Source organism: Gopherus evgoodei, unplaced genomic scaffold, assembly GCF_007399415.2.
Source record: "Gopherus evgoodei ecotype Sinaloan lineage unplaced genomic scaffold, rGopEvg1_v1.p scaffold_37_arrow_ctg1, whole genome shotgun sequence".
Taxonomy (NCBI): Eukaryota; Metazoa; Chordata; order Testudines; family Testudinidae; genus Gopherus; species Gopherus evgoodei.
In genome coordinates, this window is record NW_022060049.1 from 4,272,037 (window position 1) to 4,343,250 (window position 71,214).

Here is a 71,214-nt window from a genome sequence, read left to right on the forward strand (position 1 = left end):
ACCATTGCCTGCCACACACACCTCCTGCCACCCCAGCCCTGGGCTCTCCCACTCCCACCTACACCCTCCTTCCGCCACAGCCCTGGGTCACTGGTAACTTGCTCCCAGGGCGGGTCATTCAGCAGGAATTTTGGATGTGCACAGAACACAAACAGGATTGGGTCCCATATGGTTACAGAACTGCAGTAAAGTGGAATAATTTTCAGCGTGTGTGATTGGAGGATCTCTGGCTGCATATTATAAGACTGTCCTACATAAATGAGGAAAAGTTGAGGTGCCTTTATTATTTTTTTGTTCCACTCTTTGTTTCTATGGAGAATTTGCCAATGCACGATCACTGTCTTCCTTTTCAACAAACAAACAAACAAACAAAAGGCAATGGGTGTTGAAAATAGCAATTCCAGTCCTAATAACCACCGAGAAGCATTTCATGCTTAATTTTATCCTAGTTTTTCTACAGCATGTTACAGTGGATCAGTATATCTGATTTGGGAGAAATGAAGTAACAGCTGCCCAAACTGAGCCTGAGCACTCCTGAATTTTGAGATGTTCAAATCTGGAAGGGAGGTGCTTGGGTGGGGGTGGAAGGGGGTGCTGTGGGCTCCGAGGGGGAGCACGGCAGCATGTATGCAGCAGTGTCTCTGGCATGGCGCTGAGCCAGACAAGCTGGTCTGAATGGCACGGTAAGGGGGCTGGGGGGTTGGAGAAGGGGTAGGGGGTTCCGGGGCGGGGCAGTCAAGGGACAGGGAGCTGGGGAGCTTGGATGGGGTGGAGGTTTGGTGGGGCAGTCAGGGGCAGGGAGAAGGGGGGGTTAGATGGGTCAGGGGTTCGGGGGGACACTCAGGGGACAGGCAGCAGTTGGATAGGCATGGGAGTCCCAGGGGTTTGTCAGGGGACAGGTAGGGGGTGGGGTCCTAGGGGGGAAGTTAGGGAGGGGTTTCAGGATAAGGCAGTTGGGGACAAGGAGAAGGGAGGTTTAGGAAGGGTCTGGGGTCCCAAGGGGCAGTAAGAGGCAGGGGTCCCTGGAGGGGGCAATCAGGTGACAAGGACCAGCAGTGCTTAGATAGGGTCTGGGGTCCCAAGGAGCAGTCAGAGGCAGGGGTCCCAGGAGGGGGCAATCAAGGGACAAGGACCAGCGACGCTTAGATAGGGGGTGGGGTCTTGAGGGGGCAGTTAGAGGCAGGGGTCCCGGGAGGGGGCAATCAGGGGACAGGGAGCGAGGGGGGAGAGTTGGATGGGTTGGGGTTTCTGTGGGGGGCAGTCGGAGGGACTGGATGGTGGGGCTACCCTCCCTCCCCATGGAGTGTCCTGTTTTTTGAATGTTAAAGTACGGTCTCCCCACCATTCACAGCACTCACAGCACGAGGTCGCATGAGCTCCCTCTTCTTCCTTTCCAGTTGGTAGTGGCCAAGGGAATGCTGGGAAATGTAGTTCTTTCCCTGCTCCAGGGCTGGCTCTATAGGCAGGGAGCTAACCAAGGAACTACAGCTCCCAGAGCCCCCTGTTGGTTCTCAGCTTCCCTGCCGCCCCTGGAAATGGACTGCCCCAAGCAGGTGCTTGCTTTGTTTGTGCCTGGATCCGCCCCTGCTTGTTCTTGACAAATCCATGTTGGTTCTTACTTATCACCTATTATCCTCTAGCTTTTAATAAATTGGTAGATTCATCATTTTTTCCAGTGTCTTTCTGGGTATTGAAGTTAGCCTGTCCAGTCTTTACTTCCCTGAGAACCCTTTTTTTTGAAGTTTGCCCTTGTTATGAACCTCATCCACCCTCTATGAGTTCTGGAAGATTATTGCTAATGGTTCAGAGATTGCTTCAGCTAGTTTCTTAAGTACTCCAGGGTGAATTTCATCTGGCCCTGCAGAGTTGCATAGATCTAACTTAGTAAATATTCTTTATCTATTATTTCCCTATTCTGGCCAGTGTTCCTTCCCTCTCATTAAAATTAACCAGTGTGAAGTATCTGTTCACAACTAACCTTTTAAATCCTGCATTCAGTAAAACTGAAGAGGTGCCCATACTGAGTGGCTGGTTGCTAACATAATGGTCAGAGATGTCAGTGTCCTGGGGTTGTTAATAAGTCTTGCTGTAAGCAGCATCTAAGGTGGTGCAGCTGTACCGAAGTCACATTCTGAGCAGTAGCTCTTCTTAACAGAAACAAACAGAACAGATCTTCATCCAGCTCACAGTGTGGCTCCCTATGCGTGAGATGGTGCTATGCAAGTCTCAGCTGTGATTGTAGCTCTTGGCTGCAGCTGTCGTCTTGGAGACGTAGACAGAACATCAGTCCCATTCCAGGTGGTGCTGTAGTAACAGGGTTAACACAGGAAGAAGGTGGAAGAGGCGGCTGATGACTATCCGTGCTTGATGGTGTCAGAGAGCGGGATGTGGGTGCTCAGGTCTAGTGGTCAGAGCAGGACCTGCAACCAAGAACCAGAGCTGTGGGTCAGAGCCAGGGCCAAATGCCAGCGCCAAGGGTCAGAGCCAGGGGCAGGAGCCAGGAGTCAGAACCCAGGGTCAGAATCGGGGTCGGAGCCAAAGCTGGAGAAGAGGAATCGGAGCTGAGGGTCAAAATCAGGTTACCTGGAGAGAGACAAGGCAGGAGCAGGGCTGGACCAAAGCCAGAGCTATCATACCTGTGGGCTAAAGCTTTGAGCAGCTAATGAATTGCCACTGCAGGGCTTAAGAGCCTCTCTGCTGACCCTTCCACCAATTAGTCAGCTTGGTACAGGCTACCTGAGCTCGTTAGGTTGCCTGCAGACTGGCTCTGCTGCAGGCCCTGATTCCTAGCAGATGGTCCTTGTTGATGGTCCCATATGGCAAGTTCTTCAAGGGAGTGACTCATCAGGATTTGGGGCTTTCCAGTCTTCCCATCCTGTTGTCCATAAGCTCAAGGTGAAGAGAGGCAAAGAAATACACGCAAGCTCCTCCTCCTATGATCACTCTCATGTGTGGGTCTTACCAGGTCCCCTTTTCTTGTGGCCCCTCCTATAGGAATAGCTCTGGTCCAATCAGTGTCACAGATGTGCTTCTTCCAAATAGATCAACCTTCCATTGAGGAAAAACACTGAACACACAAGTGGGTTTTGCCCATATAAAGTCAATTTCTACTCAGTGACTTCCCCTTTCTCAGGTATTTCATCGTGGTTACCCCTGTCCTGTCTGGATTGTGGTGAGCAGTGTGGTGTGGTTCACCTGCCTTATTTCCTCCTCTGTCTGCTTTAGAACAACACATTCCCTGTGGCTAAAGAATTTTTTCCCTCTCCTGTTTGCCATTGCCCAGTGGAATCTATCATAGAATCATAGAATCCCACTGGGTAACAACATAGGGAAGGATGGGAGAGAGATCCTGGAGGCCAAATTTAGGCTCCAGGGAAACATTTTTTGAAAAAGCAGCAAAGAATCCTGTGGCACCTTATAGACTAACAGATGTTTTGGAGCATGAGCTTTCGTGGGTGAATACCCACTTCGTCAGATGCATGTAGTGGAAATTTCCAGGGGCAGGTATGTGATGCAGTAGGGACTGTCTGTGTGGGGAGTGGGAGAGCAGGGGAGGACTTTAGGGGATGGACGATGCCAGGGCCTGTAACCTGAGCTAGGTAAGGGAGGGGAAAGGTCAACACCTTTGCCCGGGAAGGGGAACAAAGGAAGGGAGTGGCAGGAGGGAAGCAGTTTTGAGTTTGGGCTTGGGGCTGTGTGGGCGGAATTCAGGGTATCCTAGCTAGGATCCAAGCACCCTGAAAGCCCAGAAGGACTCGGTGGAGGGGTCCTGACTGTGCCTGCAAGCTCTGCTGTAACCTGTGTTCCTGTTGTCCAATAAACCTTCTGTTTTACTGGCTGGCTGAGAGTCACTGTGGGTCCCAGGAAGAGGGGTGCAGGGCCGGACTCCCCCACACTCCGTGACAACTGGTGGCAGAGGTGGGATATACTGCACCCCGTGGACGGCGCTTCCTGCAGTAAGTGACTGGGGAGCAGTAAAACGAAGGGGTGGTTAACCCCTGGGAGTGTGTGCCCAGTGAGAAGGACTTTGCAGTAACAGGGTCCCCCGGGGGATTGCAGCGAGTGGTCCCAGGGGCGGAGGAGTCGGCAGCTCGACCCTGGCAGAGAGGTGGTGACCTCACGAAGGGCTGGTGCACTAGGGGTCCCCCTGGAAACCGTGGGGAGCGGCGAGCACCCCGGCCTGTGAGTGGCCAGCAGGAAGATGTATGCCAAGCGGCGCAAGTGTGACCTGCTGGAGCTATGCAAGCAGAGGGGGTTGCGCCCGGGGAGATGCACCAAGGACCAGCTGATTGCCCAGCTGGAGCAGGGAGACCGCACGAATGAACAGAGCCCTGTCTCTGAGGGAAGCAGCCGAGCAGATGCAGACTCCCCCCCCTAGGCATAGGGGAAGGGCGGGGAGGAGCCCAGTGTATACCGAGGGCACCGTGACACCCCCGGCCAGCAGGGGAGCCTCACGGCGAAGCTCACCCCCCAGAAGGGGATCCTCCCAGCGACGCTCAGCATCCGTGGAGCGGAGGCGGCTGGAATATGAAAGGGAGCTGAGACGGGAGGAGCTCGAGTTAAAGAGGCGAGAGGTGGAGGAGAAGGCGAAACAGCGTAACCATGAGCGGGAAGAGAAGGAGAAACAGCGTAAACATGAGCGGGAGGAGAAGGAGAAACAGCGTAAAAATGAGCTGGACCTGGCCCAGCTGAGGAGCAGTGAGGCCCCGGCTGCGGTGAGTGAGGGGGGACCCAAGCCTACAAAGAGCTTTGATAAGCACTTGCTGCCCCGGCGTAAGGAGGGGGAGGACATAGATACCTTCCTGACGGCCTTTGAGAATGCTTGCGAGCTGCACAGGGTTGACCCTGCAGACAGGATCGCAGTTCTCACCCCCTTACTGGACTCCACAGCCGTGGAGGTGTACAGCCGACTGAAAGGGGCGGAGGCAGGGGACTACGAACTGTTCAAACAGGCCCTGCTCCGCGAGTTTGGGCTGACTCCTGAGATGTACCGGAAAAAGTTCCGGAGCCAGCGTAAAACCCGTGAGGTCACATACCTACAACTGGTCAACCGGGAGCAGGGGTATGCCCGCAAGTGGACGGCTGGGGCCCAAACTAAAGAGGACCTGCTTGACCTATTCATACTGGAGCACCTGTACGAGCAGTGCCCGTCTGACCTGAGGCTGTGGTTGATGGACCAGAAGCCGGAGAACCCGCAGCATGCAGGCCAGCTGGCCGACCAATTTGTGGACAGTCGGGCAGGGGATGGCAGGGAGGAGTCTCGAAGGAGCAGGCCTGCCTCAACGCAGAGAGAGAGTCATCATGGGACCTCCCAAAGGGGGCCTATAGAGAACCCCCCCAAAAGGGGAACATCCAGTGGCAGGTCCCTCCGACCCACTCAAGGGGACCCATGAGATATGGGCTGCTATCACTGTGGCCAACGAGGTCACATACGGGCCCAGTGCCCCAAGCTCAGGGACAGACCAAGCAGACCCAACCCGCAGAGGGTGGACTGGGTAAAAACCCAATCGGAGGAGGGGCTACATTCCCAGGAAAGGGGGGTTGGCAACATACCACCGGCGGATGCTCCAGGTTCCGGGTTTTTGGTTTACCGGGTGGGCGCGGGGCTGCCCCTCCGGAAAGAATGCATTGTTTCCCTGGAAGTGGATGGGAGGAAGGTCACTGGGTACTGGGACACGGACGCAGAGGTGACGCTGGCCCGGCCCGAGGTGGTGGCCTCAGATCGGATGGTGCCCGACACCTACCTGACCCTGATGGGCGTGGGTGGGACCCCATTCAAGGTACCCGTGGCAAGGGTACACCTGAAATGGGGGGCCAAGGAGGGCCCCAAGGATGTGGGGGTACACCAATATTTGCCCACTGACGTGTTAATGGGAGGGGACCTTGAGGACTGGCCTAGTAACACCCAGAGTGCCCTGGTCGTGACTCGTAGTCAGAGTCGGCAAAGGGCACTGCTCCCCAACAACGGGGAAGGTACTCGACCCGAGGTGCAGGACCCTAACCCAGGGAGCGGGGAACGCCCAGGGGCACGGTTCAGAGAGGCTGCGGCCTCAGACCCAGCCAGCAAGAGAGAGCCGGTCCCCATCCCTGTCCCAGCTGCTGAGTTCCAGGCCGAGTTGCAGAAAGATCCCTCCTTGCGGAAGCACAGGGACCGGGCTGACCTTAGTGCGGTACAGACCATGAGGAGAGGTTGCAAGGAGAGGTTCCTGTGGGAGAAGGGGTTCCTGTACCGAGAATGGGCTCCCCCAGGGGAAGTAGAGTCATGGGGGATCAGGAGGCAGCTGGTGGTTCCCCAGAAGTTTCGTCACAAGCTGCTGTACCTGGCTCATGACATCCCTCTCGCAGGGCACCAGGGAATCTGGCGCACCACGCAGAGGCTGCTACAGAACTTTTACTGGCCTGGGGTCTTTACCCATGTCCGACAGCACTGCCAATCCTGTGACCCCTGCCAGAGGGTGGGGAAGGCCCGGGACAAGGGGAAAGCAGCTTTGAGGCCTTTACCCATCATAGAAGAACCTTTCCAGAAGGTGGCCATGGACATAGTGGGACCCCTCAGCAAGACGACCCGGTCAGGGAAGAAATACATCCTGGTGGTGGTGGATTTTGCCACTCGCTACCCCGAGGCGGTGGCCTTGTCCTCTATTGAAGCAGACACAGTGGCAGATGCGCTGCTGACAATTTTCAACCGGGTGGGGTTCCCCAAGGAGGTCTTAACGGACCAGGGGTCCAACTTCATGTCGGCTCTGCTCCGGTCCTTATGGCAGAAATGTGGGGTCCAGCACAACTGGGCCTCAGCGTATCACCCCCAGTCCAACGGGCTGGTAGAAAGGTTCAACGGGATGCTGAAGATGATGCTAAAAACATTTATGAACCAGCACCCGCAAGATTGGGACAAGTACTTACCTCACCTGCTGTTTGCGTACAGGGAGGTACCCCAGGAATCTACCGGGTTTTCACCTTTCGAACTGTTGTATGGAAGGCGGGTGAGGGGGCCCCTAGACCTGATGAGGGACGAATGGGAGGGGAAGGCCGCTCCCGAGGGAGAGTCAGTGGTGGAGTATGTCCTGACCTTCCGGGAAAGACTGGCCGAGCTCATGGGCCTGGCCAGGGAGAATCTGGCCCGAGCCCAGAGGAGGCAGAAGGTCTGGTATGACCGCACCGCACGAGCCCATGCCTTCGCCACCGGGGATCAGGTGATGGTTCTCATCCCCGTGAGGAGAAACAACTCCAGGCCGCCTGGGAAGGGCCCTTCAAGGTGATCAAGCAACTGAATGAGGTAAACTATGTGGTGGAGCTGTCAAACGGGGCACATCACCGTCGGGTGTACCATGTGAACATGATGAAACCATACTATGACAGGGGGAATGTGGTGTTGGCCGTGTGTGGACATTGGAAGGGGCAGGGAGATGACCCCTTAGTAGATCTATTCCCTGGGACAAAAGCTGGTTCCCCCCTGGAGGCGATTCCCCTCTCTGATCAACTGACCCCGGCCCAGCACGCTGAGATCAGAGGGGTGCTGCATCTGTACCGACAGCTGTTTTCCAACCAGCCTGGACGCACTAATTTGACTGTCCACTGGGTGGAGACCGGGTCACATGCCCCTATAAGATGCTCCCCTTTTCGGGTCACTGGGAAAACTGCCCAGGATCTTGAAAGAGAGGTCAGGGACATGCTGGCTTTGGGGGTGATCCAGCCGTCTTCCAGCCCTTGGGCCTCACCAGTGGTGCTAGTCCCCAAGAAGGATGGGTCAATCCGGTTCTGTGTGGACTATCGAAAGCTCAATGCCATCACCGTATCTGATGCCTACCCTATGCCCAGGCCTGACGAGCTCCTAGACAAGCTGGGAGGTGCTCGGTACCTTACCACTATGGATCTTACCAAAGGCTACTGGCAAGTGCCGCTGGACGCAGATGCCAGGCTGAAATCGGCCTTTATCACCCCTCTGGGGCTCTATGAGTTTCTGACCCTGCCCTTCGGCCTCAAGGGAGCGCCGGCCATCTTCCAGCGCCTGGTGGATCAGCTACTGAGGGGGATGGAGAGTTTTGCTGTGGCGTATATTGACGACATCTGCGTCTTCAGCCAGACCTGGGAGGACCACATGTCCCAGGTTAAACAAGTCCTAGACCGACTCCGAAAGGCTGGGTTAACAGTAAAGGCTGAGAAGTGCAAGGTGGGGATGGCTGAAGTATCTTACCTGGGCCATCGGGTGGGGAGCGGCTGCCTGAAGCCGGAACCAGCCAAGGTGGAGGTGATCAGAGACTGGCCTGCTCCCCAAACCAAAAATCAGGTCCAGGCCTTTATTGGGATGGCGGGGTACTATCGAAGGTTCGTGCCCCACTTTAGTGCCATAGCCGGCCCCATCACTGAACTGTGCAAGAAGGGGAAGCCAGACAAGGTGATCTGGACTGAGCAGTGCCAGGAGGCTTTCCGGGCTCTGAAGGAGGCTCTGGTTAGTGGCCCAGTTCTGGCAAATCCAGATTTTGACAAACCCTTTATGATGCCTCAGACACGGGACTGGGGGCAGTGTTAATGCAGGAGGATGAAAAGGGGGAGAGACACCCCATTGTGTACCTGAGTAAGAAGTTGCTACCCCAAGAACAAAGCTACGCGGCCATCGAGAAGGAATGCCTGGCCATGGTGTGGGCCCTTAAGAAGCTAGAGCCATATCTCTTTGGGCGACACTTCACCGTGTACACCGACCACTCTCCCCTGACCTGGCTGCACCAGATGAAAGGAGCCAACGCCAAGCTCCTGAGGTGGAGCCTGCTCCTGCAGGACTATGACATGGACGTGGTCCATGTGAAGGGAAGTGCCAACCTGACAGCGGACGCGTTGTCCCGGAGAGGGGGCCCTGAACTTCCCCAGGTCACTGGGCAGAGTGACCCTGCTCAGTTCAGTCTCGAAGGGGGGAGAGATGTGATGCAGTAGGGACTGTCTGTGTGGGGAGTGGGAGAGCAGGGGAGGACTTTAGGGGATGGACGATGCCAGGGCCTGTAACCTGAGCTAGGTAAGGGAGGGGAAAGGTCAACACCTTTGCCCGGGAAGGGGAACAAAGGAAGGGAGTGGCAGGAGGGAAGCAGTTTTGAGTTTGGGCTTGGGGCTGTGTGGGCGGAATTCAGGGTATCCTAGCTAGGATCCAAGCACCCTGAAAGCCCAGAAGGACTCGGTGGAGGGGTCCTGACTGTGCCTGCAAGCTCTGCTGTAACCCGTGTTCCTGTTGTCCAATAAACCTTCTGTTTTACTGGCTGGCTGAGAGTCACTGTGGGTCCCAGGAAGAGGGGTGCAGGGCCGGACTCCCCCACACTCCGTGACAAGGTATATATATGCAAGCAGGCTAGAGATAATAAGGTTAGTTCAATCAGGGAGGATGAGGCTCTGCTCTAGCAGTTGAGGTGTGAAAACCAAGGGAGGAGAAACTGGTTCTGTAGTTGGCAAGCCATTCACAGTCTTTGTTTAATCCTGAGCTGATGGTGTCAAATTTGCAGATGAACTGAAGCTCAGCAGTTTCTCTTTGAAGTCTGGTCCTGAAGGTTTTTTTGCTGCAGGATGGCCACCTTAAGGTCTGCTATAGTATGGCCAGGGAAGTTGAAGTGTTCTCCTACAGGATTTTGTATATTGCCATTCCTAATATCTGATTTGTGTCCATTTATCCTTTTCCATAGAGACTGTCCAGTTTGGCCGATGTACATAGCAGAGGGGCATTGCTGGCATATGATGGCATATATTACATTGGTGGACGTGCAGGTGAATGAACCGGTGACAGTGTGGCTGATCTGGTTAGGTCCTGTGATGGTGTCGCCGGTGTAGATATGTGGAGTGAAGTTCTGGAACAGCCTTCCAAGGGGAGTAGTGGGGGCAAAAGACATATCTGGCTTTAAGACTAAGCTTGATAATTTTATTGAAGGTATGGTATGATGGGATAGCCTAATTTTGGCAATTGATCTTTGATTATCAGCAGGTAAGTATGCCCAGTGGTCTGTGATGGGATGGGATCTGAGTTACTGCAGAGAATTCTTTCCTGGGGGCTGGCTGGTGAGTCTTACCCACATGCTCAGGGTTTAGCTGATCGCCATATTTGGGGTCGGGAAGGAATTTTCCTCTGGGGCAGTTTGGCAGAGGCCCTGGAGGTTTTTCACCTTCCTCTGCAGCGTGGAGCATGGGTCACTTGCTGGAGGATTCTCTGCAGCTTGAGGTCTTCAAACCACAATTTGAAGACTTCAATAACTCAGACATAGGTTAGGGGTTTGTTATAGAAGTGGATGGGTAGGGTTCTGTGGCCTGCTTTGTGCAGGAGGTCAGACTAGATGATCATAATGGTCCCTTCTGACTTTAAAGTCTATGAATCTATGAGTCTATACATTTAACATCCTCGGGTGGGGGGAATGCCACAGCAGCCCACCACAGGAGCATTTAATTTCAGAAAGGGGAACTATACAAAAATGAGGAAGTTAGTTAAAGAGAAATTAAAAGGTACAGTGCTGAAACTGGAATCTCTACAAGCTGCATGGAAACTTTTTAAAGACACTTTAATAGAGGCTCAATTTAAACGCATACCTCAAATTAAAAAATATACTAAGAGAACCAAAAAAGTACCACCATGGCTAACAACAAAGTAAATGAAGCAGTGAGAAGCAAAAAGGGCTCTCTTAAAAGGTGGAAGTTTTGGCGAGTAGGTGCAGGGGAGGGAAAGGGCAAAGGCAGGTTAAAGGAGTATTTGTTGGACTTTCACACCGCAAGGGGAGAAACTGAGGCAAAGGACACTGTCCAATATATTCTGGGGTAGGAGTTTTCTCATGGTTAAGGCTACAATTATGTCATGGAGGTCACGCCAATTAGCTCTGTCCCCCAATAATCCCCACCCCAGAACTGACCAGGGGGCAGGGAGCTCCCTAGCCTGATGGGGGAGGAAGGCCATGGAGTGCCTGCTCCCTCCACAAACATGTGCACTGGGCCCTACCTGGAGAGGTACCGATGCCCAGGCCCACGGGGCTTGGTCACGATGCTGATCTTCTTGATGCCATGGAGGGGGCAGCATGGTGCACAGTGGTGTGGATGGGGAAGGCTGTCTCCACCACCATGCATCTCTGGCTCCTCCAGCTTCAGGGCCCAGATGCTGGCGTAGGACTCCTTGGTCTCCAGGCTCTATGCCGCTAGGGACGGTGGGCCACATTCATGGCTGTGCTGGCAGCAATCTCTGGCTCCTGCTGCACCTGGATCACCATGACCAGGAGTGGGGTGGGTCAGAGATGGGAAGTGACTGTTCTACTCTACTCAGTGCAGGAGAATTGTGTCCAAGTTTGGGTGCTGTGCTTCAAGAAGGATGAGGCAAATTGTACAGAGTCCAGAGGAGAGCAACAGAAATGATCAGAGGTTTAGAAAACATGACCTGTGAGGAAAGGTTGAAAGAATTAGGTGTGTTTTGTCCAGAGAAGAGACAGCTGAGTGGGGACATGATAACAATCTGCAAATATGCAAAAGGTTGTTATAAAGAGGACTGTGATCAATTGGTGCCCTTGTCCACCAAGGGTAGGACAAGAAGGAATTGGCTTAGTTAGCAGCAGAGGAGATTTAGGTTAGATATTAGGAAAAGCTTTCTAACTCTAAGGATGGTTCAGCATAGGAACAAGTGGTCTAGGGAGGCTGTGGAATCCCTATTAATGGGGGGTTTTAAAAACAGGCTGGACAAACATCTGCCAGGGATGGTCTAAGTGCACTTAGTCCTGCCTCAGCACATGGGGGTGATTGTTTGACCTCCTGAGTTCCCTTCAACTCCACATTTCTGTGATTCTGTGAAGTGGAGCTAGGGCCTCTGCTCTGTGGTCATTTTTCCCCTTAAGGTATCAGGTACTCAGCAAGGCAGATGCTTTTGGGGCTGGGAGAAGTGGTAGGGCAGAAGGAAGGAGAGCAGGGTATGCTGAGAAAACAGTGCTTTCCTGTGTGCAGTGCTGTTGGTTGATACAATATAATGTAACAGGACATGAGTCAGCTTGGCTTCCTGTCTAAGTTATCGAAGATTAGGAGGCTGCAATGCTCAAAATCCTCAGAATTTGACCTCCTGCCCTGATAGCATCTGAGCCACCATGGTAACCCGAGGTGATGTGTACCTATTGGGTGAGTGGAACAAAGTCCATGGGCCGAACTCAGGTGGGGCTAGGAGAGTGCAGAGGTGCCTACGGGTCTGTCTGCACCAGGGCTGGAAGGTGAGTGTTCCAGCTCAAGAAGTCATAGTCACGCTAGTTCTCATCCAGCTAGAAATAGACATGTCACCGTGGTGGTGGGAGAGGCTGGCCGCCCTGAGTGTGTACCTGTGGACTTGGACGGGATTGTAGTCGGGGCAGGGAGCCTCTCCTGTTATTTGCCCATGCGCGGCCACACTTAAATTTTTTGCAGAGCAAGCCTGAGTCTGTCTCCTCGAGCTGGAAGTTACCCCTAGGCATACGCTACATTGGTGTAACGTGCAATTTCCTCTGCTCCCTCCAGTGCTCACATTGCACCAACTGAGACTCAATGCAGATTCTCTGAAACATCCTTAGATTTACTGAGCCAGATTCCTGGGGCTGGCTGAGATGGGCTCATCTGAGATGGGCTCACTATGAGACCAGAGCGTGGAGGGGTCCCAGATGGCTTTTTAACCCCTTTCACAGCTACTGAATCCTAGGGAATAACTATGGATCAGTCTGGTTAAATCTATTTCTGAAGTGTTCACCCATATATGCTGGGCTAATATATTACATGATCAATAGGTATGATTCAAATTACATATATTAATATGGATAGTATGTGCTTAACACATGTTAGGATATAGATATTCAAGCCTGTCTGCAAAAGCCTATACTTTAAGAATTCAAGTGTATTCTTATCACTTAGCTACTTACAGAGGTATAAAAGAAAGACAATGATTTTGATTCTATCTGTGTAAGGGCCTTCTCTCACTGGGAGAGTCTGAGGCCCTGTTTAGTCATATGGAAATAAGGCAATCGGGGGCTGTTAGGAAGGTGATCCAATCTATCACCTCCAGAGACAGGGAAGAGCCTAGAAGATATGAAAGAAAATTTAGTTTGATAGTTTTCTGCCTGGAAAGAACTTGCTTATTCATAGACACAGGCCATGGCTACACTGGAGAGTTGTAGCGCTGGTGAGGGGGTTACAGCGCTGCAACTCAGTCTGTGTCCACACTTGCAAAGCACAGCCAGCGCTGCAACTCCCTGGTTGCAGCACTGGCTGTACGCCTGGTCTGCCTCGGGTGTAGCGATTCCAGCGCTGGTGATGCAGTGCTGGTCATCAAGTGTGGACACCAACAGCACTTTTATTGGCCTCCAGGTTATTAGGAGGTATCCCAGCATACCTTTTCAGCCACTCTGCTCATCGTTTCACGCTCCACTGCCCTGGGCTCAGGTGACCCCCCCTTTAAATGCCCCGGCAATTTTAAAAATCCCCTTCCTGTTTGCTCAGCCAGGTGTGGAGTGCAATCAATCAATCAGCGACCATGCCTCCATGCCCCAAACGAGCCCTAGCATGGAACACTTCCGAGCTGCAGGACCTCATCAGTGTTTGGGGTGAGGAAGCTGTGCAATCACAGCTGCGCTCCAGCCGTAGCAATTATGATACCTATGGGCAGATATCAAAGTCCTTGCTGCTAAGGGGCCATGAACAGGACGCGTTGCAGTGCAGAGTAAAAGTAAAGGAGCTGCGCAGTGCCTATTGCAAAGCCCGTGAGGGAAATCGCCGCGCAGGAGCTGCCCCCACGACCTGCTGTTTTTACAAGGAGCTGGATGCCATACTTGGGTGTGACCCCACTGCCAATCTGAGGAGCACAATGGAGAGTTCAGAGCAGGGAGAAGTGGGGGAGGGTGTAGAGGAAGCCGAGAGTGAGGCTACTGGGGTGGAGGGAGACCCCGGAGTCCCAGGAGGCATGCAGCCAGGAGCTCTTCTCAAGCCAGGAGGAGGCTAGCCAGTCGCAGCAGCTGGAACTTGTTGGTGAAGAAGAAGCAGAGGAGCATGTTCCCGGTAAGCAGATTTTATTTTTAGGATGGAAATGTTTTGGGAGAGGAGGGTGGGGGTTATGCCTGCCTGCATGCATGCCTAAATGTGGAATAGCCCATTGATTTGGTCTATCACGTCTCTGTAATCGGCCTTGGTAATCTTTTGAAAAGTTGCAGCCAGAGCGTGGGCAATGCGCTTGCGCAAGTTTATAGGGAAAGCCACTGTGGTCCTTGTCCCGGTCAGGCTAACTCGTCCGAGCCACTGTGCCGCGAGGGGTGGGGGGACCATTGCTGCATACAGGGAAGCTGCATAGGGACCAAGGCGGAATCCACATTGCTGTAGAAGACCCTCCCTCTCTTGCCAGGGAACACGCAGCAGTGATATATCTGGCAGTAGAAAACCCTGTTGAGAATGTAGGGATAGTGTTCAGTGCAGGTCCCTGCTCTCTGCTTTCCCCAGTGCAGTTCCCAAAGTACCTGCTCTCTGCTCTCCCCAGTGCAGGTCCCCAGGTCCCTGCTCTCCCCAGTGCAGGTCCCCAGGTCCCTGCTCTCTGCTTTCCCCAGTGCAGGTCCCCAGATCCCTGCTCTCTGCTCTCCCCAGTGCAGGTCCCCAGGTCCCTGCTCTCCCCAGTGCAGGTCCCCAGGTCCCTGCTCTCTGCTTTCCCCAGTGCAGGTCCCCAGGTCCCTGCTCTCTGCTTTCCCCAGTGCAGGTCCCCAGGTCCCTGCTCTCTGCTCTCCCCAGTGCAGCTCCCCAGGTCCCTGCTCTCTGCTTTCCCCAGTGCAGGTCCCCAGGTCTAACCTCGTCGCAGGATAAAATTCCATGCCATATCTCCAAAGGTGATTTCAAAAGAGGTGTCTTCGTTGATAGTGTTCCGGCTGTGCGGGTATTGTATTTCCACTATCCCCACCTCCCAGGCACTCTGGAGATTGCAGGGCTTAATTAGCCATATTGTAAAGTTCAAGCTGTGTTTTGAGGAAAAACTGCAGAGCTGGCATTGCTGGGCAAAGTAATGTAGAACCCACTGTCGCTCATTTTTCTCTCTGTCTTTGCAGGAGGAATCTTTTTGTTTGTTTGTTTTGTTCATGTCTAAATGTCACAGAGTTGAAAAGCTTCCACCCAGCTGTTAAACTTATCATCCCCTAACCATTTCACCAGTAGCTGCTTTTTTCCTCCCTTTTCCTTTATCCGCTAGAACTTTTTCTATCCTGTAAATCCTGTCTTGTTTGGGGTTTACTTTTTGTAATTCTTCAGGGTAAAAAGATCTAGTAACTGTCTCAGCCTCGTAATCTTTTAATCAGTATACAGGTCTCTGGCTCCTGGTTAAGGCTTCATCCACTATAAATATCTCATCAGTAAACATCTGTTCATAACCTTTTTCAAAGGCTCCTTTGATTTTAGATAGTCTCACATGCTCACGTTTTCTAAAAGAGGAAACAACCAGTTTTATTTTAAAATCATCTCTATAAACTATTTTCCATATCTTCAGAGAATGTGAAGGATTAACATCAGCGGGTCTGGTACTTATAGTTCTGTGAAAGCTCTGGTTGTAACTCTTTATAAAGTCAGATAACACGTCAATGTAGCAAAAGGTGTTATGGGCTGCAAAATATCTCCACATCCCCCACATCTTTTTAAAGTTCTGTTAAATCGCTGCTTTGACTTCATTATTAGTAACAAAATGGTGAACGCTGTGCCATTTTAACAACCTGCTAAAAGGTTTGTTTAAAAATTCTTTCCACCGATGGGTTTGTAATTTTTGAGGCACGACCTTCTCTAAAAATAGCTTTAAAGGCCTTGGATACCTCACCACTCGTCTTGTCTTTTAGGCCTAAGGCCCAGGCATATTTGGATAGAATGTCTATCACCTTTAAGATGTACTTAAAGCCTCTGTTGTGTTTGGAGAACCGGTGCACATCTACCAAATTTGCCTGCCATTGTGCGTCCACATCTGAAACAACGGTTTTGTTTCTTTTAAAATGTATTCGAGCTGGTTTGTGTAAAGTGTAAGTCTCCTGGTGTGAAAGCCAAGCCGTTGCCTGTCTTCTATTTAAAGTTTTACTATGCTTTTTGGCCACTGGAAAAAGAGGATTCACCCCGCCAAAGCTCCCAGCTTCCCCGGGGGTATAATATATTTTCTTTAACAGAGCCGTCTGCAGAGACAGGACTGTTCCTGGTACCGTCTTTTACTAACACAAGTATGGAGGAGGATACAGTCATATGGACATATTTAAATAAGTTTAATTAATTGCTTGGTTTAGCACAACCTTTGAGAGCCGCCTGTAAAAATGGACACCATGACCCCTACAATGAGGGACTCTGAGCTGGTTCATTCTTCTATTTTGTCCTTTTCTGGATTTTCCTCTTGAGATCTACGTCTCAGACAGGAGCAAAAACAGCTGATGCACGACAGGGCTACCGATGTGTAAGTTCTCAAAGGCTTCTTGAAAGGCATCGTTGAGCTGTTGAGAGATTTTCAGACAAAAAAGTTAGCCCCACACTGCTTGTTCTTAGATTTATGCAATGCCAGGTCGATTCTTAACCCCATTATACCCCCATGATTGACCGTCACTTCTTAATCATTCATTTACCTGAGCGACATCTTTCGCGTTCATCTTGTCCACTGGTGATTCCCCAAGCCATGATCATCTTCCAACTTAGGGGGGGTGGACAATAAGAGGCCGTCCCACTCATCAGGGTTCTTCACGAGGCAGGGCCGGCTCTAATATTTTTGCCGCCCCGAGCGAAAACAGAGCGCTGCCCCCCCGAGTGTCGCCCTGCCCGAGTCCCCACCTCCTCCGAGCGTGGCGTCACCCCGCCTGAGTCCCCACCTCCTCCAAGCGTGGCGTCGCCCAAGTCCCCGCCCCCCAAGCGTCACACTGCCCAAGTCCCTGCCCCCCAAGCGTCACACGGATCAAATCCCAGCCACCCGAACGTTGCCTCGCCCAAGTCCCCGCCCCCCCAAGCATGGCGTTGCCCAAGTCCCTGCCCCCTAAACATCGCGCCGCCCAAGTCCCCCGCCCCTCCCGTGTCGCACCACCCAAGTCCCCCGCCCCCCTGAGCGCTGTGCTGCTAAAGCCCTCCCCAGCCGAGCGCCATGTCACCCAAGTCCTCGCCCCCCAGCATGGCATCACACCTCCCAAGCCTTGCCTCCCCACAGCACCACCCGGCCGAACCAAAAAAAACAAAAACAAACCCCGAGTGCCACCCCGTCCCGAGGTGCCGCCCCAAGCACGTGCTTGGTGGGCTGGTGTCTGGAGCCGCCCTGTCACGAGAGTTCAGGGTCGGGTTCCGAGGTATCTATCAATGGTCGAGTCAAAGGGCCCTCCTCGGAACTGTCACTGCTATAGAGCTTTATCCATACAAGCCCAAAGGTCCTCAGGGCTAAAACAAAGTCCGAAGTTCTCAGGAGGATGGTAAAGGAGTTCATGTCTCCTCTCAGCCTTTCCACAATTCATAAAACACGTCTTCTTGGTAAGAGATAGCCTGCTCTGCCCAGTGCTGGGACTGATGGGGTGATGGTGCTGCACTCCGACTGGTAGAGGGCATTGGAAGGAATTCTTAAAGGGGTCACACGACCCTCTTCTGGGCCGTTCACCCGTTCCAAGAACCTACCCTATTTTGGTCAACTCTTCTCTTGGGGCAGTCCTATGCAGCTGAAACCCATCGCAATTGGTAAAGGGTGGTGGGAGGAGTTCTAAGAGGGGTCACATGAAGCACTTCCGGGCGGGTCACCCCATCCCAGAATTCCCCCTGGTTGGTCAAATCTCCTCTTGGGGTGATCCCCAGTGGCTGAAACCCCTCCTGATCAGTAGACGGCGGTGGGAGGAGTTCTCAGAGGGATCACACAAATCACTTCTGGACATGTCACCCTGCCCCAGAACTCCCCCTGATTGGTCAAATCTTCTTTCGGAGCATTCCTATTGGGATGAAACCCATCCTGATTGGTAGAGGTGTCATAGCATTCTTTCTGAGATCTGAACCTTAGAGTCCAGAAAATGAGATACTAGCACCTGAATCCTCTAAGCTTAATTACCAGCTTAGATCTGATAACACTGCCACCACCCAAAAATATAGTGTTTTGGGGCACTCTGATCTCCCCAGCCTTCCCTGGGGACCCCAAGAACCCAGATCCCTTGGGTTCTTAAAACAAGGAGAAATAAACCATTCCCCCACATTTCCCCCTCCCAGAATTTCCCTCCCTGGGCTATCCTGAGAGATACTGATCCAACCTCTTAAATCACCCTACAGAGAAGCATCTCCCTTCCCTTCCACAAAGAGGCAAACAGATTCAAGGAAAACAAAGAGAGATTCTATCTCTCCCCCTCCCGTCTCCCCCCCACCCGTCCTGGTGAGTTATCCCAATCCCCTGGAATAACACAAGGGAAACAAGGGAAAAAATCAATCAGGTTCTCTAAAAAAAAGAAATCTTTTAATAAAAGAAAGGAAAAAGTAAAGAATTATCTCTGTAACTTCAAGATGTAAATATTACAGGGTCCTATAGCTTACAGACACCAGAAAGAGACTTTCCCCCCAGTACCAATACAAATCAAAATATTCCCAGCAACTACACATATAAAAGTTAACCAGCCAGATCCACAATTGCAAATAGAGTAAAATAATCAAAAAGCCTAAACCGCCTGTTTTTACTTACTATTAGAAAAGAAACTTAGAAAGCCTGTAGTAATGTCTGGTCTCTCTCAGACCCTCCAAGAGAAGAACACACAACGGACAAAGAACACACACAAAAGCTTCCCTCCACCCAAATTTCAAAGTATCTTGTCTTCTGATTGGTCTTCTGGTCAGGTGTCCCATTCCCTGCTTGTAACCCTTTACAGGTACAAGAGACATTAACCCTTAACAATCTGTTTATGACACGCCCCCCAAATCACAGATAGTGGGGAACCTCGCTGGCGGCGATTTCTTCCTAGAACTCTAAAATAAACAGATTAATACAACACATGCACCTTTACATATACTACTAAGTATATAACTAACAGACTTCTACATTTTAAGAACACTTTTTAACTACTAGATTCTGGGAAACTCTCACGGGAGAGTGCATCAGCTACTTTGTTAGAAGCTCCTGAAATGTGTTGAATTTCAAAATCAAAATCTTGGAGAGCTAAACTCCATTGAAGAAGTTTTTTGTTGTTCCTCTTGGCTGTATGAAGCCACTTTGGCGCAGCATGGTCAGTCTGTAACTGGAACCGCTGTCCCCAAACGTATAGGCGTAGCTTTTCCAGGGCGTACACAATGGCGTAGCATTCCTTTTCACTGATTTACCAGTGACTTTCTCTCTCAGACAATTTCTTGCTGAGAAACACAATAGGATGAAAGTTGAGATCTGGTCCCTCCTGCATGAGAACTGCTCCTATACCACGCTCAGATGCATCCGTGGTTACTAGGAATGGCTTGTCAAAGTCCGGGGCCCTGAGCACAGGGTCAGACATGAGTGTCACCTTAAGCTGGGTAAAGGCCTTCTGACACTTATTAGTCCACTTGACTGCATTCGGCTGGGTCTTTTTGGTCAGGTTGGTCAGTGGGGCAGCGATTTGGCTGTAGTGTGGTACAAATCGCCTGTAGTACCTGGCCAAGCCTAAGAAGGATTGGACCTGTTTCTTTGACTTTGGGACAGGCCACTTTTGGATAGCATCCACCTTGGCCTGTAGGGGGTTTATGGTTCCTCGACCCACCTGGTGTCCCAGGTAAGTTACTCTGTTTTGGCCTGTTTGACACTTTTTGGCCTTAACAGTTAGTCCGGCCTGCCTGATGCGCTCAAAGACCTTTTCCAGGTGTTCTAGGTTTCGGGTCAGGAGTCAGAAAAGATGGCCACATCATCGAGGGAGGCAACTGCATATTCACCCAGTCCTGCTAGTAGACCATCTACCAGCCTCTGGAAGGTGGCGGGTGGATTTCGCAGCCTGAAAGGAAGTATATTAAATTCATACACTCCCACATGGGTGATGACTGCTGACCTTTCCTTGGCAGGTTCATCTAGCGGTACTTGCCAGTACCCCTTGGTTAAGTCTATTTGTAGATATGAATTGGGCACGTCCCAACTTTTCCAGTAGCTCATCGGTGTGTGGCATTGGATAGTTGTCTGGACGAGTTACCGCATTTAGCTTACAGTAGTCCACGCAAAAGAGTATTTCCCCATCTGATTTGGGTACCAGAACCACTGGAGATGCCCATGCACTGGTAGATGAGCGGATTATATCCATCTGTAGCATGTTCTGGATTCCCGTTCTATAGTAGCTTGGGCATGAGGAGACACCCGGTAGGGTGGGGTTCTAATTGGGTGAGCATTACCTGTGTCAATGGAGTGGTATGCCCATTCAGTCCGTCCTGGGGTAGCTGAGAAGAATGGGGTGAAGCTAGTGCGCAGCTCCTTGATTTGTTGCCGCTGCAGACGTTCCAGGGTGGTTGAGAGGTTCACCTCCTCAGGGCCGTCCTTAGCCATAGGCAGAATAGACAGCCGCCTAGGGCACCACTAGGTCTGGGGGCACCACTCTGCGAGAACCTGAACAGATGGCAAGCAGTGGAGCATGTAAGAGCAGGACTGCTGGGTCCTAGAGAGAGCTGAATGCAGCACAGTCTGAGGGTGGGGATTGGCTGCTAGTGTCTCTGGGAAGGGGTAGGGGAAGGAAATCACCTGTGAGTGTGACTCTTTCCCCTGGTGTGAGGTGAGGCAGGTTCTGCGGCTCTGGCAGTATCCTTTGTTGTCCCCCATAAAGTCCATTCTTCTCCTCTCTGCCCCACAGAGCACCCCCTCTGTTTCTCCCCCCCCCATGGAGCACCCCTCTCTTCCCCCTCCCCTCCATCAGGGCTGGGTTGGTGATGTGCTGGGGGAAGGGGAGGCTGGCTGGCTGCCTGCTGAGGAATGAAAGTGAAGGTAACTCACTTCCTTGGCAGGCAGCCAGGATTAGAATGGTCGCACAGGGCTGGGCTGGGGATAGCCAGATAGCATGTGTGAAAAATCAGGACAGGGGGTTGGAGTAGGGTGAACAGATGTCCCACTTTTATAGGGCCAGTCCCAGTTTTTGGGTCTTTTTCTCATATAGGCTCCTATTCCCCTCCACCCCCGTCCTGATTTTTCACACTTGCTGTCTGGTCACCCTAGATAGGGGTAATTGGTGCCTATATAGGACAAAGCCCCAAATATCAGGACTGGCCCTATAAAATCAGGACATCTGGATCTGATCACCGTAGCTGGGGAGCGCATCTCTCCCCTGGGCTAGCAGCGATCCATCTCATCCAGGGGGAGCTGCACAGGGCAGGATGAGCTGCTGTGGCTCCATGGGTGCCCCATCCCTGAGATCAGATGTGCTAACTTCACCATGGTCCGTTGGGCTGGCGGTGGTGCCTATTGGCGTGTGATCGGACCTGAGGGTTTGCTGCTGCTGTTTCCACTCTGCACCCCAACAAGTGGATTTTGGGGTCCTGCAGTTTTCCACCTATCTCCTCCTCTACTGCAGCTGTTGGCCCAGCAGGTTGGGGGGTGAGCCAAGCATGAAAGCAGTACTGTGTTGCCATTTAAAGTGTCATTTAACAAGTTTGTTTGCCAAATATGCTTGCTAACAACCCTGAATTCAATTTCAATTTTTTTTAAAAAAATCAGTATCTTAGCCAAAAACAGAAAATTAAGTTGTTGACAATTATTTGTGACAAGTTTGGTATGGGGAAGGGAGTGGACCAGTTTCATCAGAGAAACAAAAAATGTTGACTGACTTTCCTATAGCCCTGTTACTGCTAAATAGAGCCCTCCAACAACTGTAATATGCTCATCTCCTTACTAATGTATAGAGCAGGGGTCCGCAACCTACAGCATACGTGCCAAAGGTGGCACGCGAGCTGATTTTTGATGGCACGCAGCGGCAAGCTGAGCGGCTCAGCCCGCCACTGCTCTGGGGTTCCAGCTGCTGCCCCATTGACACCCAGGGTCCCGGCCGCCGGCCCCACTCAGCACCCACTGCTGGCCTGGAGACCCCCAAGGAACCCCAGGCTGGCAGCGGCTGAGCAGGTCGGAGGCTCAGATCCCGGCTGAGCCACTCAACCCACTGTTGGCCTGGGGTTCCATTCACTCAGCTGGCAGCGGGCTGATGGGACTAAATTCAACGAAATAGGAAAACAAGAGCAACTACTGACAAAGTGCAAGAGCCTAGAGCAGTGGTCCCCAACCTTTTTCATCTGGCGGGTGCCAGACGAAGGACCGTGGTGGCAGACAAGCATCTGCCAAAATGATGCCGAATTTTGGCGGCATTTCGGCAGATGCTCGTCCTCCGGCCAGTACGTGGGTGCACTGAGAGGCCCTTGCGGGTGCCGGGACATCTGCGGGCACCACATTGGGGATCTCTGACCTAGAGAGCCTCCTGAAGCACGGTGATCGTTTTGATTTAAATGAACTTGAACTGTACAAAAAATTGAGTTGTTGCCACATGCAAAATCGATGATGGACATTGTACAGTTTATTCATAAAAGCAAACTTGTTGACATATATCCTAATGTGTACATTGCCACTCGTATTCTACTAACAATTCCTGTAACAGTAGCATCAGGAGAAAGGAGTTTTTCAAAACTAAAGTTCATTAAAAACGACCTTTGCTCTACAATGAGTCAGGAACACTTGACTGGTCTTGCTATTCTTGCAGTCGAACAAGACGTCACTTTGTCTTTGTCATACGATGACATTATTATTGATTTTGCAGCCAAAAAAGCCAGAGAGATTGCTTTTAATTAAAAACTAATCCTTGTTTCAATACCTCTTCATATAAATTTCCAATAAAATGTTGACAAATTAAAAAAAATGATATTATTTGCATCATTCTGTCAAATCAGAATTTTTTCTATAGTGCTACTTCTTTAGTGCTAGTCCATCAGCATTACAGTGTGCTTAATTAAGTTAAACTGGTTTTAATAATATGCATGTGGCAAGTTTTCCAGTACTGTAAGCTTATGTTTGTGTTGCTAAGAGCAGGACAGGCACGGGGGCACCAGTTCAATAATCTCGCCTAGGGCACCATAAATCCTAAGGACAGCCCTGCTCTGCTCCATTGTACTGCATACCCCACAACCTCCAATCTCGTGTCTTTCGAGCACAAGCCTCTGAAAGGACACATTCAAATCCTTAAGAACTAAAGTCCTGCTGGTGAGCAGCATTTGAGCCACAGGGCCACCCAGAGGATTCAGGTGGCCGGGGGTCTTCGGCGACAGTGAATTGCCGCCGAAGACCCAGCACTTCGGTGGTGGGTCCTATGGCGGAAGGACCCCCCCGCCGTCGAATTGCTGCGTAAGACCTGGATCCGCAGAAACTCTGGGGCCCCGTGCCCCGTGACAGTTTTCCAGGGCCTCTGGTGTAAAGGACCCCGCTCCAGGGGCCCTGAAAAACTCTCATGGGGGCTCCTGTGGGGCCTGGGGCAAATTGTCCCACTTGCTTCCCCCAGGTGGCCCTGGTGAGCCAAAACCTGCAGGCATTAGACTGCTCCCAACCTGACACTCATGAATTAACAAATAAGAAGGCATCACAGTGCCAGGAAATGTGGCAGAAAATAGCCTACCTCAGCTGTCCAATGGCAAGAATTGCCTTGTAGCGAACTGGAGATGCCAGGGAATCCAATGGTTCCTTTTTAATGAAGTCCTGAAATGCATGAATAGGGACATAAAAAATGGGAAATGGATTTGAAAGGCAGAGAGGCCGTCCTCTCACCCCCTGAAACAGGGCCATCTGCCAGACCTGGAATAAACAGACACAGTGCTCAGCAGGCTCTCTGCCTCAGAAATGAACCGTAGGGCCATCTGCAGGCTATACAGAGGACAGAAAGAGAACTCACCAGACACAAGCCGTTCCTTCCAGTTACAGCCCACAAGATGTCAGCATCCCTGCCAAGCTCAGAGTGGACCCAGCATTCTGGGTGCCATGCAGGTAGCGCATGAGACTGCAGTAGTACAATCACAGCCAATGGATAAAATAACATCCCCCTGGAAAACCAGTCTTATACATTACAACAAACGCCTAATCACTCACCAGCATGTAGCCAAGGAGCTCCAGTTTGTAAGAGAATTCAAACTCCTGGGAGTCTCTGGTCTCCAGGATGGCACAGCTAATCTCCATGACATTGTGGATGAGGGTTAATTTTAGGTACATGTCCTACATAATCCAGAAGGAGAAACAAGAGGATGTGGATGAGAACCTGAGAGAAGAACCACAGTCCAGAAGATAAAGATCAGGAATTAAATCTAGCCTCAGGGAAGGAGAGAGGTGCCTGCAGACCCCAGAAGGTAGAGGACCCTGGCTCTGCACCCACCTCAGAAGAAACAAAAACCCAGGTTCAAATAAATAAATCCAGGTCCACTTACACCAGAGCAGCCAGGACTCCTGCTTGGTGCAGCAAGGAAACCAAGCTCTGTGCAATTTAAACAAGCAAATTGTGTATAGAAAATGCAAAAGCTGAGGGCAGATTATTTAGAATGTACCTTGTTCACAACAGTGATGCCCAGCACTTGAAAAACGAAATGCTAAACAGCTATTAGCAATGTAGATAGTCCCACATAACACACAACCTCAAAACGTCCTGGCTGGTGAATATGGAGCAGAGAGAAATCACTATTGTTAAATCTTCCAAAAGGCAGGAAATGTATCCAGAGGGAGTGTTTTGCAGAGGTCGGTATCAGGGGCCATCCTCCGTAATATTTGCATTTGTGAACTACTGGAAGATCTCAGTTTGGTTCAACTGTTTTTGGCAATGCCTAAGTGAGAGTCTCAGTTAGACAAGGCAGAACTGAATGGCAAAGTGACGTGGAGAGGTTGCACTGAGATGAGAGTGAGGACCAGCAGTCAGACACCTGGCGAACAGAAATAATGGAGCACACAGACAAACAAGAAGACAGATAAGAGGTAAGGGAAGTAGTGAGTCCAAGAAACAGCGTGACAGCAAATCAGAGGTGTAGCAAGCGCCCTCCGTACCCTCTGACCGGAGGGGGCCCCACAAGGAAGGGGACCCCTAAAAGTGGCAAAAAAATGTATGGTATAACTAGGTAAGTGACATTTATTGACGCTATTGCACAATCCATGTCGGTTTTACTGACAAAACCATGAAGTCATTATGATACATCATAATGCTATTGGCTACATCAGTTGTCTGTCATTCAGTTTCGAATTTTAGTTGGACCCATTCAAAGAATGTGTATTTGTGTTCATAATGGCTGTCGGCGGATAAATGTTATTAATTTAGTTGTTTAGTTTTTTATCGTTTCCAATGCAGAAGCGTGCTTTGTGATGTCTAAAAGAATGTATAAGAGCGGAGCTAGTAAACGAAAGGCAGCAAAAGATGCCGAGAAGGAACTTGAGAAAATTCCAAAGTTGTCAATGTATTTTGCGCTGCAATCCAACGTACAGGTACAGGCACATGAAACGGACAGTGCTAGCAGCGACGAATCGTATCCAGAAGTATCCAGAAGTGCTTCAAGTGAGGTCGAAGGTGAAGCCAGTTGTTCTACCAAACAAACTGTGACAGATATTCCAGCTGCTGCCGGGAAAGAAGTATCTGAATCTGAACCACTGACTAATGATCCAGGAGATTGTCCGTCTATAATATTGGACAGGCAAACATGTGACATTGTTGCACGTGGCCCACCGCAGCAGAATGAAAGTTACGAATTTCCATTTAACGAGGAAAGACGGAGATTCACAAGTACTCATTTCTATCGAACCATGGCAAATGGCGAGAAAATAAGACGTTCATGGTTAATGTACTCAGTTCAGAAAGATGCCATTATTTGTTTTTGTTGTAAATTATTTGGCACTGGCGACATATCGCTACGTCGTGGAACATCTGCTTGGAAAGCACTGCCAAAAAGACATCAGCAGCATGAAACAGGCAAAGGTCATCAAGACTGTATGGTGAAATGGTTTGACCTTCGGTCAGGCATAGTAAACCGTACATCTATTGACCAACTCGAATTGCAGGCTTTTCTGAAAGAAAGAGATTTCTGGAGAAATGTTGTCAAATGCATGGTTGATGTCATTATTTTCTTGTCCGAAAGAAACTTGGCATTTCGAGGAAGTAATGAAAGGCTCGGCGATCCTTCGAATGGCAACTTTTTGGGACTGTTTGAATTGCTTGCAAAGTATGATACTATCCTCAGCGAACTTTTACAGAGGATTAAGAAGGCAGAGACACATGTTCAGTACCTCAGTCCACAAATCCAAAACGAGCTGATTCAACTTGTTGCCAGTAACATCCAAGAGGCCAACATAGCGCAGCTTAAAAAAGCAAAATATTATTCAGTTATTTTGGACTGTACTTCCGACGTGTCACATGAAGAACAGATATCTGTGGTGTTATGCTTTGTTGAATGCAATGGTGAAGATGGTGTCAATATTCGTGAAGTGTTTGCTGGTTTTCTTAACGTTCATGATACAACTGGCGAGGGCTTATTGGAAGCATTTCTTGAAAAGGCAAACAACTTAGGAATAGACATTGCTGACATGAGAGGCCAAGCTTATGATAACGGCGCAAATATGAGAGGAAAGAATAAAGGAGTTCAAGCCCACATGCTAGAAATAAATGACCGTGCCTTGTATGTACCATGTGGAGCTCACACTTGGAATCTTGTGATCTCAGACGCGGCAAAGACATCTTTTGACTTTTTCAGTCTGATTAACAGAATATAGGTTATCTTTTCTTCTTCACCTTCACGTTGGGATATACTTCAAGAACATATGCCAATATCTGTTAAAGGGTTATCGGACACTCATTGGGAGTCAAGAATTGATGCTGTGAAGCCATTGCGTTATCACCTTGAAGAATTGTGCAATGCTTTGTCATCTTTGCGAGAATATGCGCTTGAAAAGAAAGATGACAATAGAGCAACAGAAGCCGGTGCGCTTTTAGACCATGTTACTACGTGGCCTTTTGTTCTGACTGTGTACACGTGGTATGATATACTATTTCACGTCAATAAAACCAGCAAATTAATTCAGTCACCAGATGTGTCAACTGACGTACTGCAGGCAGAAGTCGGTGCTACAATGAAGTTTTTGGAAGACTATCAAAATACAGGATATAACTCTGTGGTCACAAATGCACGTGAAATAGCAGAGCATATGGGTATTGAGCAGGTGTTTCCAGAAACCAGGGTGCGACGTAAGAAGAGAATGTTTGATTACGAATGTGCTGATGATTCGAGTCGTCTTTCTGCCGAAGAAAAATTCAAATCGCAGTTCTTTCTTGTTCTCACTGATCAGGCCATATCTTCTGTTTCGTTGCGATTTGACCAACTCGTGGATTGGTATAAGTTGTTTGGATTTCTGTACAATGCTAGCAGCCTGAAGCAGTGTCACAGAGAAAATGAACTGGAGAATCACAGCAAAAATTTTGAAAGAAAAATGGGAGACATTGATGCCAACGAACTCATAATGGACTTGAATCGTTTTATTTATGTCATTGAGAAAGAGAGAGGACTTGTCACGGCAAACAATTTTTTAACGTACATATACAAGAACAGCCTTCAGGAGATATATCCGAATCTTTGCTCTTGCATCAGAATTCTTCTGACCACACCAGTTACTGTCGCTGGTGCTGAAAGGAGCTTCAGCAGAATGAAACTGATCAAGAATATCCTGCGCTCAACCATGACAGATGACAGGCTTTCTGCGCTTGCAGTTATCTCAATCGAAAACAAGATTGCCAGATCTCTGGACTATGACGCATTGATTAACCAATTTGCGGAGAACAAGGCTCGAAAGAAGCGCTTTGCGTAAATACGGAATACATGTACACTGTAGGCCTATGTATACATAATATGAACCCTGTATATTGTATAAAATAAATACCGCATTCCAGTTTCTGCATTGTAAGGGGCCCCGGACATATGTTCGGAGGGGGCCATGTTCTTTGTTGCTACGGCCCTGGGCCTGGGAGAGGAATGATCGCGGGGCTTTTCTTAGCCTTGTGGCTGGCTGGAAAGCAAAGCAGAATGGCTTGTTCAAAGTGACAGAGTAAAGTCCTTGGCAAAGCTGGGAATGAGACCCAGGTGTCCTGGCTCCCAGCACCCCCAACTCCAACCACTAAACCCCACTCCCCTCCCAGAACTGGAGATAGAACCCAGCAGTCCTGGCTCCCAGCCCCTGCCCAACTCTAACCATCAGACCCCACTCCCCTCCCAGAGCCAGGAGAGAACCGAGGAGTCCTGGCTCCCAGCCTGCCCTAACCACTAGACCCCCACTCCTCACCCCTCTGCCTTGCTGATGCCACATCTCCACCCCTCAGATGACCTCCGCCAACAACACCCGGCAGGCCCAGAAAGATGCTGCCGACCAGAACTTCGACTACATGTTCAAGCTGTTGATCATCGGGAACAGCAGCGTGGGGAAGATGTCCTTCCTGTTCCGCTACGCTGATGACTCCTTCACCTCGGCCATCGTCAGCACTGTGGGCATCGACTTCAAGGTCAAGACGGTCTATAGGAACGAGAAAAGGGTCAAGCTGCAGATCTGGGTGAGCGCCAGGAAGGGGAGGTAAGTGGGACCCTGGTGGGGAGGGAGGGAGGCCCAGGGGATCCCAGCGGGACAGTTTATCTCTTGGGGGCAGGACTGTGCTGTGTTTTGTACAGCATCTAATGCAATGGAGTCCTGGGCCATGGCCGGGATGCCCAATGTTACCGTAATACTGATAGTAGCTGATGAGGATAAGCCAGGGCCCAGGCGGCCCCGCGCTTATCGATCAGGGGCCTTGGGCCAGAAGAGATCCAGCACCCTGTATGCTCTGGTGTCAGCACCAGACACTGGAGAGAGAGAGAGAGGTGTTCAACCCACCCTGCTGCCCCTAGCAGAGCAATACTATACTGCAGGTGAATTCCCCCTGACCCCGAGCTGGGGATCGGCCTGTGCCCTGAAGCATGAGGGTTGACGGCCCTTTTCCTTTCAATCCTCGCCAGGTGCCGACCCTTCGGTCCCAGATTCCTGGGACTTCTGGCCCCATGCGGGGCGCACACCTTTCCCCAGCACCCTGTTCTGTACAGCCCCCCTGCAGCCAGCCCCTAGTCCTGAGCCCACACTGCCCAGGGGGCGGTGGTTTAGAGGCCTGGCTGTTGGAGAGGCTCTGCCCTGCGTGGTGGGGTGTTGGGACAGCTACCCACATGGGGAGTGGATCAGAACTTGGTGGCTTCCAGAACTTGTGTGCAGCAAATGGCTGTGAAATAGGCACACTTCCCCCCACCCCAGGGAAGGGGCAGTTACCGTAATCACTGGAGTGCTGTAACGCTTCCTTTTTAAAACTTCATTTCCTCTTCTGTTGGAGGAAGATGTTCTGCGCAGTGCTGCAAGCCTACAGGGAAGAGACCCCAACTTCTGACTCTGAGCCAGCCAGTCCCCTGCCCAGGGTTAGATCAGAGCCAGCGCCCCTTGGAAGGGGAAAGGCCTTGTGCCCGATTTCCCCAGGACTGGATCAGAGCCAGTGCCCCCTAGAGGGGAAAGGCCTTGTACCACATTCCCACCCCCCTGAGCCAGCCAGTCCCCCCATTCCCCTGGGGCCAGATTGGAGCTAGTGCCCCCTGGAGGGGAAGGGCCCTGTGCCCCATTCCCAGCCCCCCTGAACCAACCATTCCCCCCTATTCCCCTGGGCCCGGATCAGAGCCAGCGCCCCCTGGAGGGGAAAGGCCCTGTGCCCCATTCCCAGCCCCCCCTGAACCAACCATTCCCCCCATTCCCCTGGTGCCAGATCAGAGCCAGCGCACCCTGGAGGGGAAAGGCCCCATGCCCCATTCTCCACCCCCCTGAACCAACCATTCCCCCCATTCCTCCCGGGGCCGAATCAGAGCTGGCACCCCCTGGAGGGGAAAGGCCCCATGCCCCATTCCCAGCCCCCTTGAACCAGCCAGTCCTCTGCCCTGGGCCCAGCCCAGAACCAGCGCCCCCTAAAGGGAAAAGGCCCTGTGATCCATTCTGTGGAGAGTGACTCTTTTAAAGACTCTCTTTATTTCTTAAATGCAAATTGACACCGGCCCCAGCCCCCAGCTGGCGTGATTCAGCCTTGCTCTCTTGGCACGAGGTCACTTTACACTGGCCGGGGATCTGGCCCGTTGGCTCCACTGGCTCTGTGGCCAAGTGGGGGTCGGCCCACTTCATGCTGAGGCCCCAGTGGCTGCCCTGTCCCATGGTCCCAGCTGGTGGGACCGGATTAGCACGTTCTTTTCCTGTTATCTCCATGGCCGGCAGCTGCGGCGAAGTCCCTAAGTGCAGCCGGATCCCCCCGTGCTGAGGGTAAACATCCCTTTCCTCCCCAAGCGGCAGCTGCAGCTGTCGCTGGCTTTCGCGGGGAGGGAGGGGATTCAGAATCTCTTTGCTTCTGAAAGCCTCCGGCAGTCACCATGGTAATGGCACTGGCCTGCATGTGCTTTGGCTCAGGCAGCAGCTGGTGTTACCTTGACTCCAGTAAATGCCGCTGGGCACCATCGTGCAAACTCTCCACCTGAAAAAGATCTTTTTCCTCCCTGCCCCTAAATCCTCTGGGGTCTCCCCCACCAGCCTGGGGACCAAGAGACTCAATCTGTCCCCCCTTTTCTATTCTGTTTTAGCCTGTGGAACTCATTGCCACTGATTTTTTCCATGATGGGAACTTCACCATCCTCCTAATGCCACCTCTGAACTATGTCTGCATCCTCATTTACCCTCTATTTACCTTTTAGCCTGTGGGACTCACTGCCACAAGATGCCACTTTTGGAGAAAGGCAGCCTGGCCAGACGGAGCCCTGCTCTGAGGATTTCTGTAAGGCTCAACGGTCTCTGCACGTGCTGTGGCTTGAATCTTTGCAGGCTGTAACTCCACAGACTCCAGCAGGGGATTTGGCCCAATGTGTGTTTTTTTTCCCACTGCAACCTCTTGCCCCACTGTAATAGATGGAAGAGACCTGGAGGAGCAGTGTTAGCGAACGGAAGCTCTCTCTGGGCGCTGATCTGACCACTAGGAGGTATGGGTGATTTAGATCAGGGGCACGTGTAGGAGCGACATTACGGTAGGAGGCGGTTAACTCTTTGGCTTGGCTTCGCTGGAGTCACTTCCCTGCTTAATTAGTTCTGAAGCTTTTTGGGGCAGGGTCTATCTGTTTGTTCTGTGGATGTACAGCACCTGGCACATGGGTTCCTGAGCCGTGATGCTGAGACACTACCACAATCCATCTCATAAATAAGTATTTAAGCCTGTGCTTTGCTTTAAGAGGACACAGCTGAATGGAGAAGGGTTCATTGAAATGAGGATGGACAGATGCCTTCCTGCCACCTCCCAAAAGGATCTGTGGAAATGTCTCTGCCTCTCTGCAGACTCTGCCTGACCCTCCAAAAATGATAGATCAATAAGTAGGTGTATTATGATAGCACCTAGCAGCCCCAGTGATAGCCCAGGACTCTGTTGTGCTGGCTGCTGTACATGATTAGGTGTATTATGGTAGTGCCTAAGAGTCCAGTCATAGCCCAAGACCCCATAGGGCCAAGCACGATACATTATTTATTAGGTGTATTACGGTAGCCTCTAGTAGCCCCAGCCATGGACTGAGGTGCAGTTATGGTAGGTGCTGTAGATTATTTGTTAGGTGTATTACAGTAGAACCTAGGAGCCCCAGTCGTGTGGCCCATAACTCCTTTGTGCTGGGTGCTGTACATTATTAGGTGTATTACGGTAGCAGCTAGGAGCCCCAGCCATGGCCCAGAACCCCATTGTGCTGGGTGCTGTACATTATTAGGTGTATTATGGTAGCACCTAGGAACACCAGTCCTGTGGCCCAGAACCCTACTGCGCTGGGTGCTGCACGAACACAGAACAAACAGACGGTCCTTGCCCAGGGCGCCGATCCTCTAAATTTGACTAATTTAACTGAGATTAGTTTAAGGCCTAGCGCTGATCCCATCACCTAGCAATGAGTTCCACAGGCTAAAACCTGCGACATCCTGCCATCAGCTGTAAGGTTGGCTCTCCATTCCAGACACTCACCGGCAGAGCTCTGCTAGTCAGTGCCCTGTAGCTGGGTTGGCCAGACCTCACCCATCAGAAACCCTACCGGAGACGCGGTTATACCAGCCAAAAGTTGCTTTTGCTGGACGCGTTGATTTTGGTCAGGTGGGATGGAATGAGTGATTCTGGTGGAGCGCACAGCTTTACTGGGATAAGCTGGGTCCCCACGAGGAGCCCTTTGTGTATGGCTGGAGCTATCCGGCAAAGCACTCTTCAGCGAGATTGGGCCTCAGTCCCCTCCCTTTCATACCCATCCAGCATCCCTTCAGTCCTGCCTTTTGCAGTGGGCTGACTAAGATCCCACCTGGTCTCTTCCCTATCCCGCACCCCTCCACGAGTCCCCCTCTTTACCACCCTGTCCAGGCAAGCCCCCCACGCTTCACTCTCTCTCCATATGGCAGAAAGGGGATTGTCCGGCTCGCCAGTGTTTTATTTTTAACAGCAGCCCGTTCAAATTTCCATTCCGCTCCCTTATTAATAGATTTATTTTTTTTAATCACACGCAAACAGTGCGTCTTACGTGCATCTGAGCTATCATGGAAACTAGCTCCAGTTCCTGGTACCAGCCTGACACATCCAGGCCTTTTAATGAAAAGATCCTTCTGTCACAGCCCTCTGTGTGCTTTCTGGTCTCCACAGTAACAGGCCCATCTCTGGTCTCCCCCTGCTCCCGAGAGTAGATAAGCGCCGTGCAAGGCCAAGCAGATAGCGAGCAGCTGATATTTCTCACCCACCCACAATGCACTGCTTCACGGCCCCTAACTGAAGCAGCCCTGCAGACACCTGGGGAGAGATGGGCCCTGCCCCAGGGAGCTTGCAGTCCAAAGAAAGGGTTATCCCTTGTTTTACAGGTGGGAAAACTGAGGCACGGGGGGTGGGAGTCTCTGGCAGGAAGTGAGGGGGAGCATTAACCCCCAAGCCTCCCGCAGTGCTACCTCTGGGTTGAAATCGTCCCCTGTGCAGCTGGGGATCTTGCAAAGAAGCAGCTCTTATTTGTGTGTTGGGGGGACGGGATTGTTTAAAGCACACCGCAGGGCAGGAGAGATACCGGACGATCACGACGGCATATTACCGAGGAGCTATGGGATTTCTGTTGATGTACGACTTCGCCAACCAGGATTCCTTCAACACCGTGCAGAACTGGTAAGAGACCCCGTGTTCCCTTGCGTTATACCATGAGAGCCAGTCGTGTCCAAGGCTGAGTGAAGATACAGACACTGGGGGGCCCTATTTAGGGCCCCTGGCTCCCTGAGGGTCACAGGGATTGAGGTCAAGATCTCTGTGGGGGAAAATTAGTTCTCTGACTGGTGCTGGTGGTGAAGAAAAGCTTGAGCCGAGCAAAACGGATGTCTGCCTGAGTCTGCCGAGAGCCTGAGCCCGTCTGCCTCAGAGGGGGCAGCGCGTGTAACTGATGCAGCCAAGCTGCCTGCATTTGCAGAAAGCAAACTGTGTGTCTGAGTGGGGGAGGGAATATGGCCCCCTCAATCCCTCCTGCCCTGGGGAGGGCCCTGCTTCCATTGGAAACTCCTGATAAAGTTGCAGTGCTCATATTCCTTAAAGACATGGTGTCGTGGGGAGGGGCCCATCTGTAAAGACTCATTGGATTTTTAAGATCTTTTATGAAGGGCGGGGCAGTGTTGGGGATGGAAGAGGAAGGTCACTGCACTGAACTATGGGGAAAACCGAGGCGGGGTCGACCTTGGAGATGGGGCTTTTCTCCCCCCAGCCTTTTCACTGCTCCTTATTCCTGGCTTCACCCCTCTCTGGGGTCTGTTTGTCATCACCCCTGTGCCCAGCTGCAGCCTCCTGCAGGGACAGGTGCAAATCTGCTGGGACCACCCATGATTCAGATTGACAGTGAGTCACCGGGTTTAGGGAGGAGGAGTCAGGCTGTTCGAGGCCGATGCTGCAGCTCGGAGCCCCTGAGCTGCCTTGGGTCAGGCTGAACAGGGAAGGGGTTTAGCCCAGGGATATAGTGGAAGCCAGGACTCCTGGGTCCTCTCCCTGGCTCTGGAAGGAGGGTGGGATCTAGTGGTTAGAGTAGGGGGCTTAGGAGACAGGACTCCGAGGTTCTGTTCTGAGAGACGAGCCCTCGGACGGCTGCTTTCACTCACGCAAAGCCCACTGGGTGCCATTTCTTCCTGGGACTGTGTTTAACGCCGCTGAACACTGACGGATGCACTTTCCTTTCAAAGATCTCCGAGTGCTTTACAAACAGGGTTTGGTATTTATTGGTGTCATTATTTTGATCCCTCTTTCACAGAATGGGAAACTGAGGCACGAGGTAGCAGAGACACCCAAAGTAGTCATCTTTTCCACCCCCTCCTCTCTAACCACTAGGTCCCTCTCCCCTCATAGACTCCAGGTCTGGAAGGGACCTCGAGAGGTCATCGAGTCTAGTCACCTGCCCTCATGGCAGGACCAAATACTGTCTAGACCATCCCTGATAGACATTTGTCTAACCTACTCTTAAATATCTCCAGAGATGGAGATTCCACAACTTCCCTAGACAATCTATTCCAGTGTTTAACTACCCTGACAATTAGGAACCTTTTCCTAATGTCCAACCTAAATCTCCCTTGCTGCAGTTTAAGCCCATTGCTTCTTGTTCTATCATTGGCGGCTAAGGTGAACAAGTTTTCTCCCTCCTCTTGATGACATCCTTTAAGATACCTGAAAACTGCTATCATGTCCCCTCTCAGTCTTCTCTTTTCCAAACTAAACAAACCCAATTCCTTCAGCTTTCCTTCATAGGTCATGTTCTCAAGACTTTTAATCATTCTCGTTGCTCTTCTCTGGACCCTCTCCAGTTTCTCCACATCTTTCTTGAAATGCGGTGCCCAGAACTGGACACAATACTCCAGTTGAGGCCTAACCAGTGCAGAGTAAAGCGGAAGAATAACTTCTCGTGTCTTGTTTACAACACACCTCTTAATGCATCCCAGAATCACATTTGCTTTTTTTGCAACAGTATCACACTGTTGACTCATATTAAGCTTGTGGTCCACTATAACCCCTAGATCTCTTTCTGCCATACTCCTTCCTAGACAGTCTCCTCCCATTCTGTATGTGTGAAACTGATTGTTCCTTCCTAAGTGGAGCACTTTGCATTTATCTTTATTGAACTTCATCCTGTTTACCTCAGACTATTTCTCCAATTTGTCCAGATCATTTTGAATTTTGACCCTGTCCTCCAAAGCAGTTGCAATCCCTCCCAGTTTGGTATCGTCCGCAAACTTAATAAGCGTACTTTCTATGCCAACATCTAAATCGTTGATGAAGATATTGAACAGAACCGGTCCCAAAACAGACCCCTGCGGAACCCCACTTGTTATACCTTTCCAGCAGGATTGGGAGCCATTAATAACTACTCTCTGAGTACGGTTATCCAGCCAGTTATGCACCCACCTTATAGTAGCCCCATCTAAATTGTACTTTCCTAGTTTATCTATAAGAATATCATGCGAGACTGTATCAAATGCCTTACTAAAGTCTAGGTATATCACATCCACCGCTTCTCCCTTATCCACAAGACTCATTATCCTATCAAAGAATGCTATCAGATTAGTTTGACATGATTTGTTCTTTACAAATCCATGCTGGCTATTCCCTATCACCTTACCACCTTCCAAGTGTTTGCAGATGATTTCTTTAATTACCTGCTCCATTATCTTCCCTGGCACAGAAGAAGTTAAACTAACTGGTCTGTAGTTTCCTGGGTTGTTTTTATTTCCTTTTTTATAGATGGGCACTATATTTGCCCCCTTCCAGTCTTCTGGAATCTCCCCGGTCTCCAATGATTTCCCAAAGATAATAGCTAGAGGCTCAGATACCTCCTCTATTAACTCCTTGAGTATTCTAGGATGCATTTCATCAGGTCCTGGTGACTTGCAGGCATCTAACTTTTCTAAGTGATTTTTTACTTGCTCTTTTTTTATTTTATCTTCTAAAACTACCCTCTTCCCATAAGCATTCACTATATTAGACATTCCTTCAGACTTCTCAGTGAAGACCGAAACGAAGAAGTCATTAAGCATCTCTGCCATTTCCAAGTCTCCCATTACTGTTTCCCCCTCCTCACTGAGCAGTGGGCCTACCCTGTCCTTGGTCTTCCTCTTGCTTCTAATGTATTGATAAAAAGTCTTCTTGTTTCCCTTTATTCCCATAGCTAGTTTGAGCTCATTTTGTGCCTTTGCCTTTCTAATCTTGCCTCTGCATTCCTGTGTTATTTGCCTATATTCGTCCTTTGTAATCTGACCTAGTTTCCATTTTTTATATGACGCCTTTTTATTTTGTAGGTCACGCAAGATCTCGTGGTTAAGCCAAGGTGGTCTTTTGCCACATTTTCTATCTTTCCTAACCATCGGAATAGCTTGCTTTTGGGCCCTTAATAGCATCCCTTTGAAAACCTGCCAACTCTCCTCAGTTGTTTTTCCCCTCAGTCTTGATTCCCATGGGACCTTACCTATCAGCTCTCTGAGCATACCAAAATCCGCCTTCCTGAAATCCATTGTCTCTATTTTGCTGTACTCCGTTCTACCCTTCCTTAGAATTGCAAACTCTATTATTTCATGATCACTTTCACCCAAGCTTCCTTCTACTTGCAAATTCTCAACAAGTTCTTCCCTATTTGTTAAAATCAAGTCTAGAACAGCTTCCCCCCTAGTAGCTTTTTCAACTGAAATAAAAAGTTGTCTGCAATGCAGTCCAGGAACTTATTGGATAGTCTGTGCCTCGCGGTGTTATTTTCCCAACATATATCTGGATAGTTGAAGTCCTCCATCACCACCAAATCTTGAGCTTTGGATGATTTTGTTAGTTGTTTGAAAAAAGCCTCATCCACCTCTTCCACCTGATTAGGTGGCCTGTAGTAGACTCCCAAAACGACATCACCCGTGTTTTTTACCCCTTTTAGCCTAACCCAGAGACTCTCAACATTCCCATCTCCTATGTCCATCTCTACCTCAGTCCAAGTGTGTACATTTTTAATATATAAGGCAACACCTCCTCCCTTTTTCCCCTGTCTATCCTTCCTGAGCAAACTATACCCATCCACCCCAACATTCCAGTCGTGTGTATTATCCCACCAAGTTTCAGTAATGCCAACAATGTCATAGTTTTATTTATTTATTAGCACTTCCAGTTCTTCCTGCGTATTACCCATACTTCTTGCATTTGTATATAGGCATCTAAGATACTGGTTTGATCTTGCCTCCCAGCTTTGCCCCGACCCTCCTTTCTCTCTGCCATTATAACCCGTGCTCCCTCCTGTTTCCAACCCATCTCCCAGGTCTTGTTCCCCACTTATCTGTGGGCTTTGCTCACCTGTCCCCGTCAAACCTAGTTTAAAGCCCTCCTTACTAGGTTAGGCAGTCTGTGCGCAAATAAGGCCTTTCCCCTCCTCGAAAGGTGAACACCATCTGTGCCTAGCAGTCCTTCCTCGAATAGCATCCCGTGGTCGAGGAAGCCAAAGCCCTCCTGGCGACACCATCTTCGCAGCCAGGCATTCACCTCCACGATGCATCTGTCTCTGCCCGGGCCCCTACCTTCGACAGGAAGAATCGAAGAGAATACCACCTGCACTCCAAACTCCTTAACCCGTACTCCCAGAGCCCTGTAGTCACTCTTGATCTGCTCAGTGTCACACCTCACAGTATCATTTGTGCCCACATGGATGAGTAGCATGGGGTAGTATTTAGAAGGCCGGATAATCTTCGACAATGCCTCTGTAACATCTCGGATATGGGCCCCTGCCAGGCAGCATACCTCCCGGGATGAACGGTCAGGGCGACAGATGGGTGTCTCCGTCCCCCTCAGCAGAGAGTCTCCAACCACCACTACCCTACGTTTCTTATCAGTGGTGGCAGCAGACCTCCCAGCCTTAGGGGTACAAGCCTTCGCCTCCTTAACTGTTAGGGATTATTCCTTCTCTCCTGTATCAAGAAGAGCATAACGGTTATCTATTACCACAGCAGGAGGGTTCGCAGCAGGGGTGGAGCACTGCCTGCTGCCAGAAGTAACCAGCTGGCTGTGTCCACCCTGAGCCATCTCCTCCTCCACTGGTGTGTCAGTAGTCCTGTGATCTGGGACAGCTACATCAGCTGTCTCCACATGGATACTGTCCAGAAATTGCTCATGGATATGGATGTTCCTCAGCCTAGCCACCTCCTCCTGTAGCTCTCCCACCTGCTGCCTGAGAGATTCCACCAGTAGGCACTTTCACATTGGATGCCACCCCCAGCCTGGATATCAGTAAGTGGAAATTGCAAATTACAGTCTTTGCAAGCCCACACCAGAATCTGGGTAAAAGCATCCATGCTTTGGTGCTCTGTCTGGCTACAGGCGCAGGTGGAGGAGACAGAAACAGTGCTGGCACAGGTGTTGCGGGTCCTCCTCACCATTGTAAGCCTCCCTCTGTCAAACTCTCTCAAATTCCCGTCTGCAGCTCCCGGTCCGCTCTGCTCTGTTTTAAACAGAAAGGTTTAGGATGGGGCTTGGTTTATAGGTTCAGAGGACCAATGGGTCATGGATGAGACCGACAAGGGACCCCCACTCCCTTCCTACTCCCCTTCCAAACTCTCTTGCGAAACTCTCTGTTAGCAGCTCCTGTTCGCTTGTGCGCAGCTTTATACAGCCCTGGCCTGAGTGAATGCCCCGCCCACTGGTTAAGGCTCAGCCAATTACCAGAGGCTTCTAGCTTTCAAACCTTCCTTGGAAGCTCCGCCTCCAACTGCCAGCTACAGCACACGGTCCTTCAAACAAACAAACCAAACAGACTGACAAACACAAGCCCAGCACACAGCAAGTAACCCACAAACACAAACACAAACACTGCAGACAGTCACTTACCCCACAGATGCTGTGTGTGCTCCTCCTTCACCTGGAGAACTCCCTTGTGAAACTCCCTGTTAGCAGCTCCTGTTCGCTCAATATGTAGCATTATACTAGTTATATGCCGGTACTTGGTCAAAGGGGGCTTTTTTGCTTTCTTTATTATCCTGTTGTCTGTTTGTTGTGCTGTTAATGTGTGTTAATTAATGACAGTTAAGGACCATCTTGTTCTATGTCTGTATAGGTCCTAGCGCAATGGGATCCTGGTCTGTGACTGGGATTATGAGGCAGTTCTGCAATACAAATAATCACATGCTGATCTACAGAAATACTTTTGTACCCTGGCCATCCCCACTGGCTTAAGAGATTAGTCACTAAAAATGAAAATATGTGAACTTGACATCTGCAGTTTAACTCAGTCCCCTCTTCTCCTGCACTGAGTGTTCTTTCTACTCAGTACATGCTGTCTGAACACACAGCACAACCGTGATGGATGGTGACAAAAGTAAGTGTTGTTTCTTCTTCTCTCTCTTCTCTTTACAGATCAGGCTGCAAGTAAGACCTGTGACCCATGACCATCCACTCAGATGGACAGTGCTGATGCTGTGTCCAGGACAGTCTTTATAAGCTTGCCCAGGAAACCCCTTAGAAAAGGCAGGAAGCCCCTGCTGAGAAACCCCTTAGGAAAACTGGTTCTTACTGGAACTTGTTTAAAACTTCCAGGATAACCGCTCAGACTGAGTAAGGGCAGAGGGACCCAGTCTATGCACTAATGTCTGCAGCCCTTAGTTAGGCAGAATAGAAGTCAGAAGGAATTTACCTGAATGAGGATTGAAGGGTCTGTCCCTTGGTATCCTCAAAACTTGCTCTGGCTCCAGTTGGCATTTTGTTGTGTCAGAAACAGCCTGAGCCCAGAGAGAGCTGCAGTACGTGGCTTTGTGAGGAAAAAGGAGAGTGAGTCACAGCAGTAATACATCTCTGAGGGCTGGTCTTGTGGTGAAGGTGGCATGCACTGGACAATGCCTACTGACGTGATCATGGAATGCCATATTTCATCAGAGACGCTATTAAACTAAATCCCAAATCTAACCTCTGTGGGGCAAGATGTTGATTGATGTTACAGATAGAGATTGGCTGCTGCACATCACAGAAGGGCTAGTAACTATTTTGTGGTGCCCAGATGGACTTTTTAGAGTGTTGTTTACAATGAGGGTTCTCAATCTTTTTCTGTTGAAGGCCCCCCCACATGCTATAAAAACTCCATGATCCAGCAAGGGAGAGCCCTCCAGAATTCAGATGTGTGTGTGTGGGGGACCTCTGGGCTTCAGCCACGGGCAGGATTCTGCCCTATGGGGCTAGAAGTGGGGGCCTTGGGAGCTCCATGGCATGTGGGGGGCTCAAGGCTTGCTCCGCAAAGCAGGGGGATTGGGGTCCAGTGGGCCGTGGGCCCGCAGTTGAGAATGGCTAATTTACAACACAGCACTAAAATAATGAGTTCACAATAAAATAAGTTCACTGAGTGCTACTTAGACATGGGCCAGACAATACAGCCGTCTGAGCTCACAAGCCACAACTCTGAGTAGCTGTCTAGTAACATTTTATTAAAGAGACAAGGTGGGTGAGATCATAGTTTTTATTGGACCAACTTGGAAATGGGAAGTTGGAAGCAACTTGAAAGTTAGTCAAATTAAAAAAATATTACCTTACACACCTTATCTTTCTAATATCCTGGGACCAACTCGGCTATTACAACATTGCATATGAACATTTATGTCCTGCACTTTTCTTGCATGTAGGATGGTGAATTATACCAAGAAACTGAGGCATGAGGAAGTGGACCAAGCAGTAGAGATGACTGTAAATGTCTGGGTGATATCATACTACAAAATTTTGTGACAATAAACAATGGCAATGCTAATACCATGATTACATTTGCTTCTAAAAGCTGCCTGGTTTCTTTAGTGGTGCTTCCTTAAAGAGTATTTCCAAAAGACATTTTGAAGAGCTAAGGTTTCCTTTTGAGGAAAGTAAACAACATGAATTTCAGTGCTGCCTAGGGTGACCCGATGTCCTGATTTTATAGGGACAGTCCCGATATTTGAGGCTTTTTCTTATATAGGCTCCTATTACCCCCCACACCCTGTCCCGATTTTTCACATTTGCTATCTGGTCACCCTAGTGCTGCCTATCTTCTCATATCAAGTCAGGCTACCTCTCCTATTGATGTACAGTATCTGGCCCCCATCCTTCCTATCTGGTGACTATTACAAGCCACAGTAAGCTGAACTGCCTTAAGGCTGCTCTACTTTATGGCAGCCCAGGGGATGGGGAGAATATAAAGGTGGCATATAGATACTTTTCTCCATTCCTGTCACATCCTGCACAGAGTGCAGCTGAGCAGAAAGCATAGATTGGAGACTGAGTATAAGGCCTGATTCTGTGCTCACATACACGTTAAACTTTCATTAAATGCAATGGAAATAGCATGGTTGTAACAGAGGGCAGAATTCAGGCTTTAAAAGGAATTACTACTCAAAAGATTTCAGGACTAGGGCCATAGTGTAAATCTATGTAAGGAAGATACCAGTCTCTCCATAAAATTGATTACTTTAATAGGGATCCATTTAAATTTGTTAAGAAAAAATCTGGGAACTCACACAGAAACAGTTTTTAATATTTAGTAATACATATGTGCAGGACAGATGTGAAAGAAATATTCAGAATGTTGAAATCTGGATAGCCCAGATCCTTAATTCCTTGTGTGTCCCCTTTGAGCCACTGCATTGGCTCAGAGGGCAAAAAGGGAATTAAATATTGCTTTAAAGTGGCAGCTGAAGTTCCCCTGTAAATACTAGGAGGCATTCTGGGGCAGGGTAAGGACCAGGAGGCGGCATGGCAAAGGTATGAGAGGTAGGACTAGAGCATGATGCGCTCTTGCAATCTTGGGCAGCAGCATCATGGGAGTAGCTACCTGACACAGAAAGTGAGAACTTGGCCCCAGGCAGTTTAAGAGATTGGCTGGGTCAGTAGAAAGATGACTTGAACCTACGTGTGATCCAGAACATGAAGCAGAGCTCTGGAAAATCTGGGAGTCCAGCTCTATGAGTTGTTGACCTAACACATGTTGGTGTGGTTTGAAACATTAGCAACAAAGAGAAGTTAAGTGAGATGGAAAGTTTGAGGACCATGTTTTTATCTTTGCTCAAATTATGGTCGTTTGAAGTTGAGTTGATTGCTTGGTTCCATCCACTGTCAGCTAAAACCTTTATGTACTTTTCCAGAGCCTGGAGACTTTTTTCCCATTTGATGGGTCTTGTGATGTCCTGGGTCATGTATATGGACCTGGAGAAGAAAGAGGAGGTGACATTCATTTGGATGAAGAGGAATTTTGGACAATGGATTATGTCTGGAAAAGCAGGAGTTCTGTTTCACTGATCAGCTCTCCTCCCGAAGTGCAGTGAAGCAACAAGCATTAGCTTTAGGCTCTTATGGCAACTTTTTATACAATGGATTTCGTTGCATATGTTCCTCTTGCTCATGCCACCATGGAAATAGGTAACACATGGTTACAAGCCAAGTATGATTAAAAAAAAAAAAGGATTGCCTCAGGTTAGGCTGTTGAGTTCATATCTAGGTCCCCAAATAAATGGCTTGACTTATACCAGCACTGAGTAACAACAACACCACCACCAAAAGAGTCTCAGCTTACTGTAAGCACTGATTTAGCTGAGTTCTCTATCAATCTTGGCATTAAATGGCAAACAGTTACCAATCATCTGTTAAAAGGTAAAAAGGTAACATGGTTCCTAAAAAAAAAAAAAAAATGTGGAAAACTGGACTATTCATATTATACACGCAAATGGGAACATGTTAAGAATTGCCACTGCAGAAAAGCATAACAGCTTACCATTGGTATAACGTTTTCTGGATGGTCTCCCACAACTACTGGCATGCTAATGTTACTACCCCTAATTGTTTTTGGTTTTAAATTGTATGTGTTTAATTGAAATGTTTAAAATGTGCTGGTGGATAAAACAAACGTATGTAAAGCTAAAGCCAAAGGCCCAAATCACCTCCCAGTATTTTCTATTACATGGACTAAATAAGAAGTGACACTAGCGATTAATAATCTTAGTGTCAAAAGGGGGATATGTAGGAGCAGGATTTTATAATGTCCCATAAGAATTGAAGTATAATTTGATTTCATCCTGCTAGCCACCTTTTTTAAATAGCAGAAAGAACTGACCCCCTGGGACTAAAAGATTCTGTTTTCCCATATGCATTACAAATTGGGCCCTCTCTAACTCTTTGTTTTAAGATTTAGGTAGTAAGAGACAGGATTCTCTATTGTGTCTATGTTAAGTAAATTAGAGAAACATTGAAGGCCTGGGTCTCAATGTAAATTGTCTTGGTTATCAATTGTAAAACCTAGCAAGGTTTAATTTGCAATGCTTTTTTGTTCTATATAAAATACTACTGTTTGTATTCTCAATCTATTTGTGTGAATGAGGAATGTATGCATCAGGAAAAGATAAGGTGTAAAGGCCATTGTTACAGCCAGAGTCAAGGGACGGCTGTTAAACTGTCTGGCATCTCAGAGTGGATACATGTAAGAATGCACCAACCCCAGTGAACCAATCATCACCTCAGGACCATGCAGAGTCAATTTTTTGACTCCAGAAGAAGACGTAGAGGAACATCCTGCAATACCTTACAATCTACGCTCTCGTAAGGGTTGCCAGAAGCAGATGACTACATAAAGCAAGGCCCAAGAAGAAGCAGTAGTGACCCTAGCGCCTGCTGCCTGGTGGACATAAAACTGTGACTGCACTTCCCTCAGTTGAGGTTGTCAGAACCAGAAGGGCCCTGCCTCCAACATGCGCCTCTGGTGGTGCCAGTTCTTCGGCTGCTGGTGTCTTAAGGTCTGGGGAGTCCACAATGACAATTCTTTTATCCAGCAGCAAGTGTGGATAGCTCAGACCCTTATTATTTCTAAATGCTGGGTCTGCAGCCACATCCCAGCCCACTCTCAAACTGGTGTTCCTGTCCTCGCTATCCCACTCAACTGACAAATTGTGAGTCCTGATTCTAACTTTGACACTAGCCAACAAAGGAGGAATTGTGAGCTGTGTCAGGTCAGCTAGTTAAGTGGGAAGGAGCTGGTACAGTCCAGAAAGTGAATCAGTCCTGTCTGGGAAATCTGACCCATGTTGATAAACATTGTGGTTGGAGGTTTTTCCCTGGGAGACTGAGTATGCAGTTAATCTCTTTCCTGCTTAGCCAGCATGAACACAGAGCTATAAATAGAAATGCAAAGTAGTGAAGTGATCTACCTGCCGAATACGAGTGATAGCCCTGGTTGGAGGGAGCTCTTACTGGGGCCAGTGATACCATCTCCTAGGGTTTGTGCTGGCTGGAGGGGATTATGGATGTAACCCTTCTGCCCCTCTGAGTTGGCAGCAACAAGGGCCGGGTTCAGTATCCAGGGGTTCTGTTTCAGTAACACAATGCATAACCGGCTCGAGCCCCCACCCAGTGACCTGGGACACTCACATACCACACCCCCCTGGGCGCCTCTAGGAGGCAATACTTCCCCTCTCGCAAGCACGGAGTCTGAGTGTAGCAAAATCTTTTTAATAAAGGAAGGAATCAATGCGGCATCCCACTGGAGAAACACCACAAACAGGGTTATAACACAAACCATAAACAAAAGCCCACCTCCAAGTACGTTTGGCAATGTCCTTTTCCCCTTAGGGTCTTAAGTCTGTCAGGGACTCTAACCCAGACGGCAAAGTTTGTTGTTTGACCGCGAGAGAGACAGGCAACACCAGCAAGGTCCGATTAAAAGCTTTTTATTGACAAGTGCACACATCAATAGAGAGCAGCTCGTCTCCCGAGAGAACCAGCCTGCTCTTTACTTCTTAGTATAAGCCTCTATAGACAGTTCTGTCGCGTTATAAATTATTCACTGGAGCAATTCACCCCCTTCTTTAAAACAACTAGAAACTAGACACCTTTAGTATACATGCATGCCTAAAGTTAGAAATGTAGGGGGGTTTAAAAACAAACAAAGAACAAAACCAGGGAGTGAAAACAAGGAGGCTGGGAAACTAGGACTCTTATTAGTTTTTCGAAGGAGCTGCCCGATGGTTTTGTCTGCTATATCTTTATTCAGGCCTAACAAGTCCAATCACCCCAAAGTCCAACAACCCAAAAGTCTCTGGTCAGTGCCACCCCAGAATTCAAGAGTTTATCTGTAGGGTGTTACCTCCCCAGCCTGGGTGGAAATAGGTGGGGGGGAAGTCCACACAGGGTGTTAAGGGGCACCTTACGTGGGCCAGGGCCAACTGCTCCACCTCTCCGTGAAGTTCTGCTGCAGCCTTCACCACGACCAGCTCCACTACACCAGTTGTGCTGCTCCTCCAGCTACCCCTGCAAACCGCTTTACTCTGCTCACTGTTCCATGGGGTGCTCCAACACGCTGCAACTGCTCTGCTCTGCCGGCCGCTTAACGATAGGTCTTCAGGCTCCCCCACTAGTTAACACAGCACTCGGTGATCTCAGTTCAGCTCCTTCGGTGATTTCAGCTCTTAGTAGGAGAGCCCTGGTGCTGGTGCACCATTGGTCCAACATGAATTCAGCTCAGCAGTCTCTAGACGGACTCCTAATGGAATCAAAATTAGCTCTACTGTCTCAATATAAATTAAATGATACTTGCTAGACAAGGGACATGGGTTCCAAAACCCAGTGAGGGGAGAGAGGTGGGGGATGTCCCTGCCTGCAGGTATATGGGATCTTGGGGAGCAATTACCACACAGGTGGGGTGCAAAATAAACTTTATTAAGAAAATGCAAAAACAGGGAAAATTTAATAGTGAGGGGTATGGGGTTTGTTAAGGTAGGCAATTGGGGAGGGAGTTCTTTTAGTATAGTATAGGGGGTTTCAATAGTGGGGTACAATACAGTGGGGTACAATACAGCTGGTAACCAACTAACACTGAAGTATAAATGTAACAGGTAGCTAACAATTTCTAGGTAAAGGGTGTGTCACAGCAGCATATAACCAACTAACAGTTATGGGTAAAATGTGTTAAATAACCAACAACTTTAGGTAAAAATGTGTCACAGTGGTGTAAATATAAATGTGAGGTGTGTGAGAGAGAAAAAGGGTAACCAATGGGGTTTTATGCTAGACTTCAGTAATACAATTGAGGTTTGGCAGCAGTAGGAGCGGGGTGAACACGTGGGGGAAGGGATTAAAAGAGAGAGAGAGAGAGAGAGAGAGGCAGTGGTAGAGGAATGAGGTTAGGGGATGGGGGAAGAGGAGCACGTGGTGGAGCAGAAACCAAAGATAGAGGCGCTACAGAGGGGGATTTAAACTCAGGGAGACACAGAGAGCAGACAGGCTGCAAGTTTAAACAGCAGAGAGACTGCAATAAGTGACTGGGGAGCTCGGGGGGGGGGGAAAATTGGGGCAGTGGGAAGACAAATTTAAATAGTAAAAACCTTATCTATCCCCTAACTTAATCAAACTTATATAAAATGACAAGCAGCTACAGAATACAACCAGGCAATGATTTTCTAAACTTATCTTAACCAACAATTAGGCAACACAACAACTATCACAGAAACTTACAAGCTCTACAATCTTAACAAACTATGACTTATTAAAAAAAAACAAGACTATGGTGCACCTTATGCTATGGGGAGGTTACAGAGGGCAGAGTGGTATGTATCCAGGACCCAGCTCCAAAGGAAGCCAAGGGATGGTAGCTACAGCGGTGGATACAGCTGAAAGCAGAGAGCCCCAAGGCAAAGCCCACAGGAGCAGAGCTTAGCAGTGGCAAAGAGCCCTGTAGTTTAAGAGAGGTTTTAAGACACAGACCAAGGTTTAGCTTGAGTCTGTGTGCTGGGGAAACAGAGCCAGCAGCTAAAATAATAAAATAAAAGTATAGAAAGTTTTACAGAGGGATTCTTACCAGTCCCCAAGGCAGCAGCAAAGGCAGAAGCAGCAGCAACATCAGAAGAGGCAAGGAGGGTTCGGTACAGTCTCAATAATCAGGAGATCTCTCAGGTAGCAATTCGTTTTTCGTGGGGGGGGGTTTCAAAAACGGGGGTACGCTCAAAAATAAAACGAGAGCGGAGAAAGGACCCCCCAGAACCCCTGGCTGATCAGACCAGGCAGCAATGCAGGAACCTTTCTGAGGTGTATTTCAAAATGTCTGGTTTTAAAGGCAAACTTGGGCAGTTTCCCACCAGTAATCCTGATAGGCTCCCTCTGTCACAGGGGAGGGGGCACCAGGGAAAAACTGAAGGTAAGCCCAGAGACATGCCTGGACATAGTCCTGTGCAATAGGTGACTCAAGAGCACATGAGACTATGACTCATGCCCAGGATCTTAAAACCACAATAGGCCTTGCAGCTCTGGACATTGCCTACCCTACCCCAAGCCCAGGTTCAACGAGGTGATAACAGGACTAACCCTTTGAAAAGGGCAGTGGTCCCACTTAGCATGCAGCACAAGTGGCCATCCCTTTGAGAAGGGCAATGGCTCTTGTTAAACAACTTAAGGGGCCCTCCCTTTGAGAAGGGCAGTGGCCCTGGTAAACAACTTAACAGCCAGGGAAGGGCGGCCACAGGAGAACAGAAAACAAAATGGAGTCTGGGGAAACAAAATGGAATAGGGGAATAGCTGTAACGGACATGCCCCCCTGGCCGACCTGAACGGGCTGTGAGGGGGATGTCCCATGCAAAGACCAAAAAAAAGGAAAAAAAAGAGAAAAAAAGGTTTTACAAGTCACCGTCTTCGTAGTATGGAGGTGGTGGTTTGCTGCTGTCCAAGGGGATGGAGGAATACCTCACCTGCAAAGGCAGGGCTGACACAACCTTATGAATTAGCTGCTTGACCACTGCTATCCCCAACAGAAAGGCCACAAGAACAATAGCCACAGTGATAAGCCACTGCTTGATGGACTGAGCCCAGGTCCCCAACCCCCAGCTGGACCACTGAGCTTGCCACCAATCCCACTGCTTACGCTCTTTACGAATCTGGACGGCGAGGGAGGATAGTTGGTCAGCCACGGCTGAGACATTGTTCCACCCAGGCTGAAGGCACAGGCAACATTGTCCTTTAAAGCGAGGATCGAGGTCCTCCAAGGCGACACAAAAGTCCTTCTGTAGGATGGTCTGGATGAGAAGACGGTTCTGCTCGGCGTAGTTGGCTAGGATAGTGAAGGCGTCGCTGGTTCGACGAAGTCCTTCTGCTGTGATGTTGGTGGAGGGCTTCCAGACCAAGCGACAGTCCACGGATTTGCTGTAAAGTTAAACTGTATGAGAGGGGGATAAACTGTATGTACCCTCCTATGACCATCTCGGTGGCTGACTTGAGGAAGAGGGTAAAAACTGGTCATGGATGGAGCTTCGCTGGGGGGATTTCTGGCCAGGTGGTATATCGACCTCCATCCATAGTAGGTGGGCGGCTCTGACCTGTCTCAGTTCTACATGGGTCTGAGCTGTGGATAAGTATTGGGTGGGGTTAAACACTGTACTTGTTGAAAGATGATTAATAAACCTGGTGAACTCAGTGCGGTATCTTGAGCTTCCTTTCTTGGGGTTTGAGTTAGGCCGAGGTCCTATGAACCATTGGGTGCAATTGGGATACTGCCCCAACGGAGTGGGATTGGAGAAGCCAAAGAACACGATGCAGGGGGCTGCTGGGAGTGGTCTTGTCACCGCAAGAGGGGCGAATGAGTTGGGTCTTCGGTCGTCGCTGGTGGTGTTGCACGTGAACAGAGGCCGATGAACCCAGTTTGTGTTGTTGCAGGCTGAAGCTGGATGCTGTGGAGTCAGGTTCGTGAGGGGGAGGAACTCCCAGAGGAAGGGGGACCCTCCCTCTGAAGCCTTTGGTCTTGTACAGGCAACGCAATCGTGTGATGGGGGGACATCTGACAGGTTCCCGATGAGGACCTCCTGTAGGGCGTAGGCTCTCAACCAGGCAACCAGGGGGTTTTCTCGAGGCGGGGCGGCAATCATGGCGACTGATTCCTATGGAGACATAAAAGAAAAGTGGCCCATCTAGGGCCTGTTATGACTGAACACTAAGCCAGTTGTGGTGGACCAGGTCAGGCTTGCCCCGTCCATCTATTTGAATATGATAGGTGTTAGGGAACCGGCCAGGTGTGATGATGGTGGCTGCTAGTGGAGTGCAGGTTCCCTGGGCATTGGGAATAGAGACCCACACTGGCTGAGAAATACTATAGGCAGGTTTCCAAGGTTCCCGTGGTTTAGGAGCAATTTCTGGCCATCGGCTGTATGCTGTATTAAGGGAAATGAGGGCTTGAGGCAGGACACGGTCCCACCCCTTGTAATCAGGGGTGCTAAGTATGGCCCGAATCTGGGTCTTCAGCATTCCGATCCGTCTCTCCACGACTCCGTTGCTTTGGGGGTGATATGGAAGGTGGGTGTGAAGACGCACCCCCCATTGGGACACCGTCTGGTCTATAGCTTTACTGGTGAACGGTGGCCCTCCATCGGTCTGGATCTCTTCGGGTGCCCCCCAGGCAGCAATTACCTGGAGAAGGGCTACAGAAACAGCTGGTGCAGTAGATCGCCTGAGGGGAGAACACATTAACTGACGAGACCCTAGGTCAACTATTACAAGCCCCTTTGGATACTGTTTGGCCCCCGGGAGGGGCCCAATGAGGTCCATCTGCCAGGTTTTACCTGGGCTAAAGTGCTCAGGGCTATAAGCACCATGAGCATAGACAGGCTTGTTAGTGACTCGTGCCTGTTGGCAGCTCAGACACCCTTGAACAGCTTGGGTGCACTGCTGCCTAGACACGCTCGATGTTCGTCTCCCTCGGTCAGTCAACAGCTGATGTAGGGCACGGGCAGGCAGGTGCCCCCACTCTTTATGAAGCCAGGTGATGAAGGGATCACTGCAAGAGATAATGTTAACCTGGGATATGTTACACTTATATTCTCGGAGTTGTAGATCCAGGCTGGAATGAAGAGGGTTACTGTCAGACCTGTGTGAAGGACAATGAGTAACAAACCATGGCAGCTTGGACTGTGCTGCCAGTTGAGTAATCTGTGCCCATATTTCTTCATGAGCGGTGGGCCGTCCTTCTCCCATCAGGATGGACACGCAGTAGCTTGAGTCCACTCCCAGGACCACGCGTGTTTTCGGGTGGGCTGCCACAATGTGAGAGGCTGCCAGTAGGACACCTTCTGCTTCGGCCTTCTGAGCTGAGCTGGAAAAATCTAAGGGTTTAACTTTGAGGGTGTTACAGGTAGCACACAGCATTCCTGCTCGGGGAGAAGGCGATGTGCCCCCATCAGATACAATCCAAGGGGCATAGGCACTCAGTTGGGCAATAGCCCCTGGCTCAGTGGGAGCTGCAGTGGAGGAGGACTTGAGGGCCCAATGTCCAAATACCTCCTGGGCCTGGTAAACGAGTCGCTCCCAGGTAGCAGGGGCTCCCTGGAACTGGGGGGCCGGGGTGAAGGTGAGGTATGGGAGAAGCTCCACATGAGGCCCCTTTAGGGTGCCTGTGGCAGATTTACCCCATGGGAGAGCACACTGGACAGCAAGCATGGCAATGCCCACAGGCCCATAACGATATTCGGGTCCTGACAACTTCCGGGCCTGATTGTGGACAGGGAGGTCCTCTTGGGACACAGTTACGGCCACATGGTCTGAGGACACAGTGAGGGTAATCTCAATAGGGTTGGTGGGATTCCATCGAGCCAAGGTGGGCCCAGAGCCCAACCAGGCAGCCAGGGAAGACACCGCCTGCTCGGCCTCTGGTGTCCAAGGGGTTTTAATGTTCCTGGCATATTGCTGCAAAACAGATAGTTGTGGCAACAAAGCAGCAGGGAGAAACTGTCTGTGATAGTTAATTACACCTAACACATGCTGCTCTTCACGTCTGGGGGGAGCTACCCCCAAGGGGAAAGAATTCGTGAGTGGGTGGTAAGTTAAGTGGCGTAGCTGTCCCTTTTCTACAGTAAAACCTAAAAACTGAAAGGTAGAAGTAGCAGTGAGGACACTTTTAGGCAAACTGAGGTTCCACCCATCGGTGGATAAAGCGGCCTGAACCTGTTCAGTGACCTTTTGTACTTCAGTTGGTATGGTGCCAGTTATAAGAATGTCGTCCACGTAGTAGACAACATGAATGTTGGGGAGGGATGGTACCTTCTCTAATGTGCGGGTTAGGGCCTCACGGGCACAGGCAGGTGAGTTTTTGTACCCTTGGGGACACGCTTGCCATTGGTACTGGGCTCCCTGGTAAGTAAAGTTTAACAATCCCTTGGGGTCATAGAGGGGGATCTGATAAAACATATCTTTTAGGTCTATTGTACAGGCCCATTGGTTAGTGTCGTCCAGTAGGATGCGTTCTATAGTGGGGATATCCCATTTGGCGGCAAATGCTACTGATCGTATGTGTTTGTTAGCGGCGCGATAATCTATAACCATCCTGTACTCATTGGTTTTGTGTGGTTTTGGGATTCCCCATACACTGGACAAGTATTTGCTCGCTGACACATGCCGAATCTTGTTATCATTAAGCAATGTTTCAATGAGCTGGGCAATGTGTGGTTGACCTTCTGGGGCTGTGGGTATGGGTCTGTATTTCCAGGGTGTGGGGTTGAGAAGTTCAGGTTCATGGGGGGCACTGGCACCCGATAGGATGACTGGTAGTGCATCAAGCACGGCTTCGGCCAGTTTAAAACGCCGTAGCTCCCGAACCCCAAGGAGTGGCATGGGTCCCACTAGGGCCCGAAATGTTACTGGTGTGTGGCCTATGGATGCGTGTACCTTTACTTCTGCACGGGGTTCTGTGCTGTTGAGGCCTTGCACATAAATGGTGTGTCCTGTGGGGGTGTGAGGGACGTGAGGAGGAACAATGGACACCTGTGCCCCCGTGTCCAGCAAAAAGGGGATGACGAGACCCTTGTCAAAAACTAGCGGATAATAGGGGCGGGGGTCCCCTTGCCGGGTGCTGGCCGCCGCCAAGCACCCGGCCATTACCCGTTTTTTGGCTGGGAAGGTTCTGAGCGCTCTTCCCATCCCAGAGCTATGGCCAAGGTTCTTTGCTGCTCACTACTGAGCTTACGTACAACCTCCTTAGTGAGGCCCTTGTACAATAAGAACCCAAAAATCTTGCGTTCTGTAAATGAATGCTGTGAGTACTGGGGCCTGGGTTGTGAACTGGCATGTGGGGGGTGTGGACTGGCGTGTGGTGGGGGTGGACTGATGTGTGGTGGGGGTGGACTGATGGGTAGAGCTTGGGCTGAGGGCCATCTTATTTTCTGGAGGGCTTCATAGAGTCGCCCAATGGGGCGCCTAGCATACCCCCTTAGCCACAGAACTGCCCCAGTGTCAGGGGTGGTACTGCTATCCATGGCTAAGTCAATGGCAGCTTCGTCTATGGGTATCTCGGTGGGGTCAATAACGTGTCTGAAGGCATTGACCTGGTTAATCTGAGCCTGAGTAAGCCCCAGAGGGTGTTGGGTAGGGGACCACAGCATAATGGACCCCCCTGCGATGGCACATCTGAGGGAAGAGATGTCCTTGACGCTTCCTCTGGGGACTTGGATCCCTTGAAGGGAGTGCTGTAAATGGAGGAAGGCCAGTGCTGGGGCGGTCAGGGGCCATGCAGTGTTAGATATTACCAGGCTCCCTGAGAGACCCCTGGACCAGCTACTGGTCCTGGCTAATACTATGCCCTCTTCTCTATCCACTAACTCTTGTCCGTTTTCCAGAGCCAGGCGGCCTAGCCACAGTAGTGGTGGCTCATTGGCCCCCCTAGCGGTGTCCGAGATGAACTCCTTCATCTCTGCTTTGGAGCGAGGTCGGAGTTCTGTCACCTGTGTGGTATTGCCCTGGTTATCAATCTTTATACGACTGATGGATACCGGCAGGGCTTCACCAGAGGTGACAGTGGGTGCAGGTTCATGGGCTTGGGCCTCTAGAGGGGCTGAAGGTAGGGCTGGGTATAGTGGGGTTTTCTTGAGGGGAGATGAGGTCTCTGGGTGGGTATATGGGGGTGGTTTTTCAGGGGATTTATTGGGACTGGGCAGGCTAGAGGTCAGCAGTGGTCCCTCCTGGCTAGCCTGGCTAGTGGCCTCCTTGGCTGAGGTCATTAGGGCCCCATGGAAAACAGTTAGTTTATCAAGGGCCTGAGCCAGGATCTCATAGGTAACTGTGGCTACCTTTTGGGGCTTATATATGTCATGCCACAGTTTCTTGGGCTTTCGAATTTCATCCAGCTTCTGCACCAGTTCTGTTAATATCTGGTGGGTGGGGGACCCCTGCAAAATTCGAGGTTCAGGGGCAAGCTTAGATGGAGCCCCCCCGCAGGCTTTCACAACCCTTCCCACCTCTCTCCAGAGGCGGGTGGGATCTGAATCTGCGGCTGGCTCTCCTGCCTTAGTGCAGACTGGCCGGAGGCTGGAATCAGCAGGGCTGGCCCTGAATGTGGGGTGGCAGGTTAAGAGGCACCCCACATCAGTGAGCCCCAGGTGGGTGGTATACACCCTGGAGCTCTGGCCTTTGCCAATAGTACAGACCCATTCTAGGGCCTCAGGCTGCTGTTTACTTTGCAGCAAGTGGTATTGTAGGTGGTTGGTCTGATCTTCCTCTGTCCCAGAGGTCTTGGCCTCTTTCCAGGGACAGGGAGGGCAGTAATTGTGACCCCAAGATCCTGTTCGTGACGCCATGTCCCTGCCTGCAGGTATATGGGATCTTGGGGAGCAATTACCACACAGGTGGGGTGCAAAATAAACTTTATTAAGAAAATGCAAAAACAGGGAAAATTTAATAGTGAGGGGTATGGGGTTTGTTAAGGTAGGCAATTGGGGAGGGAGTTCTTTTAGTATAGTATAGGGGGTTTCAATAGTGGGGTACAATACAGTGGGGTACAATACAGCTGGTAACCAACTAACACTGAAGTATAAATGTAACAGGTAGCTAACAATTTCTAGGTAAAGGGTGTGTCACAGCAGCATATAACCAACTAACAGTTATGGGTAAAATGTGTTAAATAACCAACAACTTTAGGTAAAAATGTGTCACAGTGGTGTAAATATAAATGTGAGGTGTGTGAGAGAGAAAAAGGGTAACCAATGGGGTTTTATGCTAGACTTCAGTAATACAATTGAGGTTTGGCAGCAGTAGGAGCGGGGTGAACACGTGGGGGAAGGGATTAAAAGAGAGAGAGAGAGAGAGAGAGAGGCAGTGGTAGAGGAATGAGGTTAGGGGATGGGGGAAGAGGAGCACGTGGTGGAGCAGAAACCAAAGATAGAGGCGCTACAGAGGGGGATTTAAACTCAGGGAGACACAGAGAGCAGACAGGCTGCAAGTTTAAACAGCAGAGAGACTGCAATAAGTGACTGGGGAGCTCGGGGGGGGGGGGAAATTGGGGCAGTGGGAAGACAAATTTAAATAGTAAAAACCTTATCTATCCCCTAACTTAATCAAACTTATATAAAATGACAAGCAGCTACAGAATACAACCAGGCAATGATTTTCTAAACTTATCTTAACCAACAATTAGGCAACACAACAACTATCACAGAAACTTACAAGCTCTACAATCTTAACAAACTATGACTTATTAAAAAAAAACAAGACTATGGTGCACCTTATGCTATGGGGAGGTTACAGAGGGCAGAGTGGTATGTATCCAGGACCCAGCTCCAAAGGAAGCCAAGGGATGGTAGCTACAGCGGTGGATACAGCTGAAAGCAGAGAGCCCCAAGGCAAAGCCCACAGGAGCAGAGCTTAGCAGTGGCAAAGAGCCCTGTAGTTTAAGAGAGGTTTTAAGACACAGACCAAGGTTTAGCTTGAGTCTGTGTGCTGGGGAAACAGAGCCAGCAGCTAAAATAATAAAATAAAAGTATAGAAAGTTTTACAGAGGGATTCTTACCAGTCCCCAAGGCAGCAGCAAAGGCAGAAGCAGCAGCAACATCAGAAGAGGCAAGGAGGGTTCGGTACAGTCTCAATAATCAGGAGATCTCTCAGGTAGCAATTCGTTTTTCGTGGGGGGGGGGTTTCAAAAACGGGGGTACGCTCAAAAATAAAACGAGAGCGGAGAAAGGACCCCCCAGAACCCCTGGCTGATCAGACCAGGCAGCAATGCAGGAACCTTTCTGAGGTGTATTTCAAAAATGTCTGGTTTTAAAGGCAAACTTGGGCAGTTTCCCACCAGTAATCCTGATAGGCTCCCTCTGTCACAGGGGAGGGGGCACCAGGGAAAAACTGAAGGTAAGCCCAGAGACATGCCTGGACATAGTCCTGTGCAATAGGTGACTCAAGAGCACATGAGACTATGACTCATGCCCAGGATCTTAAAACCACAATAGGCCTTGCAGCTCTGGACATTGCCTACCCTACCCCAAGCCCAGGTTCAACGAGGTGATAACAGGACTAACCCTTTGAAAAGGGCAGTGGTCCCACTTAGCATGCAGCACAAGTGGCCATCCCTTTGAGAAGGGCAATGGCTCTTGTTAAACAACTTAAGGGGCCCTCCCTTTGAGAAGGGCAGTGGCCCTGGTAAACAACTTAACAGCCAGGGAAGGGCGGCCACAGGAGAACAGAAAACAAAATGGAGTCTGGGGAAACAAAATGGAATAGGGGAATAGCTGTAACGGACATGCCCCCCTGGCCGACCTGAACGGGCTGTGAGGGGGATGTCCCATGCAAAGACCAAAAAAAAGGAAAAAAAAAGAGAAAAAAAGGTTTTACAAGTCACCGTCTTCGTAGTATGGAGGTGGTGGTTTGCTGCTGTCCAAGGGGATGGAGGAATACCTCACCTGCAAAGGCAGGGCTGACACAACCTTATGAATTAGCTGCTTGACCACTGCTATCCCCAACAGAAAGGCCACAAGAACAATAGCCACAGTGATAAGCCACTGCTTGATGGACTGAGCCAGGTCCCCAACCCCCAGCTGGACCACTGAGCTTGCCACCAATCCCACTGCTTACGCTCTTTACGAATCTGGACGGCGAGGGAGGATAGTTGGTCAGCCACGGCTGAGACATTGTTCCACCCAGGCTGAAGGCACAGGCAACATTGTCCTTTAAAGCGAGGATCGAGGTCCTCCAAGGCGACACAAAAGTCCTTCTGTAGGATGGTCTGGATGAGAAGACGGTTCTGCTCGGCGTAGTTGGCTAGGATAGTGAAGGCGTCGCTGGTTCGACGAAGTCCTTCTGCTGTGATGTTGGTGGAGGGCTTCCAGACCAAGCGACAGTCCACGGATTTGCTGTAAAGTTAAACTGTATGAGAGGGGGATAAACTGTATGTACCCTCCTATGACCATCTCGGTGGCTGACTTGAGGAAGAGGGTAAAACTGGTCATGGATGGAGCTTCGCTGGGGGGATTTCTGGCCAGGTGGTATATCGACCTCCATCCATAGTAGGTGGGCGGCTCTGACCTGTCTCAGTTCTACATGGGTCTGAGCTGTGGATAAGTATTGGGTGGGGTTAAACACTGTACTTGTTGAAAGATGATTAATAAACCTGGTGAACTCAGTGCGGTATCTTGAGCTTCCTTTCTTGGGGTTTGAGTTAGGCCGAGGTCCTATGAACCATTGGGTGCAATTGGGATACTGCCCCAACGGAGTGGGATTGGAGAAGCCAAAGAACACGATGCAGGGGGCTGCTGGGAGTGGTCTTGTCACCGCAAGAGGGGCGAATGAGTTGGGGTCTTCGGTCGTCGCTGGTGGTGTTGCACGTGAACAGAGGCCGATGAACCCAGTTTGGTGTTGTTGCAGGCTGAAGCTGGATGCTGTGGAGTCAGGTTCGTGAGGGGGAGGAACTCCCAGAGGAAGGGGGACCCTCCCTCTGAAGCCTTTGGTCTTGTACAGGCAACGCAAATCGTGTGATGGGGGGACATCTGACAGGTTCCCGATGAGGACCTCCTGTAGGGCGTAGGCTCTCAACCAGGTAACCAGGGGGTTTTCTCGAGGCGGGGCGGCAATCATGGCGACTGATTCCTATGGAGACATAAAAGAAAAGTGGCCCATCTAGGGCCTGTTATGACCGAACACTAAGCCAGTTGTGGTGGACCAGGTCAGGCTTGCCCCGTCCATCTATTTGAATATGATAGGTGTTAGGGAACCGGCCAGGTGTGATGATGGTGGCTGCTAGTGGAGTGCAGGTTCCCTGGGCATTGGGAATAGAGACCCACACTGGCTGAGAAATACTATAGGCAGGTTTCCAAGGTTCCCATGGTTTAGGAGCAATTTCTGGCCATCGGCTGTATGCTGTATTAAGGGAAATGAGGGCTTGAGGCAGGACCCGGTCCCACCCCTTGTAATCAGGGGTGCCAAGTATGGCCCGAATCTGGGTCTTCAGCATTCCGATCCGTCTCTCCACGACTCCGTTGCTTTGGGGGGTGATATGGAAGGTGGGTGTGAAGACGCACCCCCCATTGGGACACCGTCTGGTCTATAGCTTACTGGTGAACGGTGGCCCTCCATCGGTCTGGATCTCTTCGGGTGCCCCCCAGGCAGCAATTACCTGGAGAAAGGGCTACAGAAACAGCTGGTGCAGTAGATCGCCTGAGGGGAGAACACATTAACTGACGAGACCCTAGGTCAACTATTACAAGCCCCTTTGGATACTGTTTGGCCCCCGGGAGGGGCCCAATGAGGTCCATCTGCCAGGTTTTACCTGGGCTAAAGTGCTCAGGGCTATAAGCACCATGAGCATAGACAGGCTTGTTAGTGACTCGTGCCTGTTGGCAGCTCAGACAACCCTTGAACAGCTTGGGTGCACTGCTGCCTAGACACGCTCGATGTTCGTCTCCCTCGGTCAGTCAACAGCTGATGTAGGGCACGGGCAGGCAGGTGCCCCCACTCTTTATGAAGCCAGGTGATGAAGGGATCACTGCAAGAGATAAATGTTAACCTGGGATATGTTACACTTATATTCTCGGAGTTGTAGATCCAGGCTGGAATGAAGAGGGTTACTGTCAGACCTGTGTGAAGGACAATGAGTAACAAACCATGGCAGCTTGGACTGTGCTGCCAGTTGAGTAATCTGTGCCCATATTTCTTCATGAGCGGTGGGCCGTCCTTCTCCCATCAGGATGGACACGCAGTAGCTTGAGTCCACTCCCAGGACCACGCGTGTTTCGGGTGGGCTGCCACAATGTGAGAGGCTGCCAGTAGGACACCTTCTGCTTCGGCCTTCTGAGCTGAGCTGGAAAAATCTAAGGGTTTTAACTTTGAGGGTGTTACAGGTAGCACACAGCATTCCTGCTCGGGGAGAAGGCGATGTGCCCCCATCAGATACAATCCAAGGGGCATAGGCACTCAGGTTGGGCAATAGCCCCTGGCTCAGTGGGAGACTGCAGTGGAGGAGGACTTGAGGGCCCAATGTCCAAATACCTCCTGGGCCTGGTAAACGAGTCGCTCCCAGGTAGCAGGGGCTCCCTGGAACTGGGGGGCCGGGGTGAAGGTGAGGTATGGGAGAAGCTCCACATGAGGCCCCTTTAGGGTGCCTGTGGCAGATTTACCCCATGGGAGAGCACACTGGACAGCAAGCATGGCAATGCCCACAGGCCCATAACGATATTCGGGTCCTGACAACTTCCGGGCCTGATTGTGGACAGGGAGGTCCTCTTGGGACACAGTTACGGCCACATGGTCTGAGGACACAGTGAGGGTAATCCAATAGGGTTGGTGGGATTCCATCGAGCCAAGGTGGGCCCAGAGCCCAACCAGGCAGCCAGGGAAGACACCGCCTGCTCGGCCTCTGGTGTCCAAGGGGTTTAATGTTCCTGGCATATTGCTGCAAAACAGATAGTTGTGGCAACAAAGCAGCAGGGAGAAACTGTCTGTGATAGTTAATTACACCTAACACATGCTGCTCTTCACGTCTGGGGGGAGCTACCCCAAGGGGAAAGAATTCGTGAGTGGGTGGTAAGTTAAGTGGCGTAGCTGTCCCTTTTTCTACAGTAAAACCTAAAAACTGAAAGGTAGAAGTAGCAGTGAGGACACTTTTAGGCAAACTGAGGTTCCACCCATCGGTGGATAAGCGGCCTGAACCGGTTCGTGACCTTTTGTACTTCAGGTTGGTATGGTGCCAGTTATAAGAATGTCGTCCACGTAGTAGACAACATGAATGTTGGGGAGGGATGGTACCTTCTCTAATGTGCGGGTTAGGGCCTCACGGGCACAGGCAGGTGAGTTTTTGTACCCTTGGGGACACGCTTGCCATTGGTACTGGGCTCCCTGGTAAGTAAAGTTTAACAATCCCTTGGGGTCATAGAGGGGGATCTGATAAAACATATCTTTTAGGTCTATTGTACAGGCCCATTGGTTAGTGTCGTCCAGTAGGATGCGTTCTATAGTGGGGATATCCCATTTGGCGGCAAATGCTACTGATCGTATGTGTTTGTTAGCGGCGCGATAATCTATAACCATCCTGTACTCATTGGTTTTGTGTGGTTTTGGGATTCCCCATACACTGGACAAGTATTTGCTCGCTGACACATGCCGATCTTGTTATCATTAAGCAATGTTTCAATGAGCTGGGCAATGTGTGGTTGACCTTCTGGGGCTGTGGGTATGGGTCTGTATTTCCAGGGTGTGGGGTTGAGAAGTTCAGGTTCATGGGGGGCACTGGCACCCGATAGGATGACTGGTAGTGCATCAAGCACGGCTTCGGCCAGTTTAAAACGCCGTAGCTCCCGAACCCAAGGAGTGGCATGGGTCCCACTAGGGCCCGAAATGTTACTGGTGTGTGGCCTATGGATGCGTGTACCTTACTTCTGCACGGGGTTCTGTGCTGTTGAGGCCTTGCACATAATGGTGTGTCCTGTGGGGGTGTGAGGGACGTGAGGAGGAACAATGGACACCTGTGCCCCCGTGTCCAGCAAAAGGGGATGACGAGACCCTTGTCAAAAACTAGCGGATAATAGGGGGCGGGGGTCCCCTTGCCGGGTGCTGGCCGCCGCCAAGCACCCGGCCATTACCCGTTTTTGGCTGGGAAGGTTCTGAGCGCTCTTCCATCCCAGAGCTATGGCCAAGGTTCTTTGCTGCTCACTACTGAGCTTACGTACAACCTCCTTAGTGAGGCCCTTGTACAATAAGAACCCAAAAATCTTGCGTTCTGTAAATGAATGCTGTGAGTACTGGGGCCTGGGTTGTGAACTGGCATGTGGGGGTGTGGACTGGCGTGTGGTGGGGGTGGCCTGATGTGTGGTGGGGGGTGGACTGATGGGTAGAGCTTGGGCTGAGGGCCATCTTATTTTCTCGAGGGCTTCATAGAGTCGCCCAATGGGGCGCCTAGCATACCCCCTTAGCCACAGAACTGCCCCAGTGTCAGGGGTGGTACTGCTATCCATGGCTAAGTCAATGGCGCTTCGTCTATGGGTATCTCGGGTGGGGTCAATAAGCGTCTGAGGCATTGACCTGGTTAATCCTGAGCTGAGTAAGCCCCAGAGGGTGTTGGGTAGGGGACCACAGCATAATGGAACCCCCTGCGATGGCACATCTGAGGGAAGAGATGTCCTTGACGCTTCCTCTGGGGACTTGGATCCCTTGAAGGGAGTGCTGTAAATGGAGGAAGGCCAGTGCTGGGGCGGTCAGGGGCCATGCAGTGGAGATCTTACCAGGCTCCCTGAGAGACCCCTGGACCAGCTACTGGTCCTGGCTAATAGCTATGCCCTCTTCTCTATCCACTACTCTTGTCCGTTTTCCAGAGCCAGGCGGCCTAGCCACAGTAGTGGTGCTCATTGGCCCCTCGCGGTGTCCGAGATGAACTCTTCATCTCTGCTTTGGAGCGAGGTCGGAGTTCTGTCACCTGTGTGGTATTGCCCTGGTTTATCAATCTTTATACGACTGATGGATACCGGCAGGGCTTCACCAGAGGTGACAGTGGGTGCAGTTTCATGGGCTTGGGCCTCATAGAGGGCTGAAGGTAGGGCTGGGTATAGTGGGGTTTCTTGAGGGGAGATGAGGTCTCGGGGTGGGTATATGGGGGTGGTTTTTCAGGGATTTATTGGGACTGGGCAGGCTAGAGGTCAGCAGTGGTCCCTCCTGGCTAGCCTGGCTAGTGGCCTCCTTGGCTGAGGTCATTAGGGCCCCATGGAAAACAGTTAGTTTATCAAGGGCCTGAGCCAGGATCTCATAGGTAACTGTGGCTACCTTTTGGGGCTTATATATGTCATGCCACAGTTTCTTGGGCTTTCGAATTCATCCGCTTCTGCACCAGTTCTGTTAATATCTGTGGGTGGGGGACCCTGCAAAATTCGAGGTTCAGGGGCAAGCTTAGATGGAGCCCCCCCGCAGGCTTTCACAACCCTTCCCACCTCTCTCCAGAGGCGGGTGGGATCTGAATCTGCGGCTGGCTCTCCTGCCTTAGTGCAGACTGGCCGGAGGCTGGAATCAGCAGGGCTGGCCCTGAATGTGGGGTGGCAGGTATGAGGCACCCCACATCAGTGAGCCCCAGGTGGGTGGTATACACCCTGGAGCTCTGGCCTTTGCCAATAGTACAGACCCATTCTAGGGCCTCAGGCTGCTGTTTACTTTGCAGCAAGTGGTATTGTAGGTGGTTGGTCTGATCTTCCTCTGTCCCAGAGGTCTTGGCCTCTTTCCAGGGACAGGGAGGGCAGTAATTGTGACCCCAAGATCCTGTTTCGTGACGCCATGTCCCTGCCTGCAGGTATATGGGATCTTGGGGAGCATTACCACACAGGTGGGGTGCAAAATAAACTTTATTAAGAAATGCAAAAACAGGAAAATTAATAGTGAGGGGTATGGGGTTTGTTAAGGTAGGCAATTGGGGAGGGAGTTCTTTTAGTATAGTATAGGGGGTTTCAATAGTGGGGTACAATACAGTGGGGTACAATACAGTTGGTAACCAACTAACACTGAAGTATAAATGTAACAGGTAGCTAACAATTTCTAGGTAAAGGGTGTGTCACAGCAGCATATAACCAACTAACAGTTATGGGTAAAATGTGTTAAATAACCAACAACTTTAGGTAAAAATGTGTCACAGTGGTGTAAATATAAAATGTGAGGTGTGTGAGAGAGAAAAAGGGTAACCAATGGGGTTTTATGCTAGACTTCAGTAATACAATTGAGGTTTGGCAGCAGTAGAGCGGGGTGAACACGTGGGGGAAGGGATTAAAGAGAGAGAGAGAGAGAGAGAGACAGGCAGTGGTAGAGGAATGAGGTTAGGGGAGGGGGGAAGAGGAGCACGTGGTGGAGCAGAAACCAAAGATAGAGGCGCTACAGAGGGGATTTAAACTCAGGGAGACACAGAGAGCAGACAGGCTGCAAGTTTAAACAGCAGAGAGACTGCAATAAGTGACTGGGGAGCTCGGGGGGGGGAATTGGGGCAGTGGGAAGACAAATTTAAATAGTAAAAACCTTATCTATCCCCTAACTTAATCAAACTTATATAAAATGACAAGCAGCTACAGAATACAACCAGGCAATGATTTTCTAAACTTATCTTAACCAACAATTAGGCAACACAACAAATATCACAGAAACTTACAAGCTCTACAATCTTAACAAACTATGACTTATTAATTAAAAAAAAAACGAGACCTATGGTGCACCTTATGCTATGGGGAGGTTACAGAGGGCAGAGTGGTATGTATCCAGGACCCAGCTCCCAAGGAAGCCAAGGGATGGTAGCTACAGCGGTGGATACAGCTGAAAGCAGAGAGCCCCAAGGCAAAGCCCACAGGAGCAGAGCTTAGCAGTGGCAAAGAGCCCTGTAGTTTAAGATAGGTTTTAAGACACAGACCAAGGTTTAGCTTGAGTCTGTGTGCTGTGGGAAACAGAGCCAGCAGCTAAAATAATAAAATAAAAGTATAGAAAGTTTTACAGAGGGATTCTTACCAGTCCCCAAGGCAGCAGCAAAGGCAGAAGCAGCAGCAACATCAGAAGAGGCAAGGAGGGTTCGGTACAGTCTCAATAATCAGGAGATCTCTCAGGTAGCAATTCGTTTTTTCGTGGGGGGGGGTTTCAAAAACGGGGGTACGCTCAAAATAAAAGGAGAGCGGAGAAAGGACCCCCAGAACCCCTGGCTGATCAGACCAGGCAGCAATGCAGGGAACCTTTCTGAGGTGTGTTTCAAAAATGTCTGGTTTAAAGGCAAACTTGGGCAGTTTCCCACCAGTAATCCTGATAGGCTCCCTCTGTCACAGGGGAGGGGGCACAGGGGAAAACTGAAGGTAAGCCCAGAGACATGCCTGGACATAGTCCTGTGCAATAGGTGACTTAAGAGCACATGAGACTATGACTCATGCCCAGGATCTTAAAACCACAATAGGCCTTGCAGCTCTGGACATTGCCTACCCTACACCAAGCCCAGGTTCAACGAAGGTGATAACAGGACTAACCCTTTGAAAAGGGCAGTGGTCCCACTTAGCATGCAGCACAAGTGGCCATCCCTTTGAGAAGGGCAATGGCTCTTGTTAAACAACTTAAGGGGCCCTCCCTTTGAGAAGGGCAGTGGCCCTGGTAAACAACTTAACAGCCAGGGAAGGGCGGCCACAGGAGAACAGAAAACAAAATGGAGTCTGGGGAAACAAAATGGAATAGGGGAATAGCTGTAACGGACAGGGGACTGGTGTGTGGTATGTGATGGTATGGGCCTTTGAGGGCCTGGAACACCAATTGCACATCCTTCTCTCTCCACTGTTTCAGCCAATGCTTAACTACCTATACCATCCCAGACAGATATGTGACACAATGCTTCAAGTCCCCTCCTGCCTCAAGAGCAGATTTTTAACCCTTTATGTTCCAGGCATAGCAATGCAAGCAAAGAGGGAAAACGAGGCATGCGTAGGAATCATAAACGTATTACCAAAATTCCCACTTTGTGATATTTACAACCTCAGGGAGGCAAACCGAGACCCTCTGAGGGGAGATCCCACATCTCACTGGGCTGATACAGGGGATGGATTCAGTCCTTCTCTTGTTTTTTGCCTTCAGACAGTTCATTGTTTGGCCAATTTAGCCCAGGTGCTTCCTTCTGGAAAAACCTAGAGATATTTTACTTTTCCTTGTATTAATCTTATTTATCACTCTGGGCCAGAAACTGCATGCAGCTCCAAGGGGAAAGATTATCACAGCTCCTCCAAGAACCAAAAATAGTGGGGGCATTTAAGGTGAATCACTCAGTTTGTCAACACCTCCAAAGAGGTGCCACCCCAGGGACGGTTGTATATACTGGTTTTTTGAACTGGGTTTCCAGAAATCAACAGACAAAGAAAAGGCGTTTTATATAAAAAGCTGGGTTTAAACCGACTCAGGGCTGTCTTCTGCCCAAGAGCGGCCTCAACTCTTGTGGAAAGTTTGGAAAGACTTTGGCTATTAGGGCTCCATAAGACTAATTGGCGATTTCTGGTGTGTTCGCAGTGTTTAAATCTGTTTGTTGTTTTTATTATGGTTTCTCTGTAACACTTTTATCTTAAAATAAATGTGCTTGTTTAGAAGGAGCTTTGTGTTAATGTGTAACTGGCCTGGCAGTACACAGTTCCTAGCCCTTGAGAGAAAGCAAAGCACGGGCCGTTAGGCAGACTGGCTTGCTGGGACTATCACAGTGTAGGGTAGCCTTAAATTCCCTGGTGAAAAAGAAGTTGGACAAGGGTCCCTGCCAAGAGGCAAGTGACTGCAGAAGAGCTGAAACCTGACTGAACATTCCTGGAGTGTACCACAAAGGGAGCAGACAGAAACAGGTGCAGTTACCCTGAAACTGTAACAACCATGCACCTGGGGATGGGTTAGATAGGACAATAGAGTTTTTTCCAGCTGCTGTGGTTGTGGTGTCTCACTGTTTCATGTATACATCCTTCCTGGGCACAACTGGTCTTCCTGGGGATCCTTTGGCAAGACATATCTAATCCTTAGATGTTGGCTTTTTGTATTCATCCTATTTTGTTGTCTGAGTTTCAGTACACAAAAGAACGGTTCATCTAAAAAGTAGTCTTGTTCTTCAGAGACAAAACCAAGCAGGTGTAGAACTAGCAATGTAAGGCTGAGTTTGCTGCTTTCACAGGCTAGACAAGGTGGGGTGAGCACTTTAGCCACAAGCTCATCACGCAGGCTGCACCTTGGTTGGAAGCTCCTTTCTTCACAGATGAATACCTGGATCTTCACTCTCTCCCTTGTCTCTTCATCACCTCAGCAGCCCTGTGTGGTCTCTCAAGAACTGCACACCTGACTCTGGGATGCTGAGTGTTATCAGCTGCTGAAACCACAGCTTGAACCAAGAAAGCCTTTGCTCTCACTCACTTAAACTAGTTGCACTAAGTAATATCAGCTCCAGGTGAGCTGACACTAGCACTATGACATACTCTTTCCAGGGGTGCTCAGTTACCAGGTGTTAACTGGTCAGCTGATGCAGCGAAGCATGTGTCCTGACAAGCTCAAGAACTTCAATGCAGAAGAGGCTTGGAATTTTTTCAGATCAGCTATACAAAAATGATCTGAAATTTGCATACTAAGAAAAGGGAACAAACAAGCAGGGAAAGGCATAAGACCCATGTGGATGAATAACCACCTCAAAAAGGTTATTAGGAGTTGATCAGCAAAGACAGCTACATTGTGGAGGTTAGAAAATGTTGGAATAAAGTGAGAAAAATTAAAAATCAAGCTGAATGAGCTCCTGTCAATGAAAATGAATTAATAACGAGGGTTTTTTAGTTATATAAACAAAAGAAGAATACAGAAGGATGAAGTTGAGCCAGTATACAGTGTGGATGGGAAGGAGGTTAAACCTAATGTAGATATGTCTCTAAAACTAAATGAATAGTTTGCCTTGGTTTTCAGTAACAATGATACTATGAAACATGTGCATGTAGGCAGTATGGCTGATGGAATGGAAATTACCACAGCGGAGGTGGAAAAAACTTAAAGAGCCTAATGTGCTCAAAATTGGGGGTACCAGATTAACTTTTACCTCAGAATGTTGAAAGAACTGGAGCATAAGATTGCTAGCCCAGGAGCGAAGATCTTTTAATAAATCTTTTTGGGGGTAGTCCTATATGCCTGGAGAATAGCTAACATCAAATTGTGACAGGATCCCCAGCGTGCAGCCAGGGGCTGAGGGATCACAGTATCCCTAACTCTCTCCAACCAGGCTGTCTCTCACAATGTCTTGCTAGTGACCAGCAGCCAACCCCCCAGGTGCTGTTATCATTCCGCACAACTGTATGTGGAGCCTCACACCTACCTAGATGCATGAATACTCTCCAAAGCCACTCACGAATCACACGAGAGAGGCACCAGAGCCAAATCACCCCAGCTCCAGCACTGTACCTCAGGATATACTGTCTTGCACTGCTCCCAGCAAAGCAATGCAGATTTATTAATTGGTTCACCACTTCATCAGTGGAAAGTAGATATACATCAGCCTTTGCAAACCTGAGCAGATTGCCACACACTTATTACAAACACACTGGTAAAGATAAACAGTAAAACAAGCGTATTGACTACAAAAGATACGTTTTAAGTGATATGAAGTGATAGGCAAAAAGTCAGAGTTAGTTACCAAAATAAAACATAAGCACAGAGTCTAAACTCTCATTGCTATTAGACTGGGCAACATCTAGATGAAGCAGGTTTTCTCACCCCACTGGATACTGCAGTCCTTCATACACAGATTTGTCCCTCAAACCTGGGCCAGTCCCCAGTTGCAGTCTTCAGAGTGTCCTTGTTGCTTGCAGCATAGGTGGCTGAAGGAGAAAGGCTAAGCATGGGCCCCCTGTGTTCGGTTTTATACCCTCAGTCCATGTGTTTGGAAAACACAATTCCAGGCATGCCTGGGGGGCATTGCTGAGTCTCCTGGCAAGGTTGAGCAATTTCCCTGGTGTGGCCTCATGCATGTGAGTCATTGATTGTTGCTCTCTTTCTGGACAATGGTTGTTGATGGGTGGACACCCCGCCCAGGAGAGAGGGACAGTCCTTGCCCCCAAAAGATCACAATCCAAGTACGCAATGGGTAGGAGGAAAACAGAGAAGGGCTGTGCCTTCCCCAAGGTCACCAAGCAGGTCAGTGACAGAGCCACGAACAGACCCAGTAACTCCAGAGCCCCGTCACACACAACTTGAAAAGGTCCCCAGACCCCATTGTATTAGGCTACAGGAAGAGGTGGTTTATCCATGGATGCACAGGCTGTCTTGGCAGGTAAGCTCAGCTGCAATCCCTGCACATAGCTGGGGGTATGTGTCATGAGTCAGAAGAAGTGAGTGTCCAGTCCTGTGGGGCTGTGCTCCTGGCTCATACCTCCAGCACTCACTGCTGCCCCTCCCTTACCAGCTGCACTGTTCAGCCAGCCTCAGGCCCCAGAGAGGTCACTGCCCCTCCCACTCCACCTCAAACCTTCAAACTGGGACAATGGGTGCACCAGTGCCAATCAGAGTGCACTAGTGTAAATTTCTGTGTATAGCTAAGGGTTTTGCACCAGTGCCTAAAACACAAGTGTGCAGAGACCTTTAGTACCCAAAACAGCAGTACGGTGGCACCAGAACTGGGATATATTTCTAGCTCCATCATGGACAGCTTGGGTGACCTTGGACACATCAGTGTTTCTCCTCACAACTTTAGTCTTTTTACCCAGCTGACCACTCACTGGGGTCTCCTCTCTCTCCAGAGCCGCTCACCACTAAAATGTGTGTGCATGTGTCATAAACAGATAGTTAAGGGTTAATGTCTCTTTTACCTGTAAAGGGTTAACAAACAGGAAACCAAACACCTGACCAGAGGACCAATCAGGAAACAAGATACTTTCAAATCTCAGTGGAGAGAAGCCTTTGTTTGTGCTCTTGGGGTTTTGCTTTGTTCTCTCTGAGTCCTGAAAAGGACTAGACGTGCAACCAGGTTTCTTGCCAATCTCCCTGCTACAGTCTCTTATATATTCAGAATAGTGAGTATTAAGTAGAAAGGCGGTTATAGTCTTTTAATCCTTTTCTGTATTTGCAAATGTGTAGTTTGCTGGAAGTATTTTAAATTGTATTTTTGCTGGGGGAGGCTTTTCTCTCTGGTGTCTATAAGCTGAAAGACCCTGTAATATTTACCATCTAGATTAAAGAGACAACTTTTACTTTTTTTCCTTTCTTTTTATTAAAAGTTTTGCTTTTTAAGACCTGTTTAATTTTTTCCCCCTAGTTGAGGCTCAAGGGAATTGAGTCTGTACTCACCAGGGAATTGGTGGGAAGAAGGGAAAGGTAAATTTCCTCTTTGTTTTAGATTCACGGAGCTTGAATCTGTATTGCCTCTGGGTGAGGGGAAGAGAGGAGGGGTAGAGGTGGAAAGCCTCTGTTTTATGATTCAAGGAGTCTGAATCACAGTATCTTCCAGGGTAACCCAGGGAGGGAAAGCCTAGGAGAGGCACTGGTGAGGGAAAGAGTTTACTTTCCTTGTGTTAAGATCCAGGGGGTCTGGATCTTGGGGGTCCCCAGGGAAGGTTGTGGGGAATCCAGAGTTTATCAGGCACTCAAAGTCCTGATTGGTGGCAGCATATCAGAGCTAAGCTAGTAATTAAGTTTAGAGGAATTCATGCTAGTACCCCATCTTTGGACCCTAAAGTTCAGATTGGGGAAGAATACTATAACATGGTGAGCAGCGTTAGGATAGATGGAATCCAAAAGCAAGTAGGAATATTCTTTTTCTCTGCTAGCTGCTTGTAAGCAGAGAGAAGGGGGTTTTTTAAACTACAGCCAGAAATTTTTTTTCCTTGCTCCTTTCTGGTTGTGCAGAGAGACTGCCTAAGGCAAGGCCATTATGTTTAATGAGGGTCTTTTGTTAAACAAAGCAGGCTTAAATGGTCAGCAACAGACTCCAGCAAAACACATCTGCAAATCAAAGGGTCTTTTATTTCTTTTTACTTTTCGTGAAAGGCTAGTGAAAAAAGTTAGAAAGGCACTGTTGCTAGGCGACCCTACGAAGACAACAAATCAGCAGCAGTTCAGGCAGTAAACACCAGAGGGCACCCCAACACAAGAAAGCAGGAACCATGAAAGAACTGTGGGAAACTCATGGGGTGAATCACTTGGTTGCCACCTCTTACGACCATCAAGCCAATGGCCTGGTCGAAAGGTTTAATGGAACGTTGGGGGCCATGATACGTAAATTCGTCAATGAACACTTCAATGACTGGGACCTAGTGTTGCAGCAGTTGCTTTTTGCCTACAGAGCTGTACCACATCCCAGTTTAGAGTTTTCACCATTTGAACTTGTGTATGGCCACGAGGTTAAGGGGCCATTACAGTTGGTGAAGCAGCAGTGGGAGGGGTTTACGCTTTCTCCAGGGACTAATATTCTGGACTTTGTAAGCAACCTACAAAGCACCCTCCGACACTCTTTAGCCCTTGCTAAAGAAAACCTAAAGGATGCTCAGAAAGAGAAAAAGGCCTGGTATGATAAACATACCAGGGAGTGTTCCTTCAAGGTAGGAGACCAGGTTATGGTCTTGAAGGCGCAACAGGGCCGTAAGATGGAAGCATCATGGGAAGGGCCATTCACGGTCCAGGAGCGCCTAGGAGCCGTTAACTACCTCATAGCATTTCCCCATTCCTCCCTAAAGCCCAGAGCGTACCGTGTTAATTCTCTCAAGCCCTTTTATTCCAGAGTCTGACAGGTTTGTCAGTTTACAGCCCAGGGAGGAGATGACGCTGAGTGGCATGAAGGTGTCTACTACGAAGGAAAAAGTGACAGTGGCGTGGAAGAGATGAACCTCTCCACAACCCTGGAACATCTCCAGCGGCAACAAATCAAGGAGCTGTGCACTAGCTTCGCCCCTTTGTTCTCAGCCACCCCAGGACGGACTGAACGGACATACCACTCCATTGACACAGGTAATGCTCACCCAATTAGAAACCCACCTTACCAGATGTCTCTTCATGCCCAAGCTGCTATAGAATGGGAGATCCAAAACATGCTACGGATGGGTATAATCCGCTCATCTACCAGTGCATGGGCATCTCCAGTCGTTCTGGTACCCAAACCAGATGGGGAAATACGCTTTTGCGTGGACTACTGTAAGCTAAATGCGGTAACTCATCCAGACAACTATCCAATGCCACGGACCGATGAGCTATTGGAGAAGTTGGGACGTGCCCAATTCATATCTACAATAGACTTAACCAAGGGGTACTGGCAAGTACCGCTAGATGAACCTGCCAAGGAAAGGTCAGCATTCATCACCCATGTGGGAGTGTATGAATTTAATGTACTTCCTTTCGGGCTGCGAAATGCATCCGCCACCTTCCAGAGGCTGGTAGATGGTCTACTAGCAGGACTGGGTGAATATGCAGTTGCCTACCTTGATGATGTGGCCATTTTTTCGACTCCTGGCCCGAACACCTAGAACACTTGGAAAAGATCTTTGAGCGAATCAGGCAGGCAGGACTAACTGTTAAGGCCAAAAAGTGTGAATTACCTGGGACACCAAGTGGGTCGAGGAACCATAAACCCCCTACAGACCAAGGTGGATGCTATCCAAAAGTGGCCTGTCCCAAAGCCAAAGAAACATGTCCAATCGTTCTTAGGCTTGGGCGGGTATTACAGGCGATTTGTACCACACTACAGCCAAATCGCTGCCCCACTGACCGACCTGACCAAAAAGACCCAGCCGAATGCAGTTCAGTGGACTGATGAGTGTCAAAAGGCCTTTACCCAACTTAAGGCGACGCTCATGTCTGACCCTGTGCTAACGTCCCCGGACTTTGACAAACCATTCCTGGTAACCACAGATGCATCTGAGCATGGTATAGGAGCAGTTCTCATGCAGGAAGGACTGGATCACAACTTCCATCTTGTCGTGTTTCTCAGCAAAAAACTGTCTGAGAGGGAAAGTCACTGGTCAGTCAGTGAAAAGGAATGCTACGCCATTGTATACGCCCTGGAAAAGCTACGCCCATACGTTTGGGGACGGCGCTTCCAGCTACAAACCGACAATGCTGCGCTAAAGTGGCTTCATACTGCCAAGGCGAACAACAAAAATCTTCTTCGATGGAGTTTAGCTCTCCAAGATTTTGATTTTGAAATTCAACACATTTCAGGAGCTTCTAACAAAGTAGCTGATGCACTCTCTCGTGAAAGTTTCCCAGAATCCACTGATTCCACATTTTAAGGACAAATTTTAAAGTCTTGTAGTTTATGTAAGGGTGCATGTGTTGGATTAATCTGTTTATTCTAAAGTTCTAGGAAGAAATCACCGCCAGTGAGGTTCCCCACTGTCTGCGATTTGGGGGGGTGTCATAAACAGATAGTTAAGGGTTAATGTCTCTTTTACCTGTAAAGGGTTAACAAACAGGGAACCAAACACCTGACCAGAGGACCAATCAGGAAACAAGATACATTCAAATCTCAGTGGAAGGAAGCCTTTGTTTGTGGTTTTTGGGTTTTGCTTTGTTCTGA

The 71,214-nt window shown here is 49.6% G+C and overlaps 1 protein-coding gene across 3 annotated transcripts; it reads left to right on the forward strand.

Annotated features, from left to right (window-relative positions):
- The first annotated feature begins 12,039 nt into the window (after nt 1-12,039).
- LOC115642113 (ras-related protein Rab-3C-like) lies at nt 12,040-42,571 on the forward strand. Of its 3 annotated transcripts, none has more exons than XM_030545560.1 (5): nt 12,040-12,111; nt 28,251-28,498; nt 33,010-33,128; nt 39,061-39,321; nt 42,098-42,571. In XM_030545560.1, the coding sequence occupies exons 1-3, from the start codon at nt 12,097-12,099 to the stop codon at nt 33,080-33,082; spliced, it is 336 nt and encodes a 111-aa protein (XP_030401420.1). In that variant the 5' UTR covers nt 12,040-12,096; the 3' UTR covers nt 33,083-33,128; nt 39,061-39,321; nt 42,098-42,571. The 3 variants fall into 3 exon arrangements, with proteins under 3 accessions (XP_030401420.1, XP_030401417.1, XP_030401418.1); XM_030545557.1 differs by having other exon boundaries at nt 28,251-28,478; XM_030545558.1 differs by lacking the exon at nt 12,040-12,111 and adding an exon at nt 13,984-14,007 and having other exon boundaries at nt 28,251-28,478.
- Nucleotides 42,572-71,214: the final 28,643 nt, after the last annotated feature.

Bases quoted from the DNA above. Each gene is read 5' to 3' on its own strand.
- LOC115642113 (XM_030545557.1), top strand. The intron at 28,479-33,009 runs GTGAGCGCCAGG...GATTGTTTAAAG, and splicing joins GGGTCAAGCTGCAGATCTGG to CACACCGCAGGGCAGGAGAG.